Source organism: Wolffia australiana, chromosome 16 (genome assembly GCF_029677425.1).
Source record: "Wolffia australiana isolate 7733 chromosome 16, ASM2967742v1".
NCBI lineage: Eukaryota > Viridiplantae > Streptophyta > Magnoliopsida > Alismatales > Araceae > Wolffia > Wolffia australiana.
In genome coordinates this window covers 1,500,905-1,565,820 of record NC_135850.1, presented here as the reverse complement: position 1 = coordinate 1,565,820, position 64,916 = coordinate 1,500,905, and the positions used below count along the sequence as shown (strand labels likewise).

At 39.4% G+C, this 64,916-nt stretch overlaps 4 protein-coding genes across 5 annotated transcripts; 1 reads left to right on the top strand and 3 right to left on the bottom strand.

Annotated features, from left to right (window-relative positions):
• Positions 1 to 43,004: 43,004 nt before the first annotated feature.
• On the bottom strand, positions 43,005 to 50,948 carry LOC144713612 (copper-transporting ATPase PAA2, chloroplastic). The gene is made up of 17 exons (XM_078588253.1): positions 50,248 to 50,948; positions 49,383 to 49,460; positions 48,886 to 48,983; positions 48,757 to 48,810; positions 48,175 to 48,261; positions 47,645 to 47,806; positions 46,316 to 46,426; positions 46,173 to 46,241; positions 46,007 to 46,116; positions 45,767 to 45,872; positions 45,559 to 45,625; positions 45,303 to 45,382; positions 44,800 to 45,242; positions 44,511 to 44,685; positions 44,312 to 44,443; positions 43,317 to 43,467; positions 43,005 to 43,239 (listed from the first exon to the last, which is right to left on the bottom strand). The coding sequence occupies exons 1-17, from the start codon at positions 50,942 to 50,944 to the stop codon at positions 43,157 to 43,159; spliced, it is 2,703 nt and encodes a 900-aa protein (XP_078444379.1). The 5' UTR covers positions 50,945 to 50,948; the 3' UTR covers positions 43,005 to 43,156.
• Positions 50,949 to 51,013: 65 nt separating this feature from the next.
• YLMG2 (YGGT family protein) lies at positions 51,014 to 52,025 on the top strand. Its single transcript, XM_078588257.1, has 2 exons — positions 51,014 to 51,490; positions 51,601 to 52,025. The coding sequence occupies exons 1-2, from the start codon at positions 51,093 to 51,095 to the stop codon at positions 51,842 to 51,844; spliced, it is 642 nt and encodes a 213-aa protein (XP_078444383.1). The 5' UTR covers positions 51,014 to 51,092; the 3' UTR covers positions 51,845 to 52,025.
• A 210-nt stretch (positions 52,026 to 52,235) lies between these two features.
• On the bottom strand, positions 52,236 to 54,603 carry LOC144713613 (GCN5-related N-acetyltransferase 6, chloroplastic-like). 2 transcript variants are annotated; one of them, XM_078588254.1, is made up of 9 exons: positions 54,364 to 54,588; positions 54,032 to 54,248; positions 53,855 to 53,907; positions 53,743 to 53,779; positions 53,398 to 53,463; positions 53,007 to 53,111; positions 52,748 to 52,898; positions 52,531 to 52,607; positions 52,236 to 52,456 (listed from the first exon to the last, which is right to left on the bottom strand). In XM_078588254.1, the coding sequence occupies exons 1-9, from the start codon at positions 54,459 to 54,461 to the stop codon at positions 52,388 to 52,390; spliced, it is 873 nt and encodes a 290-aa protein (XP_078444380.1). In that variant the 5' UTR covers positions 54,462 to 54,588; the 3' UTR covers positions 52,236 to 52,387. The 2 variants fall into 2 exon arrangements, with proteins under 2 accessions (XP_078444380.1, XP_078444381.1); XM_078588255.1 differs by lacking the exon at positions 53,398 to 53,463 and having other exon boundaries at positions 54,364 to 54,603.
• Positions 54,604 to 55,958: 1,355 nt separating this feature from the next.
• Positions 55,959 to 58,244, bottom strand: LOC144713614 (ferredoxin-like protein). Its single transcript, XM_078588256.1, has 2 exons — positions 58,085 to 58,244; positions 55,959 to 56,664 (listed from the first exon to the last, which is right to left on the bottom strand). The coding sequence occupies exons 1-2, from the start codon at positions 58,164 to 58,166 to the stop codon at positions 56,087 to 56,089; spliced, it is 660 nt and encodes a 219-aa protein (XP_078444382.1). The 5' UTR covers positions 58,167 to 58,244; the 3' UTR covers positions 55,959 to 56,086.
• Between the last annotated feature and the right edge of the window lie 6,672 nt (positions 58,245 to 64,916).

Sequence of the window (64,916 nt, the reverse complement as noted above, 5' to 3'; positions counted from 1 at the left end):
TTCTTCTCATCTTTTCTTAAATTTTCTTCTTCACTGCCCTTTCAAAATTTTCCGCTGCTGTTTTTTTTTCTATCCTTCTATCTTCTTCTCGTCCTCTCTTCTTTTCCCCCTCTCTCCTGCCCTTATGTTTCTATTTTCCTTTCCTCATCTCTTCCTGGTTCTTCTTCTTTTCTCTCCTATTTCTTTTTCTTCTCCTCCTTTTCTCTTCTTCCTCCTCCACTTCTCATGCTTTTTTTCCACTTATGTCCCGTTCTTCCTCTTTCTTCCTTTCACCTCCTCTTATTTTTTTAATACTCTTTCCTTCCCATCTTTCTATTACTTCTTCTCATCTTTTCTTAAATTTTCTTCTTCACTGCTACTTCAAAATTATCCTCTGCTGTTTTTTTTCTATCTTTCTATCTTCTTCTCCTCCTCTCTTCTTATTCCCCACTCTCCTGCCCTGATGTTTCTATTTTCCTCTCCTCATCTCTTCCAGGTTCTTATTCTTTTTTCTCCTTTTTCTTTTTTTTCTCCTCGTCTACTCTTCTTCCTTGTTCTCCAGTTCTCTTGCTTTTTTCCACTTCTGTCTCATTGTTCCTCTTCTTTCCTTTCACCTCCACTTAACTTTTTTTAACTTTTCACTTCCCATCTTCCTATTACTTCTTCTCATCTTTTCTTAAATTTTCTTCTTCAATGCTATTTCAAAATTTTCCTCTGCTGTTTTTTTTCTACCTTTCTATCTTCTTCACCTCCTCTCTTCTTTTTCCCTGCTCTCCTCTTCCTGCTTCTTCTTCTTTTCTCTCCTATTTTTTTTCTTCTCCCCTTCTACTCTCTTTCCCTATTCTCCACTTCAATTTTTTTTATGCTTCACTTCCCTTCTACCTCTTTCTTCTTCTCATATCTTATTAAATTTTCTTATTCACTTCTCATTTAAAAATTTTCCTCCGTGACTTTTTTTCCTCTTTTCCCTTTCTTCTCCTCCTCTCTTTTTATCCCTGCTCTCCTATCCACATGCTTCTACCTTCTTCTCCTCTCCTCTCCCTGGTCCTTATTCTATTCTCCCCTATTTCTTTTTCTTCTCATCTTCGACTCTTGTGCCCTCTTCTTCACTCCTGATTTTTTTGATTCCTTTCTTCCCTTCTTCCTATTCATTCTTCTCATCTTTTCTTAAATTTTCTTATCCACTGCTCATTTAAAATTTTCATATGTTGCTCTTTCTCTTTTTTTCTATGTTTTTCTCCTCTCCTCTTCCTGTTCGCTATTCTCTTCTCTCAATTTTCTTATTCTTCTCCTCTTCTACTCTTCTTCCCTCTTCTCCACTCTTCCCTTCTTCCTATTCCTTCTACTCTTATTTTCTGAAATTTTCTTCTCCACTGCTCTTTCAAAATTTTTCTCTGCTGCTTTTTTCCCCCTCTTTTTCTATCATCTTCTCCTCTCCTCTTACTGTCTTTTGTTCTCTTCTCTCCTATTTATTTTTCTTCCCCTCTTTGACTCTTCTGCCCTCTTCTCCACCCCTAATTTTTTATGATCTTCTCTTCTCTTCTTCCTTTTTCTTCTTCGCATCTCTTTTTAATTCTAGTTCTTACATTCTTCTTTTTTCTTATGTCTTATCTTCTTTATTTTTCATATTATATGTGTGCGGAGTTGCAAATCGCCATACCTTCTTTAGAGTTGTAAGCATAGTGAATCAACATGCGTTAATGTAATCTAGAAGAAGCAATAATTGATAACCAAATTATGTTTCTGAGAACCATGAACCCACCTAGAGGTAGTGCCCCACCCCAAGATTGCTCTGGGGCAGGAGCCAATTGTCCTGAAGACACCAACAAGGGAACATCTCATGCCGTACAGAGTCACCCTCATTCGAACTGTTCATTCATCATTGCCTACTTCAAACACATTATTGATGGGTACTATGCATGCTAACTGTTCCGTGAGAAGAACCCACACAGTTAGAGAAAAGCGATCAAGTGGCAAGCTGACAAGAGCACCAACGTATTTTGGAGACATTTCCAAGCTTGTCATCGACCTCATCATGCAGAGCTAAAAGGCTTGGTGATGGTGCACGCCATCAAGGATCATCGATGGTGTCGTCCGTGCCACCCACCACTATCATCGAGAACCGGGTGAAGATGCTCGAGTATCGTATCTTCATTTTTATTGTTTGTTTTGTCGTGCTTTGTGTTTTCTACATTCATCCTCCCGTTTTCACCGCACCGCGACGCATCTCGTGCCGTGTTTTTGTCTGCATGGGAAGGGGATCCTTAGTCATTTGGACCCCCTCCCTTGTCCCTTGGTGTTTTATTTTATTTATTTATTTTAGTTTCCCCTTATTTTGTAATGAGAGGGGCCCATAAAATAAGGGCCCCCTAATGGACTCTGTTTCCCCCCCTTGTTGACTCACTTAGGGGGCCCAATTTGATATCTTCCCCTTCATAAGGGAAGAGAGGGGCGCCCTAGGTTCTCAGACTAGGAAGAATCGTGAATTTTATTGTTTGTTCTTTCGGGTCTCACCACTCTCGTTTAGAGAAAGAAGAGAGAGGGAGAAGGAGAAGAGGAGATCGAGAAGGAGGTGGAGGGGAGGGCCTGCTCCTCGCATGACCTTTTCCTCCCCCTCCAAGTCGCAAGGTTTGCTGAACCTCCCGCTCGGGAGACTCGGGTACCCACCACTGTCGCTTGTGACCACGAGTGCAAGTCGGTCGCGCTTCCACTAACCGTAGACCGTTCTTTCGTCTCATGCATGGTATCGGGCATGGGACATGAAGGTGAGTCCCTTAGTCTGATCCCAAGGTATTCCCTTGGACGTAGATCATCCCGCGAGGGTCATTCGCTAGCCACAATGCTCCTCGGACGCACGACCGCCGATCTGTGCGGTGGATTGAATACTGACCTACAGGTCAATATACCACCGATTGACGGGCGTGCGACTAAGCCTCGCATTCGCCGGCTGATTGTGTCTGTCCGACCCCCGTGGAATGACAAAAAATTCACAGACCCCTCTCAGCGCTGAGGATACTTCTCACGCGGGGCCTGGGATCCTTCCAACAAGATCTGAATGTGGCTCGTGCAGAGTCGTGGACCAAACGGGGAGTCGCGGATCCCCTCCCTCCCTCAGCTTGAGGAAGTCTCTCACACGAGGCCCTTCCCTCTGGACTTTCGTGTTGAGGAAGCCCCCCGAGCGACTACGGCCTCTGCTAGCTTCCGCTAGGCGAGGCGACGTTTACACGCCAAGTGCAGGCGTTGGCCACTTGGGTCACTTGATCCAGTGCCCTTTGTCCCCGCCCACCAACTGCTCGACTCCAGTCTCCTCTAGTTCGACTTGGCGTTGGCATCACCTGACAGGTGGTAATCTACCTTCCGAGCGTACTACTGCATGGGTGAATCCCCCGTGGTGCCGTTCGGCTCATCGCTGCTGCTGGTCTTGCCTGCGGTGTTACCATAAGAGCCGCGCCGGCCCAGCCCAGCTGTTGGCTTGGGTCGCTACCACCGCTGTCTTCATCTCCTCAGCTCCGTTCCCCCCTCAACTGCTCCGGCACCCATCGCCATTTGAGCGACGAGGTACACCGTCCCAAAACTATACGACATACGTTAGCTCTCCAGCGCTTCTCTGCCACACCCGCACTAACCGCCACCGATTGTCGACGAATTCTGCGCCACGAGCCATGCGCCGATGAGATACGTCCTCCTCCCCTGTCGCTCATTTATTTACCTGTTGTAGTATAATTTTGTTCTGACTCCACCGCGCTCGGGCTAGGTAGGTGAGAGAGGTATTGAGAGAACTACAAAATTTGAGTGTCTTACTGGCACAGACGAGTATGTCAGTCACGTGTGAGCGCTACATATAAATTCTGTTCGGGCGTAGATGCTCCATCGGTCTGACGAGGTTTGAGAGGCCCCATCGCCATCACCCGGTGACCCCATCCAAGCTTGGAGCTCGGCGCCTCCCTCGAGTCGGAGCCTACACATATGACACATAGGATACTCATTCGTTGCGTCATAGTTACATTCACCCGTTAGGGTATACCCATCAGACGACGACACCGTTGACGTTCGATACCATCATTTCTTATTGGTACCGAGCCATCATACTCGGTGCTGACCATGCGATGCCCTAGACGACGTCCGACATCACTTGGTGGTGGTCGACAAGTATCAGCCGCATATAATGAAGGCAATGCATGACCAACAACAGGGAGAGCCAAGCCGACGAGGACCTATAAGAGGGCATATGCCTGATGAGATGAAGAATGTCATTGCATGATTCATATGCTTGGGGGATTCACCATGGAGTATGGTTTAGAATGTCACATTCAAGGAGCTATGGTGCTACGCTACATAGTTGGACTTGGGCCCCCCAAGTGCAAAGGTCATGAAGTAATGGACGATTCAAATGCACGGCCATATGAAGGAAGAGGTGAAGAAACTATGGGAGAACGTGGACTCGTCCCTCACTATAGACGTGTGGACCGTGGAGAATGGTACTGCTCTTCTAGGCATCACTATTCATGGGGTGGACGAGAAATGGGTGTACCGAGAGCGAGTACTTGCCATTCGAGAGATTGTCGGCAAGCATGATGGGGACACCATGGCGTCCATCGTTCTCCAGGTCTTGGAAGAATTCTGCGTGCGACCAAAGGTCATCATTCAACATCAAACTTATCTTTGTAATTAAACATGTGATTTTATATGTGACCTGTGTTTATGAAGGTTTACGCTGTGACTATTGATAATGCCTCTGCGAATAAGAGGATGTTGTAAGTGATTGCGAAGAAGATAAAGAGCATAAACCCGACACTAACGCCACGAGGCATGTCCCATGTATTGCCCACATTCTAAACACTATCGTCCAAGCGACAATTAAAATTATCAGCATTCATTCCGCCCAAGTAGTAGAGCCCGATGAAGGCGATGTGAGCAGGACATCAGAACAATATGACAATGACAAGGACAATGTGCATGGAGATGTATACTCAGTGTTTGAAGACAATGATATAACACGTCATTTGTTATATTTGGGTGGTGCAGTTGTGATGGTGCAGATGCTAGTCCGCAATATTCAAAGCTCTGCTCAGCGGAGAGAGGAGTATGCAAAGGCATGTGAAGAATACCTCAAAGTTGAAGATTCTAACATGGTCGTGTTGGACTGTCCTACCTGCTGGAACAACACTTATGCTATGTTATCCACTCCCGTGAAGAAATGTGGTGTAATTGATGAAGTGTCAAAGAATTTTGGCAGAAAGGGGAAGTCGACGAAGATGTCGAAGGACGAGTGGGAGTTGGTGAAAGAATTATGTTGCATCCTTTAGTGGTTTGTTGTATCCACCAATCATGTTTGCCGGATAGTGACGTTGACCATATGTGATGTATTATTTCTCATAGACAGTCTCATGCGCCACATGGAGGAGGTGGTCCAGAAAATTGAAGAGGGCACTTTCTTCACCTACGTACGGTAGTTGCATAATGAGATTATTATAACATGGCGCAAGCCTATAAGTCGATGCAACACAAGCTAGCGTAGTATGCAGAAATCTTGTGGGTGAATGATGCAATCATTGACTCGACATTGACGGACCCATTCCACAAAGGGTCCATGCCCCGTGCGGCGTCAGAGTAGCAACAATTGCATATGTATGATCTTTGTTACCATGTGACTCGTCGAGACATGCAGCGGTTAGGCACTTTGAAACTGAGCACCCAAAAGGTAAAGAGTTAGACTCTTGGCTATAGAGCACAATGCAAAAAATCCAACCTGCACCTGTGTCAATGAGGTCGCCATTGGACAAGTTCATTCAGCCAACGCCTAATAAAGGTCGTGCCTAATGAGGGAGTATTCACCCCACTATCTTGGTGGGCTAGCACAAGGGAAAAGCGCTTCGCCTTACTTGCTTCCATTATAAGGGAGCTATTGTCCGTATGTGCAACAAGCATTCCTGCTGAGCGCATGTTCTCAACGGGCAATGTTATTGTCACATATAAGAGAGCACGTTTGTCACCGATAGACATTGAAACACTCATCGCTGTGAAGTGTTGGCTGGGTACAGACAACAAGTGATGGCACAATGATGTGGAGCTGGATTCGGATGGTGAGGATGCCTAGGATGGGGCAGTTGCATCTGCTCGAGGTACACATCCCTTACATTGACTATTGTATGACGCATATTTTACATAAGCATTGTGTTTCATTTTTTTTCTTTTGCTATGCAGGTGATAACCCAGTAAGTACACACCGTTGATGAAGACATTGGGAAATTCTAAGATGAAGGGCGTATTTTGATGGCCAAATATTACAAAAGCAGCCAATTTCGTTGCACAATTTTTGTGTTAAAATTTTTCAACATTTCTCTAAAACTTTATAGATTTTTTCAAGATTTGATGGCGAGGACGCCAACATATCATCGATGAACGTGTCACCACGGTCAACTAGAGTCAACACGCCTGCTATGGACCACGGTCAACTGAAGTCAACCAAAGTCAACCTGCCACGGTCAACCGTAGTCAACACTAAAGCCGACACGCCACAACCTCCAACTAGCATGTCTCCACCCGCGCACGTCTCTACGCGCGTCATGACATGACGCCAAACGCAGATCCACAACTGCCCTTTGGCGTGACACAACGCACGTCTTTACTTTCTCGTCAATTTCTCTTTCCTCCAAGGCCTATATAAAGGCCATTGTTTTCAAGAAACTCTTAGGCAGTCATAATTTCAAGAATTGAGTTTTGTTTAACTTCAAGAATTGAGGACTGCCCAGCCTCCCCTATCCCTCTTGACCCTAGCCGTCGCCGCCGCCGCCGCCGCCATTGCCGCCGCCGCCGCCATGTCGCCACCGCCGCGCTGCCGCCACCGCCGCTGCCGCCATCGCCGCCATCGCCGCCGCCACCGCCGCCGCCACCGCCACCGCCGCCGCCGCCACCGCCGCTGCCTCGCAACGTCGACCTACCATCCTCTCTCCTTCCTCTCTCTCCATCCGTTTTCTCTCTTACTCTCTCTCGTTCTCTCTCTCCCTCTCTCCCTCTCTCTCGCCCAAGGCTGCCCAGGCAGCCCCGCCAGGGCCGCCCAGGCCGCCCCAGCCAAGGTCACCCAAGGCTGCCCAGGCAACCCCGCTAGGGCCGCCCAAGCCGTCCCAGCCAAGGCCGCCCAGGCAGCCCCGCCAGGGTCGCCCAGGGACGCCACTAGGCTGCCCCTAGGCAGCCCCGCCAAGGCCGCCCAAGGAAGTCCCCAGGTCGCCCCCAGGCAGCCCCGCCAAGGCTGCCCAAGGATGGCCCCAGGCTGCCCCAACAGGGCAACCCTTGGCCGCCCCTGGTAGCCCCGCCAGGGCGGCCCAAGAACGCCCAGGGCCGCCCTCAGGCAGCCCCGCCAAGGCCACCCAGCAGGGCAGCCCCAGGCCGCCCCAGACAGCCCCGCCAAGGCCGCCCAGGGACGCCCCCAGGCCGCCCCAACAGGGCAGCCCTTGGTCGCCCCTGGTAGCCCCGCCAAGGCCGCCCAAGAATGCCCAAGGCCGCCCTTAGGCAGCCCCGCCAAGGTCGGCCAACAGGGCAGCCCCAGGTCCACCTAGGGCCGCCCCTGCAAGGGCCGCCCTAGGCCGCCCAGGCCGCCCCTGCCAGGGCCCAAGCCACGTCCTAGACCGTCGCCCAGAGCGCCCCAGGCCGCCGGTCGTCGTTGACGCCGTCTGACGCTTCGAGCCGCGCGCACTACGCGCGCTCCGCCGCACTCCGCGCACTCCGCGCACTCCGCACGCGCGCCGGTGCTCTGCGTTCTCCGCGCACTCAGCGTCCGCGCGCGCTGCTCCGCGCGCTCCGTGCGCTCCGTGCACCCTATGCGCACTTCGCGCACACGGGTATTCGCCTACGCCTGACTCTGCGACAACGACATCTACTCACTACCAGGGCCGTTCAACGCCCGGAACGCCCAGAATCTTCCTCGTCTAGTGGGCCACTCAACGCCCGGATTCGCTCAGCCTCGTCACGATCTGAATTCCCCGCAACCTCTTCACGCACTACGGTGCCGAGGTACGCCTGAACTCTTTGGTGTCGAAGTGTTCTCCATTCAGTGTTTTCTCGAGAAGTTTCCACCGCTGTCAGAATTAGACTTGGTTTAGATTTTCTACTTCTTCACCCTCTTTCTCGAGTGTTTCCTTTCTACGCAAATTCAGGTATTGATTTTGGTGCTTAGGCATCGTCGTGGTGGGGGAGGACAGTACTCCCGCCCTCGATAAGGGTCGGAACTGCACCACCAGATTTCATCGGTTTTAAAGTCCGAGTCCGACCGTGTGAATTTCTGTGGACTGTTTTATCCCTCCCTACAAACACATCTATCACCCTTTACCCGTCGTCAAACCATCCGTCTCCTCAGTTGCTCTTTTCTTAGTCGTCCATTCCGTAGCCGTCCTACGTCAAGATTAAAAATGTCCAATTACCGATTCTAGATCCTGAAAAAATACTAATATAAATATTTAAAACTTGCACTTAATTCACTAATGTGATATTGGCTATATTGTGTGTATGTATTTATTTAAATCATGTTTAAGATCAATATAGTGTGGGCATTAATTGCAGAATTTTCAACATTTCTCTAAAAATTTCTAGATGTTTTCAAGATTAAAAATTTCCAATTACCGATTGTAGATCCTGCAAAAAGACTAATATAAATACTTAAAACTTGCACTTAATTCACTAATGTGATATTGGCTCTATTGTGTGTATGTATGTATTGAAATCATGTTTAAGATCAATATAGTGTGGGCATTAATTGCAGAATTTTCAACATTTCTCTAAAAATTTCTAGATGTTTTCAAGATTAAAAATTTCCAATTACCGATTGTAGATCCTGCAAAAAGACTAATATAAATACTTAAAACTTGCACTTAATTCACTAATGTGATATTGGCTCTATTGTGTGTATGTATGTATTGAAATCATGTTTAAGATCAATATAGTGTGGGCATTAATTGCAGAATTTTCAACATTTCTCTAAAAATTTCTAGATGTTTTCAAGATTAAAAATTTCCAATTACCGATTGTAGATCCTGCAAAAAGACTAATATAAATACTTAAAACTTGCACTTAATTCACTAATGTGATATTGGCTCTATTGTGTGTATGTATGTATTGAAATCATGTTTAAGATCAATATAGTGTGGGCATTAATTGCAGAATTTTCAACATTTCTCTAAACATTTCTAGATGTTTTCAAGATTAAAAATTTCCAAATACCGATTCTAGATCCTACAAAATACTAACATAAATATTTAAAGCTTGCGATTAATTAACTAATGTGATGTGCAAAGTGATAATGGCTATATTGTGTGTATGTATGTATTTGAATAATGTTTAAGATCAATATAGTGTGGGCATTTATTGAAGAATTTCAACATTTCCATGAAAGTCTCTACATTGTTTCAAGATTAAAAATTTTCAATTACTGATTGTAGATCTTGCACAAACACTAATATAAATACTTAAAACTTGCACTTAATTCACTAATGTGATGTGGAAAGCGATATTGGCTATGTTGTGTGCATGTATGTATTTAAATCATGTATAAGATCGATATAGTGTGGGCATTAATTGTAGAATTTTCAACATTTCACTAAAAGTTTCTTGATTTTATCAGGGATTTATTGGTGGATATGGAGACATCTTCATTACATACATGATATAACTTTAATAAAAGCAAGCTTTTAGTTTAATTTCTAATTTTGAGGAAAGTATTTTAAATATTCCTTAGAAATAGGCCCCTTAAAAAATTTATGTTAGACGTCGCATGAGTATAAATCAGAATAAATTATTTATAGGGGCTTAAAGAATAAATTTTTATTTTTGTATAGTTTTCCAAGTCAAATTTGGAGAATATAGAGTCGGAGGGGCATTTCTCTAATAATGTCACAAGCAGCATCTGTTTGCGCGCTCAACGTAATACAGGGGTTTATATGAAAAAGGGCTGGATAACATTTAAACTTTAAAAAAACCTTATAATTCTTCCATATGGGATTACAGTGGTTTGAGAACAAAAATTTGGATATTGAATATCGATATGCGGATATCGGTTCTGATATCCAGATATCGATAACCGATATCCAGAATCCAAGATCCGTATTGTCCTTAGCCAACCGATATCCACCTCCGATATCCGTCCACATCTAAAAGACAGATATCGACTGATATTTGATATCCGATATCAGACATCGTCCCGATTTTTTTACGGATATCGGATATTGGTTGTCTGATATCAGATATAGGATGGATATTGGTTAGACAAACATTAGGCTGAACCTTAGCGGGCTGACCCACTAAGGCCAGCCCTACATGGGCCCATCCAGTCCGTCGCCGTTGCTGCCCCTGCTTCGCCACTGCTCCGCTGCTGCCTGCGAGCCGGAAAAGGTATTTCCTTATTTTCTGCATTTAAAAAGTCCAAAAGAATCAGAAAATTGATAAAATTAATATTATCATTTTTCAGCGTTTTTAACACCTACACAAATTTGGAAAAAATATTTAACTCTCATTTTTAACATTTCTAGTGGTTTTTGGTGTTAATTAAAATCCTGGAAATTCAGAAAAAATATTTATTTTCTATTTCTAGTGTAAATTAAAATTATTAAAATTAGTGTAAAATATTTTTAGCATTTTTATTTGTATTTATGATTCAATTTAGATAATAGGAATCATATACATTGACTAAAAATCCATTAAAATCTCAGAAATTATATTTCCCCCTTTTATACTCATTTCCTTCATTCCACGCTTGAGAAAAATTCTGAAATTAAAATTTTGCCTCTGTGGATGGACCCCATACTTGCCCTTAATCATACAGTGTTTGAGTGAAAAGTTTTCAGAAATATTGTTGGTTAAGTCTGAATCAAAACAATGACATAAAACCCCTAAATTTGGACTTATCAAATATCTACAAAAAGTACATTATTTTATCTACTACCTATGCCCAAACCAAGATGGTTGTTTCTCAAATTCCCAAAAAGGGTTTAAATAAAATTATCATGGCAATTAATATCTCCAGAACTTCACACAAATATATATTGGTATTAAAGATGAAGGGGTGACCCAAGGAGAACCAAAAATACATTTTTTTAGGGTATAAAAATGTTTTAAGCATGGAGGTATGATAACATGAAAATTCAAATAGATAAATCATTCATTTTTTACAAGAATGATTGCATCAAAGTGTTCATATTTTTATATTACCATGGTTTAAATTTATAAAAAGGACTTTAACTTGATTTTATGATTTTTCAGATTTTTTGGTATTTTAACAAAAATTTACCATATTAATTTCATTAATAATTCATTTTTATAAGTTAGAAAATATTTATTTTTAATTATTAAATACAATCATTGTATTTATTAATTTAAGAAGCCAACACATTTATTTTTAAATTTATAAATTGAATTTAACAAATACTTATGGGTTTAATTCTCGCCCATCACCTGTCGCGGCATGTATTCACAAATTTTAATCTCTGATTGGCTCTTGTAATCATTTGGCGGAGTAATTATGGCATTGCGATTTGTGATGGCATGATTATTCAATCATTGTATAGATTTTTAGGAGTTTACGTGGGACAAGCCATCTGATTTTATTATAAAAAATGATCATTCTGGTGACCTGGATGAATTAAATAAATGAGAAGGCTACATGACATAATTTACTCTTGAAAAAAGAGTGGACTCCTTGTGCTAAAATCTACACCATAATGGTGCTTGATTTATTCGAATTGTCTTTTGCTTTTACTATGTTACACAGCTGGTGTGCTGAAATCAAGTGCGTAAGGCCACTAAATAATATTCAATCATTTTTACGATTTATCACCCAGGACATCTGGCAACGAATTACTTCTTTCCAAAGAATATAAGAAAACAAAATTAATGAACCATAATGCAGAGTTTGATCCACTGAAGATCTTGTGTAGGATATATGAAACCAATATAACAGTTCACATTGCTTCCAATTCAAATTGTGATATCTAGAGATTTAACTGTTATTTCAAGTCCACAATTTGAGGGCAGGTTTGTCTTTTGATGATATATCAGTTCATATAACTGGATTATAAAAATATTATTGGGAAGAGGGGGGAAAATACCAATGAAGGTAACCCCAACATAGTCGGCTAGGAAGGACCTAGTAGATGATAAGGTCAAAAATTTTCTTGCTTCTTGGATTCAATCTATAAGTTCTTGAGTGTTGTCAAGACATAATGGACATAAACATGCCGTAGGAGGATTTTTTTGGGTTAAGAGCTCTTGTTTGCATTTCAAGATGAAGTTTCAAATCCTAAGAATTAATTTCTAAGTTTCTGATCTCAATTACCAACTTACATTCGTAGATATATATCAAACCACCTTGAAAATTCAATTTTCACCAATGTTTCCCTAATTTTTCTCTATAGGTTATTCTGTGTACTTTCTTTCTCTAAATTTTAATACAATTTTACTCAAATTAAAATCACAATATATACTATATCTCCCTTAAATCTCACAAAACAATCATTCATCTTCCCGATGAATTTAAATTTCTGCTTTCTTTTGTTTTGAATTTTGTCCAGAGACAGTTCAAAATTCAGTCTTATTTCATTTTGTTCAAACATCCAATTTCAATTTCAGTTAAACTTGTAAAATTACCTTTCTAAAGTTTTCTGAAAAAAAAACTCTGAACATTTATATTTGTACTATATTATAAAAATAAAAAAATAAACTACACATACACTATTATTTATTTCTTCAATTTTTTTAATCAACACTTAGATTCCTACAATTTTTTATAGTTGCCTCTTTGTTGATTGTTCCCTTTCTCATTCAACACTTAACGTATTTTGAAAGAAATAAAATCATGTTGATTTTATTTTAACGTGAATTTAATTGCATAAGCGTAAATGCCAACAACACAATACAATCATGTTTAGTAACACATCGATTTTAGGGTTATTAAAACATATTTTAATGTGAATTTGATGGCATAAGCATAAACGCCAACAGCACAATAAAATCATGTTTAGTTACACATCAATTTTAGGGTTATTAAAATTTTCAACAAATACTTGTACTTTAAGCATATCTTCTGGTGTCCAATAAACCTTATAGATTTGACCCACTAGGCCTAATAACTTTCTATTGTCTAACCCTATTAATTAATTATGTTTAAAATTTATATTAATTAATCACTGACTATTTATCCCAGTCAATATGTTGAATCGCCACGACACGAGGGGTCAAGCTACACTGTGGTCCATAAGGTACAAAGGAGTTCATACGCTCTTTCATGGAACCTTTAGATCATCAGCTACCATGTATGTATAATCCCTCCAAAAATGAGCTAGGGTCTGGTCAGATATTGAGCTCTGATTGCTCATTCCAAGTAGGATTAACACATTTGGAAATTAGTAGAAAATTGTCTTTTAAGTATTCAACTACCCTGGCCATAAACTTCTTTGAACCATCTTCTTTCAAATATCCACTCCAATACTAAGGGTGATCCCATCTTGACCACATAGTCAGTCACCTTGTGGACCTGTTTCATCAAAGATAAAATTTTTGGATTTCTGTGATTAATGATAAGTCTAAGATGTTTGTTAATGTAGTTTGATCAGATTTTTAATTAAAGACATGAAATAATATTTATGTTTCTCACTTCTTTGATGTACCTAAAACGAATAGTAAGGAGTTAATTATCAGGAGAGGAAGAAGTAAAAATGTGAAAATTAAACAAGGAGTGTGGTAGGGGGAAATTTAACAAAAGTGGATAACTCCTAGAGGGAGGAAGAGAAAGTGATCTTAGATTATATTTTTTTTCTGGCCTTAACTACCTCTTGAGAGTTTAGGTCTCGTAAGGGAAGGATGATTATGGTGATGATGACCTACGATTTGATGCTCATTAAAATGTCAAAATCTAAGAGGGGAAGAAAAATGATAATAGAGCTATATCCACTTATTCTTTCTCACCACTTTGAGGGTATGATTCAGAAGATAAGATAGACTGGAATCACAAATAAGAAATTATAATCAATTACTAGATTGTTAAGTAATGATCCTAACATGAGAGATAGGTTTAACCTTTTTTTTGGAGTTTTGTATGCACCATTCAATGGGATGATGCCTTACCTAAATGATCTATCCTAGAGCATAGTTATTTTTCCCATGCTCAGCATTGTGGAAAAAAAAGAAGATAATAAAGAAGATAATAAACTCGGTAAATGATCCAAGAACTACAAATTGTTTGTCATTTAGAGACATGTAGTATCATTTCTAGCCAACTAGTGTAGGGCAAGTTCAAAGCATTTTATCCCTTTCCGGACATCATAAAAGTATCCATATGGATGGAAAGATGATGAAAAGACAAACCTACCCTAAAAATTTCAGGTTAATTGGATGAATGCATCTTGAGATATTGTGGTTTGAATATGAGCCAATCCTATCCTCTGGTTTGCTCTTCTTGATCTCCTCCACACTGCCAGCGTTTTAGGATTTATGTGCATGTCATTTTCCCAAAAGTATGCTAAGATTGTCACGAAGAATTCCACATTCACTTGTTCATGTTCTGTGAAATCCATGAATCCATGTGTCCCTTGTGCAATTTGATCGATATTCAATGATCATTAGCTAATAGAGACCCATCAATTGTAGATCTGATTGTGCAGGAGACATGTGGACATGTAATTGAGAAAACCTTTGGTCCAAAATACCAAAATCATTCCAAATGCAATTTCAATCACAACAAAAGGTATTTCCATCAATTTAAAACATGAAAACATGCAAGTGTAATTATTTCCATGAAGATATTTAAATGTACTCCATAATACTATTGGTAATTTTCATGTCAGTCAAAACTCCATTCCCCATCCAAATACACAACTATTATGAATCAACCTCATTGTCAATTAAGAGTACAATCATTCAGAGATCCATACATATTGAATTTTAAATTCCCAAAAGAGCACCCTTTATCTGTTATTAGTATCTCCTTAAACATGATTGTATGAATAAGACTCCTCATTCATATTTCCATAAATTCTTGAAAATTCTGTTGTGGATGAAGATCAAATTTAAAATTCATTTTATGTTCTTAAGGTTCATAGACTCAAGATTGTCCTTGCCTTTCTAGAGAATCATACAAATGTTAAAGTCTCATCGTTGTTTGATCATTTTTAAGTCTTATCATTTACTATACTATTTCCTTAATTTTATTTAGATTCATAAAAAAATAATAAACTAATATTTTTATCATGATTTATAGGACAAAAAACCATTTGGTTGACAGCTAGCTGTACAAAAATATTAGACAAAAAATTAGGAAGTGTCAAAAAAAAATAGTAGGAGCCATCCCTACTTTTCCTCTGGCTAACAGTTCTACACTTCCATAAAGCTTAATGTTACAAAGGCAGATGTCCAATCCTATAAAAATAAATAAGTCAAATGCACTGTGCCACCCTACAAAAGATGTGTCACTTGATAAGTCCAAAATATGGGCATTTTAAGTTAAAAAACTCAGACTTACCAAAAAATACTTATAAATATAGTAAAATAAAGGGGTCAATCCAAATGGATTTTAGAATTTAATTTTCATATTTGTATACAAATGAAAGTAGAAGAAGAAAATTTTAAAATGGGGAGATATGTTTTAGGTATCTAGTATATGTTTTACTTGACATATTAGGAGAAGTTATTGATACTGAGTTAATAAAACAATGTGATAATTATATAATATTTATATTAATATAATTAATATTTTCAATAAAATAAAAGTGCAATAAGTATATTGGCCTGTGTTTGTCGGTGCTCAGGGGACTGTCAGTCCGTGAGACAAATCATATACTTTGCATATTGGAATACCACTTATGGGTGTAAGATGCACCTGGAACTTTCATCTGGAATTGTGAACATTAGTTTCAGGTCAAACATGAGTGTAGATTACATGCATAATTCATGCACCAAATTGATGCTTGGGCATAGTGCAGAGTTGTAGGAAAGGAGGATACAATGTTGGGGCTTTCAAGGGAAAAAATAAGGACATCTAATGGGGGATCTAAAAAGATAAATTAGAGAGGAAGTATTCAAAATAGAAGGTTCTATTTTGAATACTTCTAGGTTTTTATTGGTGTTGATGCTCGTGTTATCAGAATGCATCATGCAAATATCAAGAATAATTATGCCATGTCTTTACTTATTTCCTAGAGGACACTTAATTGGATAAAACTAAACTTAAAGCCTGAATATAAGGACTATGGAGTTTTAGCCATTTCCCTTATATATCACTATCCTCACCCTGATTCTACAACACATCAAAGGAGTATTATTTATGTTTATTTATTGGTGTAAACTTAAAAAATTAAGAAAAATGGAAGTCCTCAAAATGAAGTGCAGAAAATAAAAATCCTAAAATAAGGATAAAGTCATGTAGGACAAGTGTGAGCGAGCAATGGGAGAAATGGTGATGCTTAGAGGATGCAGTGACATGGGCAGAGGAGATGCCTAGTGCGTAGAAGCAGAGATAACATTACAACAAGATAACTTGACGTGGTAGCAGTGACTACAAGCAATGACAATACCTTTTTTGTGAATGAGTTTCTTCTCAATAAACCTCTTCTTATCCTTCTTGTGAATGTCACATAAGGTCTTAATATATCCTCGTGATATTTCCCTTTCTTTTGAAAAAGGAAAATATGAAAAAAAGAAAAAAAAGAAAGAAAAAAAAGAAAAATATTTTAAGGAGCCTATTCCCCATCAAACTCCCCCACTTTGAGAAATTGAGTGCGGCAAGTTAAGTGAGTTACCTCAAGTTACTAACATTGAAGGAAGCATGTAATCATATCAGTGACCATGTCCCCTTGGCCAGCACTTACTCAAATTGTGTCTACATTTCCATCTCTCTCGGTCTAGTCTTGATGTTGCAGCTCTGAGCTTTGCCCCCTATATATATCATAAGAGGAACATATGACATTGTCATACCTCGTAGTCAGTGCAAGGGCTTCTTTTCTTGTGACTAGGGAAATTTGTACGCATATGCATATGCCTCGTCATCATATGTGGATGTGTCATTGTCATATGCATAGGCATCATCATCATCATACATATTACCATTGGCATGAATGTAACTCCCTCTTATGGTCAATAATGGTTTTAGTTTGCTCACTCTCAAATAGGGCTCCCATAGTCAACTGGATTGGGAGGGGTGATGAACTCAAATTTAGGGTGTTAATTTGTCAATGATATTTGAGTCAATAAATAATAATCATAAACTAATTTGACTAGTTAGTGATGAGCAATAGTCATCTCCAAAGGAAATGGATATTAGGGTTTAAATAATATTTTAATGATGATTCAAGAAGGATGAGGACATACATATAAAATAGGAGATTGTGATGTGATGAATATGAGGTGGTGAGAGGGTGATAATAATTATTTAATAAGGATACTATAAAGAATAATATGCAGAATAAGTAGATGGACATGGATAGATCAAACGGAAATAAGAGTGTGAGATAGATAAAGGTGTGAAGTGATGATGTATGTTGAAGATGAATAAGAAGATATGATGATGAAATGGCTGAATGCATGATGGTGAAATTAAATAGTGGAAAATGAAATCATAATGATCTAACTAATGCATGTGATGGAAGAACTGAAAGGTGGTTGAGAGATGATAGATGGAGAAGAGGATGATGGACTATATGATTTCAGGTTTTTATACGAGATAAAGGTGACAATATTGAGATCGAGATCAAAGATGGCTATGGTAGGGTGAGATGACAGAAGATGGTGATAAGAATGAGATGATGAAAAGAAGGATGTAGATCTCACTAAAAGGATGTTCAATGAGAGAAACCAATGTAAGCCAAGAGGCTAACCTTAGATCCCTATGTTTTGTCAGGATCAAGGCATTTTCCTTCAACAGATCAGCCTCTCCACTTCTCTGTTAGTATTTCCCAAGTACTCAAAACACCAAGAACACTCTTCATGGGCCTCCAAAACTTCACTTACTTTTAATATGCATCTCTAGGAGGAAGTTTATTTTAACATAGTTTTTACAAAAATTAGAGGCTCTACTTATGAATCCAACCATATGGATGGAAAGAGGTGGGAAAATAAAGCTCCATTAAACTTTTCCACTTGAAAATCTTTCTGAATCATCCTATATTGTGATCTGAATTTCGGATATTCTTAGCCCTCTGATTTTATATCTCATTTGATTTTCTCTCTCCTTTGATTTTAAAAGTCCATAAAAAGTCAAAGGGATATTAAATCATTCTCACAATAGATATAAATTCATAAAATGTTAGAAATATATGTTTTGAATTTTAAAAATGATATCTGTTCAAATATAATGCCAAAAAATTCAAAAAAAAACTATATTCTGACTCAAAAAATTATTTTCCTTCAGAATTTGACATCAGAAAAATCATTCTAAATAAATTTAATCATTCTAAATTAATAGATTCAGAATATAATTCTAAAACACATATAATTAATTTAATGCAAATAAACACGTAATTATAGTGATATTGACCTACTAAAATGCGTAGTATCCATGGGCCAAATCATCAAGATATTTGTCAAGAGAGTTAATGGAGGAGTTCTTGTGAAGGTTATCTAATTGGAATATTGTTTTATTGATAAACATGTTGAATATTTAGAGTCAAAATTAATGCTTTATCTTAGTACAGAAGTCAAATATATAGAAAGTGCTTCATATTGGGTTTATTTCTTTAACATTGTTTGTGATTGCTTTATTTATTTCTAGGAATATTATGAAGTTTCCTAGACTGTTTTATGGGAGCCAGTTTAGTGACCCATGTTGTTGATACCGAGGCTGTGGTAACTTGATTCATGAAAGCTAAGGGGGCCAGGTGAAGTGACTTGAGTGGTCTGAAGAAGAGGAAGTTGAAGAGACATGAATCCTATAAGGCGGAGCGCGCCAAGGAGTGGAAAGTTCTTCAACAACTTTCTTTTATTTGATATCCTTGACTAACTCTATTTTAGAGTATTTTCTTGGGGGCTTTGAATTCGGGATATGTCTTTATTAAACTCTGGGAAAAATATATTCACTAGATAAGATTAATGGACTAGCACTAACCCTTATAAGATAAATGTGTCGACCCAATAGATAGGAAAATGATCCATTAGTAATTAAAATAGAAAATTTAAAATAAAATTTCAAATACCTAATTCACCCCCATAGGTATAAATCTAGATATATAATATTACATACTGAAATAAGAAAAACTATCTATGGTTTGGAAAATGTTATGTGAGCTGAAAGTCCATCCATTTATCTTGTGGGTCAAGAAGAATCAAGTTCATATTTTCAATCAAAAGGTGAAGTTGGAGGGCACGAGCGAGGATATATCTCCATCTACTAATCCATCAACTTCCCTCTTAAGGGTGGAGCACAAAAACCAAACCCAGGAGCTCTTAACCCATGAATAAAACATGAAAAAATGACAATGTAAGACATCTGGAAAATACAGAAATGCATTTCAGTGATCATATCATGAGTATAAATAATTTAATTTTCTCTCTCTTGTTATCATGTAAGTGTTTAAAATAGAGCCTGCGGAGAAAGAAATGACATTATCCATGATTGAAGTCAAGGTACCTGGCTAATGTAAGCGTTTTAATTTATTTATCCTCAAGCACATCCTTGCAATATATTTTTTTGATTTGGGTAACAAGATGAAAATTAACATCAATAAAAGCAATAACTAATTTATTTCTGTCGCTTACATCCATTCTGTCCAGTTTATAACAGTTTCCCTTTTTGTTATTCCATTTCAACTATTTCACTCCATAATAGCATATTTTCACTTTCTAGATCCCCAATTAGATATATTTTGTGAACCAAAAAAACCAAAGTTCCTTTACCTTCCCCAAATCCGTGCGTTGTTTCTGATCATTACTGCAAATGGAGCGAACAACCTTGTGCACCAGTACCTTGTCAGGTTGTAAATTATATATGGAGTCTGCAGTAATGATCAGCAACGGCACACATCTTTGGGAAAGATAATGGTAATTTGGTTTTTTATAATACTAGCATGAAATCACATACAAAACACCAGACATGCTTCATGTATGCGACCTGCATGACCTAGTTTCATATCTGCTTGCAAGTCGTATGAGTTGTTTGAGCAACATCGAAGGTATTTTCTTGATCTCCATAATTTATCCTAATATATATCTCCTAAATTATACTGTGAAAATAGAAATACATGATACTCCATTTCTTAAAATTATTCAACCATTTTCAAAGTTAGATAAATTAAGAAATTAAATTCCTGCTTCCCTTTGGATGAACCCATTTCTATCGTTATATTTATTTATGATTGAGGTAAAAATCATATAGATGTTATTCAAAGTTATGAATTAAAGATGAGATAAGTACACATATGTTTACTACATGGGATTTTTTGGAAATATATGTGGCCAGCAAGCCCATCGTGCATTCCACATCTCATTCAATATTTGTTCATATAAAATATTAACTATTAAATATTTATGATGCCTTCAAATAAAGTTCATGAATACTAGCAGTAAGTAAATTACGGTGAGATCATGTTACATTGATTGTGAGTCTTGGAACACATGTTGAAAATATTCCGATTTAAAATCTACTTAAAAAGAATTTAAAATTACATGATGTATTCCCTCTCATATAACGAGTACTGCCAATCACATAGCCATTAGTGTGGAAACACTAAGTGGTAGTGGATGCTCTTCAGGTAAATATTTCATTGAATTAATTTATATGAAACCCTGACTGATATTATGCCTAACTGTCAATCACATTGATTAATGTAGCAGTTGTGTACGTGGTCCTTAGATATGAGACACTGATAACATAATTTTCATGTTTATCAATGGTTGTATTTTGAAAACAACCTACAAGTCTTTAAGCATCAAATTAAAATCAGTCCTATTTTGGATGCATAAAAGTCTACCATTGTTTTTTTTGAGATCAAGATGGGATCATGCACCCTTATTATAACCTGAAATTGACCCAGGAAAGAAGTAGTCAAAACCCTCGCTAGGATAGTAAAAATATAAGAAGTTTTCTTTGATGTTTTTTGTCACACATTAGTAAAAACTACAATGACCTATAAGATTTTGATGGCTAACCACACCCTAAGTCATTTGATAGTCCCATGAGAGAGTTATACATGAGAGAGTTCCACATAGATGAAGGACTATACAGACATTATAACTGGTGATGGTTAAGGTTCCATAAAGAGTTGACATACTTCTGTGTATCTTCTCAAGCATGATGTGTTGCTTGGAACCCGATGGGCTGGAAACTATTGATTAATTAATCTTATAATTAATAAGAATGGAGAATAAAGGTTACTATCCAGTTTGAGTTGTTAAGTTGACCGATAGATGGCGACACAAAAGAGAGTTTACTTTGTGTGTCATTACAACAATCCTTACTATGTTTTCATAGATATGGATGACATAAATAGTAAAGATTTATAATATTTTGAATAATACCTAACATAAATTTTCAGAATTTTAGAATTTACATCAATTATAAAAATGCTAGTTGAAAATAAAAGGAGCCACTTTTACTGAAAATGTAGTAAGGATAGTTGATGATTATAATTATGCTAGTTGAAAAGTTTTTCCTCATTTTATAGTTCAAAATTACTGAAAAAACACTCTGAAGTTTTAATGCCACAATATCTGGTGATTAGACCTCATTGTAAGCTTATTGATAATCTCAATTTTAGGGTTTTAACTCGTAGTTGGTGATTGAGATTGTTCAATAAACATATACTAGTACTTACCTATGAATATTTATCTAGTGATGAGTACGAATATTCTCCAAAGGGAACGATGATTAATGGTTCAATTTTCTTACTATAATGTTTATCGATATAAGAATAGATAGAGATGAAAATTTACTAAGTGAGCTAGTGATATCGATTAAAAGGTTATAAATAGCTATAATTCAAACTTACAATTAGCAAAGAGAAGAGGACATGAACTTAAAATTATGCGAAGCGATACATGAGTGAGGTTGAGAATGAGTAGGATACGATAGTGATTGAGTGCATAAATGGTATAATGGTAGAGAGAGAGACAACATTATGGGGACGTAAGGAGGTGGTGCGATAGTAAAAAGGTGATAGGAAAGAGCAACGTAAAGCGAAGACGCATACCTTAGATCCTTGTGTTCCAGTATGATCACAATGATTTACGAGTGCCGGTAAGCTCCCCTCTTCTCTAATACTTCTTCCCACATACCCAAGACACCAAGAACAAACTTGATGGATCTCAAATCTCACTATCTTTCAATTAGCCCACATGAGTAGGAAGCAAGTTCAAGATGAATTTCACAGTGATCCAGCCCTCTATTTATAGATCAGAGGGTTTGGACGAAGAGAAGGGGGAGAAGACAAAAAAAAAGGATGCAAATTTTAGCTCAATTGGGCCTGTGGATTATCAGAAATCGCTGTTTGAATTTGGAGCCATCCTAGCACTCAATTTTTTTTCTCTCCTCATCATCGGTTCTCATGCTTCCTCTTTTTGGTTATCGGTTGGACGGTCAAATCCTCAAGATTCCTCATCTTCTCGTCTTTCACACTCATGCTTTTCGAAGTCGCGATGTTTACCTGTAGGGGAAAAAGCGAAAGAGAAAAATAATTTATTATATTATATAAATAGGTTTTAGTTTATCATTTTCATAGCTAACATGGCAGCACGTCATCGCGCGCCACGTCAGTGAGTTCTCTTTTTTTCATCCAATATAACATTGACATGTGAGTGCCACGTGTAAACGCATGTGCCCCATCATGTTGCCACATCGCCTGGCTGCAATTTTTTACCATTCCAAAGGGGGAGAGAGAGCAGAAAAGTTTTTTTGCCTTTTTCCACCTCAGTCCACACAAACATTTATTGCAAAAAAAGGATCACCTTTTTTATTGGTCAACGTCAACCTTGCGCCTGAAAAAAGTGAAAAGTGATTCCTTAGTTTTAAATGCCATTATGGCATCACAAATAGTGATGCCATAATCGATGTAGTCAAATAATTGGCTGATGGCAATCATTAATTGAGTTAATGATTGTCTCTCGCAATTCATTATCGACGAATCGAACAGCGACACATGGAGTCATGAACTAAAAGGATTTAAAATGAGTTTTAAAATTTTTATTTAATAAAATAAAGGGCCAAATTAAAAATAAAAATATATAAATTTTGACTTAGAAAAGTCCGATATTTACAATTTTAATGTCAAAAAATTCCATAAAAATCAGTCTGTCTCAAAAATTATATTCTTTCATAATCTGTTGTCAGAAATATCGCCAAAAATACATGAAAACAGCAGAAGATTGAAAATACCATTTTAAAGTAGATTTAATCATTTTCAGCTTGATAACATGCATATATAATTAATTTAATGCAAATAATCATGTAAATATGGTCAGATTAAGGTACTAAAAATGCATGTTATCAGTTATCCCTTCTTTCTCTTTGTGAACAATGAAAATCCAACATAATAAGACATACCTGTCCCCTTGAAGTAATTTTTTGGCTATTTTGAGCTTATTTCTTATCTAAAAAAATATTCTTACATCATCCACAATCCACCCGACAATTTTATTCTCAATGCTATTTTTCAGAAGATATAGTAAAGGTGATGATTTATCTTTTACAAATTTAAGATTCAATTACTAACCTTTTATGAGGTTTATACCTCATAAAAGGTTAGTAATTGAATCTTAAATTTGTAAAAGATAAATCGTATACCTCATAAAAGGTTAGTAATTGAATCTTAAATTTGTAAAAGATAAATCATCACCTTTGATATGTGTAAATATAACAAATATGTAGGTTTGATAAGTCCACAATTATTTGTATTACGAAAATTGAACGTAAAGGAATAAAGTTTGAGGAAATTCGGTCACCCTGTCTAGCTGGTATTTGGTTCGCTTTATCAGTTCTCTGAAAATATCAGCTCATAGTGGTCAGAAACTTATTTTAAATATACACAAAAGTACATAGCCACCAAGATCACCTCCGCCCAAGATCTGATATGAAATATATCATCATTCAAAGTTGGAGGTGAGGAAATTCACCTCATGCAAGTAAAAGGAAGTTGTGTTTATAGAATTCAGATTTTTGCCCTACAATCTCCATAAGATATCTTCCAAAAATCAAGCGATATATATTTATAGTGATATTTTTTTCAATCATATCCATGAGTATAATGATATCTGTATCTGAAGATTAGCATAAAAAGAAAATCAAATATCATCTTCCGCATATGCTTTGCCTTTATAATCTGATCTTTGTTTCAAACTGGTGGAGGACCATCCCATTGAGCATGCCCAGACTCGTCATCAGCCACTTTGCGAAGCCTGAGCTGACGTGAAGAACCTGAGTTTTCACTACCAGGTTTAAGAAATCGCATTCGCATCATTTTATACTGTGTTTGGGTCATCTTAAGGGTTTTACAGAGGTCCTCCTTTTGCGTCGTTTTTTATATCTCATCATATCCTTTTACTGTAGGGCATCCCCGCCCCCTACGCGTGTGTACGGGCCTCCCCCATGTGAGCTTTGTGTGTTTATAATTTTGGTTTACACCCTTGAGGGGGGAAGCCCATGCTTCGCTTCCTCCTCTTGAATGACCCTTTGGGGGAAGCCCACTAAGCTTCTCCCCTAAAGGAGCCCATTAGGGCACTCTTAACCCCCCTTTTTTCTTTTACTATAAAAGAGAGGGGGAGGCTCTCGACTTGTTTAGCGATGCTATTTTTAGAAAGTGATTTGCTCTTTGAGAAATGAAAGTTCCCTCATTGTCATCATAGGGTTCCCCTAGCTTTCTTCCTCTCCCCTTCACTTGGGGAGGTATCGTTCTTATCTCCCTTCCACGGCTACCTGTTGCTGCCAATTTGCGGGAGTGTCTCCGTTGGCGGCTTCTGACAGCGTCGACCAAACGCCCGTGCTGCTCTAGTTGGACCATGCCAGATCCTGCGAGTCTTCACTTGACTAGATCTGGACTCGAGGTTGGCCCACCTTCGGCCAACGGCCGTTGCACGCGCACTCCTATGCCTCAGGAGATCAGAGCTTCTGTTGATTGCCTCCACCCTCCCAACCAGGACCCCAGCGTAATCCATGATCGTTCCTGCATCTGATTTGGACCTTGGGGGCCCACCGGCTGTCCTGCCTAGCAGCCAGGTTTTCGGGCACAACGATACTTCCCCGCTCTCTCATGCTTCCCCCCTCATAATTGCACTACACGCTTCAATGCGACGTAGCCCGACATTTTTTGCGGCACTTAATGCACCAGTGAGACCCGCCGTCTGGAGAGGAAATCCATGCAGCCTGTTCTCTGACTCTATAACCTTTTCACTCCCTCTGCGAGACCGGTCCATTGATCAATCATTCCCCCCTTTCGGGTGAACGTCAGCAATTTTTTACCAACAATGGACACTGCAGTTGCGCCCGCGACAACTCTGCTCTCCAGTCAAACACTGACCATTCTCGTCCAATGGTCACTAGTGCCATTCACTGCACACGTTCAAGAACTCGCCTCCCATGACCACGTATGGGGACCACCCTGCAGATGCTCCCCATTGTGCCGACAGCCATCTGGTTGGAACTGAGAAGTTGCACTGCCCGTGCACAAGCTAATTGGCTCTTGCACAGCTGTTGGCTAGCCCGTTGACCACATGGATCTAGGCCCCTCAACTCCCCGCCACGGTCCGTCCTGGCTTAGTGACCGACCCTGAGCTATCAGGTCTTGCCCTTCCGCCTCCCCTTTGTTTTGCAGTATTATTATTTCTTTTAGTGTCAGTCGTTGATTAATTCAGTGCCCACAGAGAATTTATACGTGTTACAGGACTAACAATCATCACGTGTTAGGAAAGTTCTTTGACAGTGTCAGATCAGCATCGCTTGAGGTGACGGACGTGGACGTGCACGAGCGGTGATTGTCCCCCACTCCGTCAACTTTCAAGGCAACCACCCAGGTCATTGGGAGCTCGTCCGAGACACAACACCTTGTGTCATTTATCGGTCCCAATGCCCCGGATCTGTCGGTTTCACGTACTTCTCGTTGGATTTAAAACTATCACATCTTTTAATTCAGTGCATTCCATATTCTTCTTCGTCCCCTGTGGTGTGACACAAGCTGCTCGATCCCAACACGTCGTGTTACATCACAAACTGAACTATGATATCAAAAACTCCTTATCTTTTTATGAAGTTTGGTATTATCCTTTAACTGTGTTGGAGATATTGTATTATTCATTGTGACTACTTAGACTGACTTGCAGGTTGGTCATTGAACAAAAGGTAAATCATTATTTAGATTATGGAAGTATAATCATTCATATTATTGGTCAAGATTCTTTGTGAGATATTAAATTTTCATTTTCTTCTTGAAAATATTTCATGAATTTATAGTCTGGAATTGGAGTACTGTTTCTGTAACTTATTATTTCCCTTGATACTCGTCTGTAGGTGAAGAGGAGGAAGCAAAAAGCATTGAGATACTGAGAGATGATAAGTTGTCAAAATTTGAGGACAATCACATTTTAATTACCTTCTTGTGATAACAAGAGGTTTCATTTCTACTCCAATGAGAAAGCCGGTAGAGGCTAAGTTGGATGGTGGAAGCATGATATCTGTGATAGAAGCTAGAGAAGAAAAGTTCAAGGGGATATCAACTCTGATGATTGGATTAATCAATTCCAAAACTACATGGGTGATGATCATATCTCATGTCTGACCTGTTGACTCCATTCAATTCAAGAACTATGACAAGGTATAATGAAAAACTGGTAAACTATTCTAGTATGCCTCGGGTGTGAAAAAGCCTAAGTATACACAGCTGAGGACTTAGGCGCCTAGATTATTATTGAAGTCATTCAAGAGTTAGCATCAGAGAAGAAATGTACCACAACATGATGTTAACACATTTCTCCCTTAAACTGGATAAAAGCCTTTTAGATCTTCATCCTCTAACTCCTTCCCTAGATATGAAACTATTTGTTCATTCACTTTAACATTGAACAATAAAATGAAATAAAATTTATACTATCTAGTGAAGTAATCTTTACTCCCCTGAGTTTAATATTTTAACATGACTGAAATGAAAAAATAGCGATACTGTTTTAATAAATAATATAAATGAAATAAGTTTATATCAAAATAATCAACAAACCTTGTATTTGATAACAACAGAGTCTTATATTTTATTGAACATAGTATTTTATGAAATTTACTTCTAAAGTAGAAGATTGATGAAAATGAAATCTTGGGTAATATTTTTTTGTTGATATTTGAGTTAATCAGTATTTTTTTATAGAACATTGTCACACAAAATAATAAGACAAGCTACAAATGAGCAAGACTTGGTTCCATGGGGAACATCTATTATGAATTAAACGCCTTTGAGATGATAATTTGGGATAAGATGATATATTTTCTAACTTAGTAATATGATTAAAAAATGATGATAAGTAATGATAAAATGGTGAGTGTTAATAAATTTGTATAAAATTGAAATTAACTTGGCCTAGTGGACAATGATTAAGTATGCATATGGGTATTATGGGAGGAGATGGATATACATGGATGTCTAGAGGTGGAAGGATGGATAATAGTAGATATTTGTTGTGAATAAATGTGTAAGCATAATGAGTCTTACCATAGCTCCTTGTATTCTGCCAGGATTGACAAAATTTCCAACAATGCAAAAACCCCTCTTGTTCTTTTTCTTACACTTGACCTACTAATATATCAAATTCCAAGATATTTTTACATAACGGGATCTTTTATAGATAAAGGATATCAATGGTTGAATGGGGGAGAAAAAAAGTTAACCATAATTTCAAGGTTGAAACTCCTATATTGTTAGATGTTATGATTTGAAGTTGAATCATTCTTAGTTATTAGATTTTATCTCTTCTCATTGATTCAGATGCTTGGCAAAGTGTAAAACATTTTAGAAAGCTAAACAGTTTAATACAACACATTGGATTATTTTCAATATTGAGCATCACCAATACTTTATACTGGATCAGTGATTAACTCCACTTTTAGGGTTAATTTAGATCGTTGATGGTTTGGAGTTTAACTTAAAATTATATATAACCAGTATTAATGAAAATAATTTAGCTAGTGATGAGTCCATATTATCTCCCCAGGGAAGATATTTAGTGCTGCTTTAATGATGGTTCAATTATGGTGAGGGGGGATACATGTAACTATAAGATAGTGAAATGAAAGAAATGGTAAGTTGAGAAGGTGATAATAACTATTTAACGAAAAAAGAAAAAAACAAAGTAATGAATAGGGGATGTTAACAAGGTCAGTGATAATGCGGATGCAAGATAGATTAGAAAGAGAAAGTTGTAATGTGTTGGTGATGACGAGGACGCCAACATCTCATCGACAAATGCGTCACCACGGTCCACCGGAGTCAACACACATGCTTTGGACCACGGTCAACTGGAGTCGACCGAAGTCAACCCGCCATGGTCAATCGGCGTCAACCCTAAAGCCGACACGCCACAACCGCCAACTTGCACGTCTCCACCCGCGCACGCCTCTACGGGCGTCATGACACGACGCCAAAGGCAGATTCACAACTGCCCTTTGGCGTGACACGACGCACGTTTTTATTTTCTCGTCTTTACTTTCTCGTCAATTTCTCTTTCCTCCAAGGCCTATATAAAGGCCATTGTTTTCAAGAAACTTTTAGGCAGTCATTAATTCAAGAATTGAGTTTTGTTAACTCTTCTTAGAGGACTGCCCAGCCTCCCCTATCCTTCTTAACCCTAGCCGTCGTCACCACCGCCACCGCCACTGCCGCCGCCGCCGCCTCGCGACGTCGGCCTCACATCTCTATTCTCTCTCTCTTTCTCTCTCTTGTCCGCCAACCTTGGCCGCCCAAGCAGCCCTGCCATGGCCGCTCAGGCAGCCCCGACCAGGCCGCCCAGGCAGCCCCAACCAGGCCGCCCAGGCAGCCCCGACCCGGCCGCCCAGGCAGCCCCGACCCGGCCGCCCAGGCAACCCCGAGCAGGTCGCCCAGGCAGCCCGACCAGGCCGCCCAAACCGCCCAGCTAGAGCCTCCTAGGCAGCCCTGACCAGGCCGCCCAGCGAGAGCCGCCCAGGCAGCCCTGACCAGGCCGCCCAGCGAGAGCCGCCCAGGCAGCCCGACAAGGCCGCCCGGCAAGGCCGCCCAGGAAGCCCCGACCAGGCCGCCCAAGCCGCCCAGGCCGCCCAGCCAGAGCCGCCTAGGTAGCCCCGCTAAGGCCACCCAGGCAGCCCCGACCAGGCCGCCCTAGGCAACCCTCGCTAGGGCTGCCCAAGAGCTCCCAAGACTGCCTAAACCGGGCCGCCCGAGGCCGCGCTCAGGAGGCCCCTGTCCGGGCGCCGTCCGCACTTCGAGCCGCGCGCGCTTCGCGCGCGCAGGTGTTCGCCCACGCTTGACTCTACGCCCATGACAACTGCACTCAACCAGGGCCGTTCAACGCTCGGAACGTCCAGCCTCGTCCTCGTCCAGTGGGCCGCTCAACGCCCAAATTCGCCCAGCTTCGTCACGATCAGAATTGCCTGCGACCTCATCATGCACTACGGTGCCGAGGTACTCCTGAACTCTTTGGTGTTGATGTGTTCTCCGTTCAATGTCTCCTCGAGAAGTTTCCACCGCCGTCAGATTTAGATTTGGTTTGGATCTTCTACTCATCCTCCCTCATTCTTGAGAGTTTCCTCGCAACGCGAATTCGGGTATTGATTTCGGTGCTTAGGCATCGTCGCGGTGGGGGAAGACAGTACTCCCGCCCTCGAAAGGGTCGGAGCTGCACCACCAGATTTTCATCGGTTTTAAATCCAAATCCGGCTGTGAATTTCTGTTGATTGTTTTATACCTCACACATCCATCCTACCCATAGTCCATTTATCCTGTCGTCCTGCTCTTCCTCGCCTTCCCCGTAGTCGTCCTACGTCAGTTGGGAAGAGGAAGTAAATAAATATGAGGAGATAAAATGATGTATAAATTAGGGTTAAATGTTTAGAGGAGGTGAGATGGAAATCTGAGGTGTAGATGATGGAAAGGGAGGTAGTGATGATGGTAAAATGGAATGATGTGGATCGAATCTAAATGTATGTGATGGAGATGAATCAAAGCAATGGAAAATAAATTAGCATAACTCCTTAAGTTCTGCTAGGACCATGGTAATTTGCTGATGCATACAAGGCTTTCCTCTTATTTGTTGACCTTCTCTAAGCACTCAAAACACCAAGGAACAATTAATGGATCTTCCAAAACTCAAATCTATTTTAATTGGCCTACCAAGGTGGGAATCAAGTTCAAGTATGTATTACAAATGTTGAGAGTTCATCTTAAAGATCCTACTGTATAGATGCATATCTGAAAGAATGACAAAAGTACCCTTAAAATTCAGCTCAATCATCCTTATGGATCATGAGATATCAAGCCTTGAAATTAGATGAGTTCTGGCCATTGATTTAGCTTCAACATTTCTCTCTCATCATTCTCACCGCCATTGTCACTTTGCATCAGCATACAACGGGGATGAGGAGAGAAAATTGTATTTCTTAGCTTCTCTATAATGTGCCAATAATTGTTCAGGATGTTGTCACGTTGTTCTTGATCTTTGGTCCTCAAAGTACCACACGTAACTGCATAGAAAAAGACAAGAAATGAGAATCTATTTAATTGATATCGAGCATGTGATGTGACACCATAGTAGCATGTGCCACATCCACACTTGACATCTCATCTACAAATAAAACATCAACACAAGTGAGCTATTGATAAGCATGAATTTGTTATTTCATACATGCATCAAATTACTATTTTTTAGATGAAAAAATAACATCACAACATGCATTTATGCCTATCTTACCATGAAATACCGCATTTCTGTGAATTATGTGCTTTAATGCATATGTGCTTCATTTTATGTGAATTGGTGTGTTTGTTTTGATAAACTAACTCCATTTGACTTCTCTGAAGTCAAATAGCTCAACCTCACACTTTCAATGACAAATTGGATACAAGGGATAGGTTATTTGCCGCGGTGTGGATGCAACGACGATGCCAATGAAAGACGGGACACGCCTCTGACTTCAGAGCATAAACAGTCAGGTTTATCAAGCTATTGGATGGAATCATTGACCCAATGGAGAAATTTTGGGGAGGAATTTCACTAAGAATAGGGGAGACAAGCCTAGTATGAATAGAAGCGTGGACTGTCCGATCACGATGGTCACGATCGGACGGTCCAAACAGGAGCTAATATTTTCCAAGAGGCAACACACATGCCTTTTCGGTGGACCAGCAGGTCTATTGTTCAGCAGGTTGACCCCAGGCCTAACAAGCCCCATAAATACAGGTTTCCTCTTCCCCTTTTCACCGTTTTTGGTTTTTCTCTTCTTAGCAGCAGGCGACCAGAAGGAAGAAGAGATTCAAGGCCCTCTCTCTCCATTGATTCATGCAAAGAGAGCGTTGTGGAAGCGAGAGCAACATAGGATTGCAATCGGAACAAGCAGAACACCACCCGGCCTAGGATTCACAAAAATTGGGGTTTGTGTGAAGTTTGGATTGGGATTTTTCTGCTGACTTTCCTTCCATGTATAATGTAGGAACTTTGACGCTTTTCAATTGTAAAGTACGTTTGTTTTTATTTTAGTATCTTATCTTCCTGGTTCACGTCTAATTTTGCTCCGTTTTCTTCACTTGTTCAGTCGATCACAAATCTTTCTACTTCAAATTTTAAAAAATCTAAAAGTAACTATCAGATAATTACTCTCACATACCAATCTTGACACCATTCATCATCTTTCTTCTTTTCTATCTCTCGTTTCACTTCCCAACCGTGGGTCTCATAGCTTTATCTCATCTCTCTCAACTCATTCTATTAATCAAACCTTACCAAAACTCCTAAGAACGTCACTTGATATGGCTAATAATATATTAAAATTCTCTCCTACTCTGGCCATCTTCATCGTGTGGTCAGTACTTCCTCATTGCTAATAATAATTCTTCTACTGTTCATCTCACTTCTTCTCACTATATCTTTCCCTCTTCTCCTCTTTTCTGAAAACACATTGCTAATAAATATAATTACATCTCTCATGTAGCATGAAATCATCTAAGCTCATTACCTAGGCTACCTGAGGATCGACCCTTCCTTATTCACTATATTAAGTGAGGTTTACAAATTCATTGCTTGATACTCGAACCACAACAACGGCGTAATTAAAAGACATAAAATTTGAGATCATAGCTATGTACACATGTGTGTGCCACATATATACATCAATTTCTTGTGTAGACATGAGCTTTGTTTTGACAAAAAACAGTGTTGGGTATGACCAACCCATGGGTTGTGCTCGTAGATAGATCCAACCATGCCTTAGATACCTATAGGGGATTTAGTTATGTAATGGTTGAAGGCTTGTAAGAGTTTAAAGGCCTGGAGCGAGCATAAATATCTCAATTAAAGACAGACCCCACTCGCCCACACCCATGACAAAATGCAAAAAAGATGCAATATGGGTACCTTTATAGGTTGCTGAAGAATCCTCGGGTGCCAGCAGTTGGTTCTTGTCCGCCTGAAGTGGGTGTCGACATGTGGTTGACATCATCACTTTTACAATGAAATATGATAAAATGCATTAAATAATAATGATTAAAATTGAATTTATCAGTGTCCATTATGCATTTATCGCATACTAAATCCCTCAGAATAAAAAAATAAAACATGTTAGTAAAAATTGGTTGTTATGGTATCACAATTTAGGATGCAACAACGATGCCTTTTGTAATGATAATTTGTCGTAATCATTGTAAAAAAGATGTTTGGTCACCATTTTTGAATCAAATGACAACATGTGGCAGGTTGTAGATATTAAATTGGAAAAACTTTTATAAGTTTATAAAAAAACCAAATATAATTAAGAATATATAAAAATATATTTTTTGACTTAGAAAAATAATATCTTTCAAGAATTCAATATCAAAAATAGTATCTTTCAATAATATCTTCATCATATGACTAAAAATATTATTTTCTCGGTTCTATGGCCCTGATTTGGGTGAAACACAAGAGATTCTTCGAGCTGAAGACTTGGAAAATAATCAAAATGACATCTGCCAAAAAGTTGATCAAATTTCCTAGGCACATATCATTCATATCATTTCTTGGATCCTTGAGTGAGATGTCTTGAGTTGCTCAAGTGTGCAACCTCTAGATATATCCACACAATCCTCGTCAAATCAAATATCTTCTTTCCCTTTGACAAGCCCCATTCATGCTCCATCATCGTACATTGTCCTGATGGCTCTGGGAATGGAGAGAAGTCAAAGGATGTAGGGAGAATAAAAGGAAGGCCCTGAACAATTCTGGACTGGATGATTTTTATAGTTGTCACATTCCCTTATTTATACTAAGTGCCAATATTCCATAAAATTCCCAAACTTTTGTCCCCTTCTAGGCCCATGTATCAGTTTAGTTAATTACTCCAATGGCCTAGTAGCATTTTTTCCTTCGAAATTAATTCACTATATCATCATGTAGATCAATTAATAACAAATCAATTTAACCAAGTCGATAAGTCAAATTTCCAATCTGAGGGTTACCAAGCTATACCTTGTGCTTTAGAAGATACAAATGATTATATTGTCACAATCATAAAACTTTTCAATCATTTCTAACCCTGTACACATTGTCCCTCATTTTTATGATGCTCTTAGGGTGACTTAGGATATGATCAATTATCAAACCCTAATTTATCATCCAAGTTAGTTTAGTTTCCTTTAGAAATCATCAGAGAAATCTTCTCAAATATTCTACTACCTTGGCCAAAGACTTCATCAAATCATCTTACTTAAGGTGTATCCTATTAAAAAAAAGCTTGAGGATCCCATCTTGACCACTCAATAGTCTTTAAGAATTTCTTGGTGAACACAAACTAAGACTGTTTGGAATTTCATGAATAGGAACTCATAGGCCATAGTCTAAGTACAACCTACTGGGTTTGGTGCCTTGGTTTGTCCATGAACAAAATACATTTCCATGGATGCAATAGTGTCAATCAATTCACAATAGATCTTTAAAATGAAATATTGAATGTACCTTTTTGGGGAACTTATTTCACCCTTGACATGCTCACTTTGAGATCGTTCTGAAGCCGTTCACGTGTCCGGCCTCTAGAAGTATCCACGCGATCACTCAATGCTTGGATCTCCACCTCTTCCTCTTCAACTCTTCTTGGAGGCTCTCTCCTTGGTTGATGTAGAGAATGAAGAAAGGGAGGAGCTCTCAAATCAGGTTTGCATGGATGCTTAAAACGAGACCTCTTTCCCTCTTTATATTTCACTTAAGGTTTATCTCAAAAACCCTAAAAAGTAAAATATACCTTGTGTGTGTGACCCTCTAGGACCATGTATCATTCTAGTTGATAACTTTTGTAACCCAATGACATCTATTGACCAACCTTATTAATCAATTATATCAACATATAGATTAATTAAATAAGGATCGATTTAACCCAATCGATAGGTTAAGTTTCCAGCCCGTGGTGTGCCAAGCTACACCTTGTGCTCTAGAAGATACCGAGTAGTCTTGAACTCTCTCATGAAACCTTTACTGTCATTGGTTACTGTATATGTATAATCCATCATCCGCGTAAGACTCTCGAACGACTTAGGGTATGATTTATCATCAAACCCTAATCCATCATTCGATTAGTACTAATGCGTTATGGAGATCATTGGAGAATGCCACCTCCAATATCCTCACTACCCTGGCCAGAAATTTTTCTGCATCTTCTTCCTTGAGTCGATCTCTTCTTATACCGATTGGATGATCCCGTCTTGACCACTCAATCATCTCCGTAATTTTCTTACAATATTTGATCTATAAATTATTTGAGTCCCATGATTAGAGACCCATAAGTCATAGTCAAAACATAGTCGTCCACTCACGACATATCCTTGGTGTCTCAGGTCAGTGGATCACTTATACAACCACGACTTGAATCAACCTAATTGACGTTTAGGTATAATACCATTCAGGGGTTCGTATGGATCAATTCAGTGAACTCTTTCTCCAAAGAACACCCACTATCTTTCCTTAGTGTCGCCACACTTTTAGCCACAGGATCAGCTATACTTATTGTATAAGTGGGGTCAGCTAGTGCTACTCTATCTGGATAATTCGATGTCTGTCTCTACTATCCATTAAATAGGAATATTTAGAGTACATGTTTAAATTCTATCATAATTCACTAAGTCAGTGCACATATTCATGGACTTCATTATAAACATCACACGGAATAATAATGAACACAAATATTTTATTCAATGAACTTAAATAAATATGGTAGTGTGATCGGCTTGACGGCCACATAATATCCACCACAACACATCTTTGAGAATCCCAGGCCTAAGGACCACTTATACAAATGAGACATGAATCAACCTCACAGAAAGTTTGGTATAATACCTGAAGATTAAGCTTTAAGGGCATTTTTAACACAATGCTTTAATGTGTATTTTGATGAATGTTCAAAGTGATGCATGCCTCAATAAGGGTTGTGATCAAAGTACAATAGGCCCTCGGTCACCTAGTAGACTAATTGTGTGTGAAGATAAAATAGGAGCCTTAGTTATATTCAAAGGCTACTTAGTTTGACCATAAGCTGAACAAGTCAAATCATCTATTTAGGACTTGTACTTTTTATGACATGAAGATAAACATAGTTTTTAGCACTATTCAAGTATTTATGTGAACTTTTCTTCAATTGATTTTAGTGAATAACTTATCCAAAATCCTATTTATTACCTTAAAGTTTTTAAAGCTGAATTTACTGATGATTTAATGAAAATAAATTACATGAAGATATTATTATCCAATGGTGATATCTTTATTTACATAATGCAGTAAACATACCTAAAAGTTTAAGATTATTTTAAAACTCAAATCATTGGCATAAAGGCTAGTTTTTACTCTTAACTCTTGAAAGGTGATTTGAACTGATGGGAAAATTGTAAATTTAAAAAGTTTAAATTAAAATGATGATTATTTTATATTGCTTAATCATAATCAATGCATATGACTGTTGGACTTTTATTAGGTTATCGTTATGCACTTTTGGGTTTCTAAGTCTATTTATACAGTTTTGAGCCCTATAAACCCCTGACTCATTGCCCTTTGAAAACCGAAGTCCAACCCCCCCCCTTTAGGTTATTCCTTGGCCACCTAAACTAACCATACCATTCTGGGATTCTTATGGATATATTTTGTGAATTTTTTCCGCTAAAGAGCACCCACAATCTATCGTTCAGGTCCCCACACTAAGGGCTACAAAAACAGCCCATTATATTAATGAATAATGAAAAAGATGTGGAATGCATGCTTGGCTTGGTGTCCACCTATATTTGCATCATTCTTTTCTTTTAGAATTTGACATCCAAAAATTCCTTAAAATCCATAATATTGAAAACATCATTCTAAAAACATATCAAAAAAATTTAGGCTTGATAATACACAAAATCATTTTAATGCAATGAAACATATACTATGGTCTTATTACTAATGTTCCTGTTGGTAATGGTTCCAAATCTCAATACTATTCAAATAAGACGAGTGACCCAATTGGAAGACATTAGTAAGAAAGCCTAGAATTGAAAATTAACTATTTTGGTATTTATAAAAAAATTAATTAAACATATTTCATTGTCAATTGTTCATACCAGATGGTATGATGATAGCATGCCCATCCCCTAGCATCCAACATGACCCACACCTTATCCACCGACCTTAGATGGCTAGACAACCATAATTCCAAGAATGGGAATATCTCTAACATTGATGCTACCTCCTCTCAAATAAGCTAGGCCATCACCAACGCCTCTAAAACATGACCACTACTTGGCAGCCCTTGGATCATGGTTTTCATGGAGAGAAATCAGAATTAAACCACAAACACTACAAGAAAATTTACCAGAGGGAGGAGAAGACATAATTAGATCCTCTTAACAAGAAATTATCAGGAAGCATCAAGAAACACTAACGATTCAATTAGTGGAGATATTTGATAAGGATGTGACTTTTCTTCAGGAATTCACTAATCTCATGGAAAACAATGAAACAAGTGACTAATTCACATTATCCTACATAAGTATATTATCAGCCCTTAGCCCATATTACATTTCAAATCATTTTTTAGCACCTTGAAATTCCATTTGCGTTCCTATGCACAACCACCAAATTTATTTTTTTGCAGCCAAGCTTCCATTCAGGTTTCTTTAAATACTATCTTCAGTGAATGAAACGAAACAATGATATTAGTTGTTATTTTATTTGGGATAAAGTAATGGAAGGAGTCATTAGCTTCTTCTAAGTGGTTTGATGCATCAACTTAGTCATATATTGTGAAGGATCTTCCAAAAAGAATCATTTCACATCATCCTATCAAATTGCATGTATTCATTATCTAAAATTAGCACACATCTTTAAACCTCTGAAATGCAGATGCGAGGATTGAACATCAACTCAAGAGATGGAGCACACTAATGGCAAAATCTAGTTGATTTTTCTCATATCTCTTAGTTGTTATCACCCTCCCTCAATAAGGGATGTGTTAGAATGGAATGTCATTGATTAACTATATTAGTCCCACTATGTGCTTACGTAGACATTGATGAGAAGTGCATGAGGCCACTTGTAAGCCCATATTTTCTTTATCTCAAACTTTATAGAGATTTGTGGCCACAAAGCCAATCTCACATTTCATATCTTGTTCATTGATTATTAATATAATATGTTTTTATAATGCAAATGTGAAGTCCATGAAGACATGATCCAGCTTACTGAATTATGATGAAATTTTAATATTGAGATAACTAGTTTTTAAGCATGTGTTTTGAACATACTTATTCAAAGGATCATCGCGAAGAAGATTGAAATGTCTAGATAGAATAACACTAAATAGCCCCCAAAACATCAAAACATTGTCTTAACACAAGTTTAACAAGAGGCTCACTAAGATGATTGAGTGGTCAAGATGAGAAAGTTTGCCCTTTGTATGTGAGCATAAAAATCAATCGAGACAATGTGGTGAAGCCCAAGCCAACACAATGGATTATCAAAGATGAGCTCTTAGATGATTTTGACATATCAGTACTCAACCGGATGACTGATTCGGGTGTAACAATTGACTATACCCTAAGTCATTCTAGGAGCATTAAGCGGACAAAAAATTATATGTACATTCTAATTGATGACAAAAGGTTCCATGAGTGATTCAATACATTCCTTTGTATCTTCAATATCACAAGGTGTACCCTGCCACCTTTGGCTAGAAATTGAACATATCCATCTGGTTAAATATATATGTGATTGATGACTTATATGATAATATAAGTAATTAATTCGGAAGGCAATGAAGGTTATTAGACTTTAAGATTCATTAATTGTACTGATAAATTGGCCTTGAGGATCATGAAAAAATGGTATTTTAGATGTTGTAAGATATAGTTAAAGTTTAGAGATTTTATGAAAAACTTCTATTAGGGAAGGCTGGGAATGAAATTCACCTAGGATAAAATTTCATGTTCCCCCTTTTTTCTCCCTTCTCTCCTCAGATCCTCTTTATTGTGATTTTCTTCGGCATGATCGATCATTCAAACTAATAAATGCAGTGGGGTCAATCTAAATAAAACTGAATTGAACTAAAAACTCAATGATGATATTTTCAGCATATGTGGAACTTGTTCCACCCTTTACTTCATCCCTGGGAGAGTCTCTCCGGCTGTTCACTTGTCTGACCTCTAAATGTATCATCTTCTTCTCTAACTCTTCTTGAAAATATGGTGGATCATCTCACCAAATGGAAGGAGTATTTTAAGAAAAAGAGAAGACAATGAAGGGGAAACTAAGTCTGGAAGGCAAAGGAACCTAAAATGGATCCCCTTTATTTAAAATTAATTACTTTATTGGCTAGTCAAAAAATTTATTGGTCCTTAAACATTTGGCATCCAACCTTCTTAATTTACTATATCGACATATTTGTCAATTTTATAAATTTTGATTTAACCCAATATATTGGTTAAGTTTCCGGCCGTGGGGTGCCAAGCTACACTTCATCCTCTAGAAGATACAAAGGATTCATTGAACTCTCATATAATCTTTGTGTCATTAGTTAAATATATGTATAATCCTTCATTTGTGTTAGAATATGGTTGAATGTCAAACCTTAAACAATCATTCAATTTGTACTCATGTTGAGTCAATATCCTCTTATACCAAGGATCATTACAGAATGCCTTCATAAATCAATGTCATCCCATACCACGGGCGGACAATCTAATCTTGAATTTATGTAAATAAGTAAAAAAAAATCAGGTTTTGAATGTTATCCAAAAATTCATCAATCATGAGATTGTGATGTAAACTTAACATTACCTTCTCTTTTAAAATGTTGGATAAGTGGCGTCTTGAATAATGTTGGATAACCACTCCCACTCATAAACTCATGCCTTCATCAAAACTTTTGGTTATGTAATAATTATTTTCCCTTTTCAAATATTAGCATGTTTTTCCTCCTGCACCACATTGCTTAAATTTTAGCATGTTCTTACGTCAAGAATTCTTTGCAGATGAAGAGATTCCCAGGGGCTTAAATTTTTTTTTTCCTCCCACACCACATTTATCTTAGGTTCTGAATGGATGACACAATGACATAGGAGTGGATAAAACACTTTGAATGGTTAATTCATTACTGGTTTAGAATCAATGGTTAATTATCTAATATATATACATATATATGTGTGCTCTAATAGTCTGTAAGAAAAATTTTAGTATTTATTTATCGATAACTTGTATAATGAAAAATTGTCAGATCAAATGCCAAAGACAGTTTAGAAAACTTTAACCACTGAATCACCGTCATGTACTTCTTGTTATATCTGAGCTAAGACATGTTTGCCTCCTCTGATGAGAGATTCATACATTTTATTCGAAACATAGTTTTCCATACATTATATGTCATTGGTGTCTTAGGTCAACTGACTACTTATACAACAATGACATAAATCATCCTGGTTGTCGTTAGGTATAATACTATTAATGAATTCATAGGAATCAGTGTAGTGAAATTATTCCCTAGAGAGCACCCATGGTCCTGATCAGGGATACTTATCGTATTAGTAGGATCAAATTATGTTATTATTTTTGGATAGTTTTATATCATTCTTGAGTACCCTGAAAATAGGAATATTTAAAATACATATTTAAATACTATAAATCAGTGTATTATGATCTCATTATAATTCCCTTACTCATTATATGAATTCATTGGCATCATTATAAACATCATAAAAGAATAATAATACGCGTATTTGTGTCAATTAGGGTATGATTTGTCATTGGTGCTTTGGAGTTCATTGAATAACAATATAAAAATATACTCAGTTAAGTAAATCTAGCAAGTGATGGACATAGATCCTCTCAACAGGGAATGTTAATTAAGGATCTAATATTAAATAAATAATGATTAATGAGATGAGATACATATAAAAATACAAGGTCGAGATATGAGAAAATCTAAGGAGAGAAGGTGATAATTATAGTTAAAATTAAGATGATTATCATACATAGTAGGTATTGAGTAAGATGAGAAAGTAAGCAGATGAGAACAATGTGATGAAAATAAAAATTCATGTAAGGGGGATGACGATTGAAGAGACGGTGATGCAAAATATGTAAGACATGATTGAAATGTGTAAAAAATAATGTGATGGTAATTTTTGATGATGAAATGATCTAAGCTAACATTGATGCTGAAAAGAACCACTGTAAGGTGAGGATGCTTACTGTAGATCCTTATGTTCCACCAAGATCACGGAAATTTTCGAATGCAGGTAAGCTCCCCTTCTTCTCTGTTACCTTTTCCCGAACACCTAGGACACCAAGGATGAACTTTATGGATCTCAGAAACTCATTATCTTTCAATCATCCCAGAAATGTGGGAAGCAGGTTTAAGGATGATTTTACAATGATCCACACCTCAATTAAAAGATCAGAGGACATAGATAGAAAGATGGATACAACAAAGCTACCCTCAAGATTTCAGTTCAATTGGCCTTTTGGTTTGTCAAATATGAAGCTCAAAAGTTGGTGAATCCTGGGCATCCATTTTTTTCTCTCTCCTCATCAGCAGCGTTGTTGCTTCCTTGTTTTTTGTTGGTTGTTTTAATCCTAAACATTTATCTTTTGATGATTTGTGAGATTTCCTTGTGTCCCGTGATAGCTAACTCTCTGAGTGCCTTGTGTCCACGTGTGAAGGAAGAAGACAAACGATGTGTTTTATTAATTAATCATCGTGTGACATGGCAGTGCGTCACGGAGCACCACATCTATACACTTTCTTTATTTTATTAAATGACACGCTGATGCGTGTCCTTCAGGTGTTAAAAGCCAAAAGCCTCCCAATGATTATGTGATGTCAAATACGTTTCTGTGCACCGTGTCAATATCATTTTAGCTTATCACCAATAGTGGCATATAAGTGCGCTCCACATGTACCACCACAATATTTGACTCTTCAGGCTCTAAGGAATCCGATTTTGGTTATTTCTTCATTCAGTCTTCGAATCACATTTAATGCAATTTATATCTGCTATTTGTTTCCATTGGTCCATGTCACCTCTACAGATGAAAATTGGAAAACGCATCAGTCAATGATTGACCATTATGGTATCACAATTTGTAATGCCATAATGGCACTTCTCGCATTGATTAGCTGCAATAATCATTGCCTAAATCACTGATTGGTTGCCATTCCAAGGATCAAGTGGTGACTTGTTGTATAACAGTTGTAAATCTTTAAAAATCCATCATGAATCCATATAAAATAAAATATAAAGCCAAAAAATTAAATAAATACACTTTGTGGCTTAGAAAAATTATCTGTGTAAATTGGATGTCCAAAAATTTAGGAAAAAATATATTTCGACTAAAAACATTATTACAGAATATGATGCAGAAAATTTCCATAAAAATACCAAAACATTCATAAAAATTAGAATATCACCGTAGAATGGTAATACTTTCAAGAATGATGACATGCATATATTACTATTTTAATGCATAAAATATGTAAACCTCTTAGAATTAACATAATAGTTAGTGTGCTCTCAACAGTTTGAGTGGCTTGACTGCCACATAATATCCGTCACTCTTCCCTCCCAAATATATCGGAATGGCCGTATAGAAACATGAAGTGATAACAAATATCCTCAAGATGAAGGAATAGATTCGACATGTTGGAGATTATGTGGATACATCTTGAGGCTGGAAACAAGCACATTATATCTTAAAGAGCAGTCATGATTCCATTTTCTATCTTCTAGTGCTTGAATAATTTGTCTCATCTAAATCAAGGCCCTGGACCCAAAAACGACTACCTCTCACTTCCACTATCTTTTTCACTTTTCCTCTAACAAATCCTCCAATGATCCACTTCACCATTTCCACTGACCCAATCACTCCCACATCTCTGTCCACCACTCTCATAATCGTCCATGGTTTGTTATTGATTTTCTCTGACTTTATGTGTGTCCCTTTTAGAAAGTGCGCGAGCCTTTTTGAATTCAGGTCCCGCCTAACAGGGGCTAAACCCATTCATGAAAATTCCATATTTACTGCGTGACATTAATTAACACTTGCATGAATCTGCTCTTTGTTCCGTATATTAAAAATGGGATTCTTCACAAAATTTAATGCGAATATTATTTTATATTTTAGTAACACTACAACAGAGGAAAAAAGACCGTATTTTACAGTTTTCACTGTATATTAAAAATGGCAACAGATAGCACAAAAAAAGACCAACTTATGGGCTCAAATGCCTCTTTTCATTCTGCCATTGTTTGCATTTTGGCCCAATAAGATGGCACTAAAGTACCATGGGAACTTGACCCATGTTCTATAGTAAATTAAATAGGACATCACCATAGCCCACTTTTAAACTCTACATCTGCCCAATCTGATAAATTGTATCGCTGCTTGGAAAATTGATATTTTTTTTTACACTAGATCAGGTTCCCAGTGTCAACATTGCTAATACAGCTATGGAAATAAATGAAATATTTCCTAGCCTTCCTATACATGGCATATACTTGGAGATATTTCTCTTTCTTTACCTGGACTTGGAGGAACTGTGCAGTCTCAAGAGCAGTGAGTTGGTCACCACGAAGATGGAGCTAAGTGCCATTAACCCACCTGCGAAAAACCATCAAAGCGTATGTTTAAATTATGTTTCCATGATTGCATGGGTCAAAAGAAGAGCGGATTCTGACCGGAGAGAGACGGAGTAATAGCAAAATCAAGGCTGGGGAGGAGAGCCCCGGCGGCGACAGGCACGGCGAGGAGGTTGTATGCCACCGCCCATGCTAGGTTCTGCCGAACCTTGCCCATTGTAGCCAGGGATAGATCAATGGCATCCGCCATCTGCATCCCAATTACCAAATCACAGTGACTCAGAACACAGGGAGAGATAAATAGAGGATAGAGATAGAGATGGAGATAGAGATAGAGATAGAGATAAATATAGAGATAGAGATAGAGATAGATATAGAGATAGAGATGGAGATGGAGATAGAGATAGAGATAGAGATAGAGATAGAGATAGAGATAGAGATAGAGATAGAGATAGAGATAGAGATAGAGATAGAGATAGAGATAGAGATGGAGATAGAGATAGAGATAGAGATGGAGATAGAGATGGAGATAGAGATGGAGATAGAGATAGAGATAGAGATAGAGATAGAGACAGAGATAGAGATAGAGACAGAGAGAGTGAGACAGTCAGGGACAGAGTTCGAGACGGAGAGAGAGAGAGACAGACAGGTAAAAGAGAGAGACAGAGACAGAGACAGAGACAGACAAGAGGCAAAAACAGAGACAGAGAGAGACAGAGAGAGAGTTAAAGATAGAGATAAACTAGATACAGATACACTTAGAGATAGAACTAGACGTTGAGATAGAGATAGATAAAGATAGAAGCATAGATATAGAGATAAAGATAGAGATAAATGTAGAGGTAAGGGTAGAGGTAGAGGTGGAGGTAGAGGAGTAGAGGTAGAGAAAGAGTTAGTGGTGGAGGTAGAGGAGGAAGAGGTAGATGTAGTGGTATCGTTATCGGTAGAGGTAGAGATAAAGGTGGAAGTAGAGGCATAGATAGAGATATAGATCGAGATTGTGATTGTGATTGAAATTGGTATTGAGTTTGAGATTGATATTGAGATTGGCTAAGATTGAGATAAATAAGGAGATCGAGGGTGAGTGGGGAAACCTGGGAGAGCTTGTTGCCAAGAAGGACTACAGAAGCAGCGTCAGAGGCAGCACTCTCTTTGGACTCAAGCCGAAGTGCGATACCCACATCAGAGATGGCCATTGATGGTGCGTCATTGATACCATCTCCCACCTTGTGAAGAAAATGTAAACTATCAGCCCTAAGAGCATGAAACATCTAGACAGAGAGATATATATACCATTGCAACACGGTGTCCCTCCCTCTGGAGGCGAGTGATAAAACTGGCCTTCCCCTCTGGTGAAAGCGAGGCAGAGATGCTCTCAGGTCTAATTCCAACAGCTCTGCCCACCTCCACCACTGCTTCCTCCCGATCACCAGACAGTAGTACAGTTTTGATCCCCCTCTCATGGAGTCTGTGAACACCCAAATTAAAAAAAAGTGAATTCTCTTTTTCTTAAATGACCATAACTCGCGAACTAGAAAGAAAATTCAACGACAACATTTCATCTTTTTCGTGGAATAAATACCTGGCGATGGTTGACTTTGCATCCGGGCGCAAATTGTCAGAAACAGCAATGGCCCCAATCACGCCTTCTCCTTCGCGACCCACATAAGCCATTGAAACCGACTGACCAGGCGCATAGGATAGCTTTGCGATGCGGCCTTGAAGCTCCTCTATTTCTCTCTCTTCAGACTTGTACTGAAAGCATTCTTTGACCCAGTCCAGCTTACCGACTGCAACCAAGGATCCATCAACTTCCGCCATGGATCCAAATCCGGGCTCGGTCAACTGCCCTCTGGTGCTCAAAGTCGTCAGACCCAGAGCCTCTGCCTTACTGACAATAGCCCTGGCGATTGGGTGAGCGGCTGTCTTCTCCACAGCAGCGGCCAGGCGAAGAATTTCAACACCCTCATATAACAAGGACTCCGCCGTCAGGACCGCTGGCTTGCCCTCGGTCAAGGTTCCTGTCTGAAATTTTCAGTCAATTTAGTAAAAACTCTTCAGGATTCAAACAAAGAATTATTTTACTTTATCCAGGGCGACGACATCTACGCCTGCCAAGCGCTCCAGTACATCTCCGCCGCGTATCAGAAGCCCTTGCTTGGCCCCTGCCCAGAAAAAAAAGTTTAGCACAGCGATTAATTTAGTTAAAAATCTCTATGATCTTCCCTGATCATAACAATAAAAAATGATCGGATCATAAAATCATATAAAATAATAAGTAAATAAACCCAGTTTTACTTTACTTCAAGCTAGGTGACTTGTAATGAGAGGCGAGAACTACCCAGAGATGTGCCGACTAGAATGGCCGTTGGAGTGGCGAGTCCAAGCGCGCAAGGGCAAGACACCACCTGACCATAAAAGGTTTTAAACAGAATTTAACCACGATAACATTTTTATTGTCGTTAAGAACCGGGAAGAATTCAAATTTAAGATTATTGTACATTATTTTGCAGATTCTGCATAAAACAAACTAAATAGGTAACACTCACCAAAACATCGACAGCAAGCTTCAAGCTTAACAGCAAAGAGTTCCCGTCAGGTCCTGCCATATCGTTAAGCAGGACATCTGGAAAAGTTTGAGATCCAATGTAATACCTAAGCAATTGAAGAGAGAGAGAGAGAGTAAAGAAATCAAAAATATGATACAAATTCCAGAGGTAGAAGTTGGAAATCAAACATCAACGTGAACTGCACAAATGTAAACTTTTGTAACAGAAACCATAAGTTACCAGAATGCAAATGTGGCAGCTGACAAAGCCATCACACTGTACACAAAAGGTCCTGCTATTCGATCTGCGAGCCTCTGAATGGGTGCTTCACGTCCTTGGGCATCCTCAACCTATAGAAGATTGAATTTAGAACCCTATTTCTAGGTATTTGACAAAATATACCCACCATATGTATAATCTTGGAAATTGTTGACATGGACCCTGTTGTTGATGCTTCGATTCTCAAGGGACCATCCTGTGGAAAAATAACGTTTAGAACATGATGATATTACACATTTCCTTTCATTTCATAAGGTTAAAATGTGTTACCCAATTTATAGTTCCAGCGGAGACTGTCAAACCCTTTTCCTTGTACACAGGGAGTGACTCTCCCGTGAGCATAGACTCGTCAACGACACTTCTTCCGGCAGTAACCTTACCCTGGAAGATGGATTAACGTTCGGTGAAGAAATTCTTTACATTTTTTCAGGACAATTTTTGGACATTATCTAATTATAAAATAAAGTTGGAACTGAATCACCACTGAAATTCCAAGACGAAATCAGTGATACTTTTTGATGCCGTTCAATTGGCATTAGTCAAACTGAACTCCTAAAAAATGCACTTGAAAAATTATCAAACTTTTGTGTTGGAAGTAACATTCACGTTTTCCTCTCTGTCCTTATTTTATCATTTTTTCATTTTTCTTTCTCTTCTGTTCCTTATTACCCCAGACAACTATTACTCCAGATATGGCCAAAAGCTTTAACCTGCTGATCGGGTCGTGGCTTTAAGATGGAATCTGAATTTTGAAATTGTGATTAGAAGCACTGGTGAAAATAAACAAAGTTAGCGTTTATCCTGTATCATATTTTGTGTCTTCCTCAAGATCTAACGGCTTGCCATAGATCAGCAAATGAGCAATCTCATCAAGCATTTGTTACAGTCCCCATGAAACCATAAGCAAGGAGGACGCTACAGAAAGAAAATATAGACGGGGGAATGTCACGTGCAGTAGCACGTGACAATTAAAGAGGTCGTAACTAACTTCCCGTGTGGACAGGAAGTAAAAATAAAGGGGAAGATGAATAAAGGGGGGGAATTTTCCTGACTTTGAGAGGGGTATGCAAGGGAGCTCTGCACGTGGAGTCTCAAGAAGGGGGATTCGTCGGTGGATTATTCGTCCGGGCGGAGCTATTAACGGCGAATCAAGTAAGAATTTCCTCTTGAAAACTATATTTGGACCTTTGGGGATATATCAGCATTCAACTTTGTTGAACCTCTCTTACATCTCTGAATCCAACATTCTCTATGTTTGACAAGCACCAAGACTTCAGATCAAAGACCATATCCGTTTAGACATCGGGTTCTGAGATATAGTTGTAAATAAAAGCAGCAAGATTGAGTAATCCAGACGCATGAAAGAAATGTATAATAGAGAGCACAAATCAACAAAATAATGAACGTGACAGATTTTCATATACCTTCGATCAAAAAAAAAGGCTTCAGGGGGTTACTTTTGAGAAGACCTACAAGTGATTCTGCAGTATTATTTTCCTAAATAATTCACCAGTCAAGTTGTATTACCTCTATGGTGTGAGAATCAGAGTTATTTCAGAAGAAAGGGAGTAAATAAATATTCATAGATGAATGACTTACGTCCACAGGTATAGTTTCACCAGGCAGAACCAAGACAGAATCTCCAACACGAACACCATCAGTGGGGACTTCTACGCAGATTGTATCACTGCCAATGACACTATCTGATGGGTCGCCGTCCGCAGAAGTCAAAATCATACGAGATTGGGTGGACAGCAGAGACTGCAGAAGAGATGAGTAATCATTCCTTCAACTTTATCCCTTCCCAAAACTAAAATATAATAGGGAATGTCATAAAAAGGGCAGAAGAGAGTATCGGAAGAAGATACAAATGGATGAAAATTCTGACATGATTAAGACTATTGGTCCAGTTCTTGCCCTTCACTGTCCTTTGCCGATAAAATCTCTCTGATATGTTTTTTCTTTTTGAATTGGAGTAATTCAATTATGATTCGTGGTGCAAAATTTTCCATGGACATATTAGCGTTGATACGTCCAACATACATGTAAAATTGTCACACTCCAGCTAAATAATAAACAAATCCAAACGAATCTTTCTCTGGCTGATGAGTGTGAGACTAAAAAATTACCAAAAGCTCATTCATATCACTGGCAGCGCTTAGCCTCGCCTTTTCTTCCAGTGAGCGCCCAAGAAGAACAAAACCAAGAAGCATCACCTGCGAGCTAAAAAAGTGATATGAATAAGGACAGAACGCACCACCAATATCAAAGCTAGTTGACTATCAATCATGCAGTGAAAGTCCCGTAAATTGGGGAAAATATCTACTGCGGACGAAATTGCTCAGTAATTCGACTCGAAATTGGAATGAAACCCTAGGATTTTTTCATCGTCACGATGCATCTTTCTTCCATCTCTTTCTTACTTTAACAGAAATAATTTGGCAGGGAATATCCTAGAGAGAAGCAAGTGTCAGAGTAAAAGCAATATTTTAAATATGTGAATTGGCCTTAGCTAAATAAAAACTAGAACTACTACTCCTTTACAGAAAGAAAAACTTCACCAACTGCTCCAGGACCTATTAGCATTAATATCTATCTGGGATAAGAACATCTTTTTCTCGGAAGTGGGTGGAGTTTATTTCATCCAATGTGCATCTATGACTGAGAGACCTGAAGCTTTAGAGAACAATATCGAAACTTGAACAACTCACCGGTTCATCGAAAAATGATGCTTCCCAATCAAGCCCTGGATTCAGCAGGGAGACCTGAAAACGAAGAGCAAAAACCAATAAATATAAGGTTTTCACTGGAAGATTAGTCCGGATAGCAAGGCAACATACAGCACTTAAGATGAACGCTGCAATGGATCCAAAACCCACAAGGGAATTCATGTTTGGGGATCCGTTTTTAAAAGCTCTAAGACCATCCACGAGTAAATCTGCATCGAGACAGACGATTAGATAACCAAAGTTATGCGTATCTGGCCAGAAACTACAGCATATGGGACTCGGAGTTGAGAGACTAAGGTAGAAATTTACACTTTTCAGCTCAATGAACAGTTACATAAAAATGACAGATAAGAAACGACGATAGACACCCTTTTGGAAGAAAAAAAAAGGCGCTATAACGTGATAAATGGAGAAGCGAGCGCAACCTTTCAGCTACCTTCCAATTTACCCAGGTTCCCTATATTTCATATACGCAGGGTTTTCCACACAAGTAAACGCCTCAACGTTCAAAAGTCTTTCAAAGTTGAAGAGGCCACAAGTGGTTTAAAGTATTCAAAAATAATAAAGACAACTTTATGAACAAATGTACAAAAACAGAAGCAAGTTACCTCTGCCAGGTCCCAGTAATGCGGTGACAGCGAGACCACATTTCACGTAGGAGTTGTGCAGTAATTCCCAAAACCCTCCTTGAAATCACAAAACAGGAGAAATCAATCGAACACGAATTGCAAATAATAACCTGCGCACAACAAATTCTCGGGTACAACGATCAAATCTCAGCTTCAACAAAGAACAAAAAAAAAACCTGAAAATAATTAAAATCTATAAGCAGGAAGCAAATCGATGGCGACCCAAGACCAAATCGAATCGAACACGAATTGCAAATAATAACAAAACAGGAGAAATCAATCGAACACGAATCGCAAATAATAACCTGCGCACAACAAATTCTCGGGTACAACGATCAAATCTCAGCTTCAACAAAGAACAAAAAAAAAACCTGAAAATAATTAAAATCTATAAGCAGGAAGCAAATCGACGGCGACCCAAGACCAAATCGAATCGAACACGAATTGCAAATAATAACAAAACAGGAGAAATCAATCGAACACGAATCGCAAATAATAACCTGCGCACAACAAATTCTCGGGTACAACGATCAAATCTCAGCTTCAACAAAGAACAAAAAAAAACCTGAAAATAATTAAAATCTATAGACAGGAAGCAAATCGATGGCGACCCAAGACCAAATCGAATCGAACACGAATTGCAAATAATAACAAAACAGGAGAAATCAATCGAACACGAATTGCAAATAATAGCCTGCGCACAACAAATTCTCGGGTACAACGATCAAATCTCAGCTTCAACAAAGAACAAAAAAAAAACCTGAAAATAATTAAAATCTATAAGCAGGAAGCAAATCGACGGCGACCCAAGACCAAATCAAATCTTCCAAAGCCATACACCCACCATGAGCAACATGGATGTCGAGAGAGTGCAGGATATGAGACGCGTGAGATCCGCAACAAAGCGCGACCAGCGTCCACGCAAAAGCCACCCGATTCCTGTTCCTTTGGAGCAGCTCCTCCTTCCTCTCCACCGCATCCTTCCAATTCCTGACGCTATCCCCAACGCCAACGCCGACCCCCCTCCTCTTCGTCGGGAACCCGCATTCTGTCAGCCTTCTGACCAACTCCTCCACCACAACCGCTTCTCCGCCGTTCCTCAGACGAACCGCCGCGGTTCCGGTGAGCAAATTCACCGCCGCGGAGTCCACCCGCGCGTCGGCGCAGAGCACCGTCTTCACTCTGGCCGCGCATCCTCCGCACATCATCCCATCAACTTCGAGCAAGAAGGACGCCCCAGAAATCTCCGCCGGCTGCACCTGCGAGCTCAGAGTCGGAGCGCTGATTTCCACCGCCTTGGCACGCGTAATCCTCTGCCCCCATGTCAGCCGATGACGATGGTTTCGACCTCGTTGAACACCACACTTCCTTTGAGACTTACCCGCCGCGATCGCCTGCCCACTGCTGACACTCGGAGGTCGAGCTAATCGGAGAAGATGAGTCGCCATGAACTTCTCTCGACTCCCCTTCGAATCACTGACTGGATACTCTCCGGCTGCCTGCGACAAAACATCGATTTTTTTTTTTTCTGTGGTTAGCATTGGTGGAAATCTTGGGGCCAGAAGCGGCGGGTATAGTATACCTGGATGAGAACCAAAACCAACGGATGAGATTGATCGTGGGGCGGGCGGATGAACGTTATCCGCTTCAGGGCGCGTCGTCCCGGGCCTCTGCCGCAGAGGAAGAGTCATGGCGGAGGAGAACTGCCTGCTCTCGTCGGCGCTCCGCCGCGTCCCTTCGCTCGCCTCCGCCGCGCGCGGCCGAGCGCCGCCGCGCGCCGACCCCGCCGCCGCGCTTGCCGGAGAAATCCGCTCCGCCACGGAGAGAATCGCGGCGTCGATCCTCCGCTTCCCGGCCGATTTCCAGCGTTTTCTCCGAGCGACGAGCGCGAAGCTTCCTCACCCCCCGCGGGTCTCCTCCCTCTCGGCTGAAGGGTTCGCCGCCGTGCTGCCGGGCGACTCGGTCGCGGGTCTGGTCGTGGCCAACGGCATCAACAACTTCTTGAACATCTACAACACGCTGCTCGTCGTCCGCCTCGTGCTGACATGGTTCCCCAACGCCCCGCCGGCGGTGGTATCCCCGTTGAGGTAGCCTGCCCACCGCTCCTTACTAAAAAAATCTCTGGAAAGCGACATAGAAATGTAAGAAAAATAAGATCTTTATTTGCTCGGTGAGAAAATTTTCTTGTTAATTGTAGCTCAATCTGCGATCCGTACCTGAACATCTTCCGCGGGATCATCCCTCCGCTCGGAGGAACGTTGGATTTGTCGCCGGTTCTGGCGTTTCTGGTGTTGAACGCGTTCCAGAGCACCGCCGCGGCGCTCCCCGCTGAGATGCCTTCCGCCGGAGCTGTCTCTGGTTCGCCGCTGAGCCTCACCGCGGTGCAGGAGAAGTGGTTGAGGCGGGTCTGCCGGAGCGGAAGCGCTGGCAAGGATCAGTGAGGAAAACTTGAATAATCTCTTGCTGCAATTTTCCAGCTGCCAAGATAAAAACATCTCTTTGATCTTCTTGGATACGTCCTGATAAATGTTTTGCTGATATGTTTTAACATTTAGCTATGAACAGGAGAACGGAAAAATTGCTTATGCACACATTATTAGCACTTCCCAGTGCTTCGATTTCTTTGTGCTTGCCAAAAAGAACTGTTGCAGGTTTCCCCAGAACATTGAGCGAAAAATATCTTCACTTCAGTTTTGCCAAAGCCAGACAGCAAATCGATCACCTGCAACGCTTTGATTTTCTCTAGTGTGCATTGAGAAAGTTCTTTAACACGAATTATTATTGTTTTTCATCATAAAATACTTTCTTCAATTTTATCAGTGCTATAAAATAAAACAAAAACACCTGCAACTCTTTGATCATCTTGGAGGGGTCCAGAAGGAGAAATCTTGTTACACCGTTTGATCTTTACATATGAACAGGAGAATTCCCTCCACCTGCATATGAGGCTGTAAGCTGAACGTGACCATTCCCTAACATAAACACTAGCATTTTAAAATCATCAAAAGCCTCTGTCCTCTGACGGGTTCGGTGCACGGGGAAAGATCGACCACCTGGCCAAAATTAGAAACATGATATCAGATGAACAAGCTTCGTTCGCGATTGGGTCATACGCTTATATGTTTACCTCGAATCCAAGCTTCTCGTACAGCTTCCGAGCTGCAGTATTCTCGCGATCCACGTGCACAAAAACTTGGTCAATTCCTGCCGTTTGATGAATTGGATCGCATTTTTCAGTTGTTCAAGCAAAGATTGACAATAATTCTGATGGGTAACAATAAGCTGAATGAATGATTATATGGAAAATGAATGATTTCTAAAAGAGGGATAGTATGATATTTTACCTTCTGATTTTGCTGCCTCTACGGCTAGGTAGAGCATATTGCTAGCAATCCCTTGGCGCCGTGCGCATTTTGCCACGCTCAGATTTCCTATGTATCCGTAGCCTGCACCGTCTTCTCTGTAGACGTTGGAGAAAGACGATGCCGCCCGATCCTTTTTTTTTTGCAGAAAGAACACGAACAGAAAGAGTGCTGATCATTACCCACGGAGGGAAATAAGATTTAAATAATAAAATTTGAGCACTGAAGGGCGGAAAAATACACTGGGATACGCCTCCCCGCGTAAGAGAAGTCGTACGCTGAGGTCAAGCGAAGCAACAACACTGTTAAGAACAGTCCGCTTGACGTCCTTATCTTCTCTCTTCACCTGGCTTTGTTCAAATCGTAGAAAAATACCTTAGTCTTCTACTATCAAAATGATGGTCTGCATTATCTATTAATGTGACGTTTATCTGTACATGATCTTCCTAAATATCATACATCTTAAGTCGCAATATGTTTCAGAATCCCCATTCTTGTACAGGCTCAGGAAAGATGTAATTCTTTTCCCGATGATAAGAAGATCAGCCGACTTTCCCAAATTGATTGAATTAACAGTTAAGGAACTGGTGAAGGATTTGCAAACGATCTTATCAGAGATTACGGAGCCATACCACCACAATGCAAATGCACTTTTCTGCATTCTGTGGGTTGCACCTTCTCTTTAATGCGGCAAACTCCTGAGGACAACGTGAAAAATGAGAGAATTTTCAGATTTAATTGAGCCATAAGGTACGAGACCGGCTTCGTAATTCAATAACAAAATCTCAACAATACCGAAAAATATATATTTACAAATAATCTTACTATAAATATGTTGTGATCGAGAAATGAGACCCTTCATTAATTTAATGAATACTCAGTATACCTGGTCTTTCCATCTAGCAGAATTATCTCCTTAATTGAGAATTAACAGTGAAGGGGATAATAAAGCCATACTAACAGAGGTTAATAATCACCTGTTCTGCGAACATCTTCTTATAGTTCTTCACATATCTGCAGGAAAATTGCATCGAAATCAGCGTTCCAAAGCCGTGGAATCGAATTCTTTGTTCTGATTATTATAATAACCGCAAGTATGGCTGATCTTCGTAATGGCTTTCAGCTCTTAGCCATGATGCCGTCTGATAGGAGACGAACAACGGACATGGTAAATAAGAATTTAAAAACATTTACAGATAAAACACAAGCTTATACGCAATTTTTTGGCGATTAAAAAATAGTAAAGCGTCTTTCAATAAGATTTACCCAGAGTTCCTCCTCCAACAAGGCCTCCCGCGCGACGAAACGTCCAAAGACTCTCTTCAGCCTGCATCGGTTCTCCAGGTCTGGCGGCTGCAGCCTATCCAAGCGGAGTTCATCGTGGCCGGGTTTTCCTTCAATGGAAACCACAGAGGACGCAAAAGGCCTCGGCGCTGTGTAATCTTCTCTACCTCGATCAATCCTGGAGAAAATCCTTGTGCCTCTGATGAAGATAGAAGATAATGAGCACGACACAGACGAAATCCAACTCAAAAACGAATGCCGTCAATGGCCGCAAATTTTTTAAAAAAAACAAACAATCATGATCGAAAACTCACCCGCAAACGACGATCCCGCGACAGGAATGCCGGACGATTGATCGGCATCGGGGAAAATTACGGATCGGAGAAGACGGACGGGGAGCGGCACTGAACATTTCCGATTTCTGTTCTTCCTCTTCTTCCAAATCAATCAAAATCAAGGCGTTTGTATGCAACTGCTCGGTTCTATCTACTCAACTGATCAGTTTTTATACCTATCCTTGCTGTCAAAAGGGGCAAGATTTAAACCTCTCTTGTACAATTGTACCCTCCTTATCCATAACCAAAAAGGCGTTATTCAAACACAAAGCAAGGGTAAAAATGGCAGAAAAACCAGATTTGATTTGCCTGTTGCGAGAGTACCAGAATCTGCCACGTGGGATGACGGTGGGCCTTCATGTAGGGTCCGTACTATCTGAGTAGATCCACCCAGATTCCTCCGATTGGTGGATCCTCCCAAGAGTCTGTGAAATGGACGGCCAGGATCGGAAGACGCTACTTTGCTTCGATTATTCGGCCTGCTGATCTGGAACGTAGTCGCACGTGGGACTCGCACGCGCGAGAAAGCAAAGCCCGACGTAATCCGTTCCAAACGGATTCCATCACTGGCCAGAACGCCCGTCCGCATCTATGTCGTGGCGCTTCCTCAGCCGTCGGATTAGCCGCCGTTGATCCCCACTCCACAAGATATAGTTCCGGATCGTCCTGGACGTGGAGAATGGACAGGACGGGACGATTTTTCGTCCCGTCCGACCTCCGGAGCCAGTGCAGAGACAAAGGACGGGACGAATTTTTCGTCCGACGGTACAAAACCCGTCCCGTCCAGTCCTCCCAGGACGATTTTTCGTCCCGTCTGGGGAAAAAACCGTCCCGTCCCTCGTCCCGGACGAAAAAAACCAGTTTTAATTAAAGGTATGTCATCCGTTGTCTCTCCCGTCCGGTGGCTAACTGGCTATCTGCCCCTCCCCCTCCTCAACGTCGGCATACGGTGCCACCTCTCCCGGTTCGTACTTTTTTTCCCTCTCCGGTGCCACCTTGCTTCTCCTATGGACGCCATACTTCCTTCCCCTCCGCTGCCACTTCTCCTGTCCTCGTCATCTGCATACGCTTCCCCGACGTCCGTTGCGCCCGTCCTCATCATCGGATATCGCGTGGCTAGCGAGGCTGCATGGCTACATCTCATCCGTCGGATGTGAATCCAGCGGCTTTTCATCCAGATTCATCCGTCCATCGTCCGAGACCTCCAGACAGATGGTTTTTTCGTCCCATGGGACAAAAACCATCCCGTCTGGTCGTCCCCGGGACAAATTTTCATCCCGAATTTCGTACATATCCTTGGACGCGGACGATTTTTTTGTCCCGGGACGAAAAAACCGTCCCGTCCGTGTCCATGCACTATACTGCCAGGCACGCTCTCGGAAACCCAGATCCGGAGATCATTCCGCCGCCCGCCCCGTCTGACGGCGACGACTGGGACAGCAGCCATGGCAATTCTCTGACCAACCTGTTCCTACTAGAGGACCCAGTCCGGTGCCCCTTCTAGCCCGGAAAATTTTCCGCCGCTGGGCGCAACTTTAGGAGAGATTTATGAGCAGAAGCGATGCGAGACTATAGGAGCAAAAGAAAAGAAGGTTGTTTTCAAGCACTTTTACTTCGTAACCACCGGGTCTGAGAGCCGCTTGCATCAACCCATTTTGACCTGGATTTAAAAAAAAAAGTCAAACTTCCAAGCCGAGTCAGATCATACGGTGAGAGATGAGAAAAGGGTGGCAAGGAGGATGGTCAAGAGAAGGACTGGGGCGGGGGCAGTGGCGCTGCTGCAGTCGTCATGGGCGCCGCTGAAGCAGCCTGGGCGGACAGTCTTGGGCATGCCCCCGTCGAGCACGAAGGTGGAATTGGGTGCGCCGGCGCTGAACAGGACGCACCAGAAGTAGGGGGAGCCACCATCAGTGCCACTGACGGCGGCGCCAACCTGGGTGTGGTTCTTGTTGTAGAGAATGTCCAGGCCGCCACTGTTCCGGATCAAGATGGAGGAGAAGGCCTCGGATGGCAGCACGTAGTGTGTCTGGCAGCCGAGGAGGCGGCCGGTCAATGGCGCGAGAGTCGGTGCCTGGACACCGCACGCTGGGGAGAAGACATCAACGAAGGCTGAGCTGGCGGGTTTCTTCCCGTTGGGGCCGACATCGCCACAGCTGCCTTCATAGGCTTTGATGTACTGAAGGGCGAGGCAGCCCAGGCCTGGGTTCGCCACCAGCACGCTTGATTTGTGCGCACTGCGGTTGCCATTGATCACCTCCACCAGTTCATCTGCTGGGTTGCCTGTTCCATACAGACATGACGTATCAAAACTATAATAATCTAGGATGTCACTATCTGGACAATGTTGAATCGGATAACGATATCGGATATAGGTTGCTACTATAGTGCAGGAATATCTGGGACGGGGATGCTGGACAGTTAGGAACGGTGTTCTGCTCCTCCCACTACCCATTCTCGTTGGGATCGTCCCAAACCATCCCCTCCGGAAACCATCCCATCCAAAAAACCGTCCGATATGCATACAGTTTCTGTATAACATCCATCAAATATCGAATATCGTCATCAAATATCCCATACCGTCTTTGGCCTCATCATCCTCCTTCAGGCACATGACGATGACGAGTTTGTCTTTTTCTCTCGCATCTCAGGAACGTTAAAAAATGGACCATAACTATAGACGATGACAAAAGAGGATTATGAATTCGTCATCGAAATCGATGACGCCAAACTCAATTAGATGGTGAAGATAAATAAATCGTCCGATTAAACTCCCAAGAACGGTATTTAGAATATGGTTGCTTAGATTATTTCCTAGTGAAATTAATTAAATACTGGAGAGCAAAATGCAGGAGGAATAAACTTTCTGATGTAGAGGTGAAATTCAGATGTGCATCTCATATTAAAAAAGAAATTCTGGGTTTTTTCCTCTGGATTGGAGGTCAACGGAAAGAGGTGATCGACTTAGGCTTGCATAGTGCTTGGTCCTTGTATGGGCCGCAAGAGTGCGCTAAAACTTTGCATAGAAAGCATCTGAAGTTCATCTTTCTCAGAAATCCGAATATGCTCAGACAAATCTATTAATCTACTCGACTTAACGAGGCGGATGTTAATACAATAATTTCAACCCACAGAGGTCCTTCACCGCACTAATTTCGTGGTAAATTTCAGTCTGATTCAGGATTCAGGTCCAGCCGTCTCGTACTGAACTACAAAGGGCGACACTTAAAAACCCCTTACAAATGAAGTCAATGACGATGAACGAAATAAGAGGACGGCAGATTTCATGATCATAAATGGACACGAATTCTGGATAATCCGAATTAAGTAGAAGTAAGAAATACCGTGCATTTTGTGGTAAATATGTGTCGTATCCAGACTAATCCCGAAAAAACGAGTATCAGACACATTCTCTCGTGACATCAGAAGATGAAAATGATGAAAGAATTAGAGGAAGAGCATCCACCCCGTCGATTAGAGGAAAGAATTAGATTTATCCTCGCAACATCATCGGGATCAAACACTACAAACTGAATCTTCCATCACAACACGCCTACCAAGAAACATCAAAGAAACCACGGCATCTAAAACCCAGATGACAAGATAAAAAAAGATGGCATTCTTTGGGAAAACAACAGATCCGTGTGATGTTTTCCGATTTTCTCCTTTCAAAGGCCGATTAAGCGAGGGGATCGGGAATTACCGGGGTTACTAGCCACTGACACCGTCGAATGGATGAACAAGAAGACCGTGAAAATCGCGAATGCCGCCATTGCCCGCTCCATTGAAGCCAAGCGAAGAGATCCACCAGCTCGAGAAGGCCCAGAGATAGATCGAGCGCGAGGGCGACAGTCTGACAGAGTGGCGGGAGATTTATAAAGTGCCCGTTATCATTAATATGCCATCAGAAATCGCATTATTTTCCATTCTGCCACTCTATCACCACTCGACCGTCATCCGTTCCGTCTTTTACCGTCATCAGCCAACCCTCAGAATATTAAACGAAATTCTTCGTGCTGCCTCCTACGTCCCGCTCGTCACAAGTGCTGAAGTGCCAACAATTTACTCTGATAACCGGCCGTCATCCGTTCCGTCCAGCCCGCCGACAGTGACAAAAGAAATGTGATAATGTCCCGTCCCTTCTTAATAAGTATCCAGATCTTGTAACAAGAACTAAGTGCATTCGCAGTTTCTGGAGTTGAGTTATTTGAATTAAACGAATGATGCTAGTCTAAACCTTAAATATTGATTTTTGATGATGATTTTCGGAGGAACTATTGTTGTCCTCTCTTTCTTTCTTCAACTGTGTCATTTGTTGCAGATGGATATGTTCATGTATTTGGCCGTTTAAATTAGAAGTTTCTTGAGGCTTTTGGCTTCAGGAGTAATTAGTTTGATGTTCAAAATGAAGATTTGATTAAAAAGTTTATTACGACATCATTTTCATTCTAATTTTTTGTTTGTGATTTATCAAGGAAGACGATGTAAAGTAGCTGAATTACTTAATTGTAATAACAGTCCATTAAGGAATTTTCAGGTAGGAATAACTGGTTGGGCTATTATGATTGGTTGATTAGTCATTCTCATGCAAACCAAATGAATCTGCATTACATAACAATCACTCCACCCCAATTGATGTGTATTTGTGTCTAAGTTGAGTAAAAACACCTAAAGTAGAAAAACAACTAAATCAACAATGACAAATAAAACATCAAAATAATATCACAAAACTCATTTTTTAACTAAAGTTCATATTGCAGGTCACTAATGTTGAAATTAACTATTTTGTCATTTTGGAATTCCATATGTACTTGGAGGCATCAATTCATTTATTAACAAACCTTGAAAGGAAGGAAGGGCCCATAGGGGTTGTATATGGTAAAAAGAAAGGAAGGGCCCATTTCTTATCATAAATTTTTATCTATGTTGTATTCTTAGTGATGGAAAAATATGTGGTTGGCAAGCATATCACAAATTTCACATCTCATTCATTTTCATTAATACAATCAATTCATTATAATTCACATGATGAAGTCCATGAATAATGTTGAAAATATGTGTAGCCTGCAAGCCAATCTCACATTCCATGTCTCATTCCATATTTATTAATACAATATATAGTCATTATTATGTATGTATGAATGTTATTTATAGTTGAAGTCCATGAATACATGCAATGACTGGGTGAATTATAATGAGATCATAACACGAAGACCACTAGTCCTTAAACATGTGTTCTAAACATTCATATTCAAAGGATACTCGAGAAAGTCATTGAAGTATCCAGATGAAATAGCACTGTCTTGTCCCACTCATATTATGAGTATGAGTTATCCAATAGTCATTAATGTGGAGACATTAAGGACAAATAGTGGGTGCTCTTCAGGAAAAAGTTCATTAAATTGATCTGTATGAATCCATGAATGGTATTATACCTATGGTCAATTAGGTTGATTCATGGCGCGATCTTGTAAGTGGTCCTTAGATTTGAGCCAATTAAGATACCTTGTGGATGGACGGTTGAGTTTTGACTCCGACCTACGAGGCCCTTATCAGGGTATTCCAAACCATCCTAGCTCAGATGCAAAAACAAGTCCACAAAGGTGATTGCATAGACAAGATGGGATCAACCACCCTCAGTATTATAGGACATTGACTCAAAGATGATGATGGTGTTAAGTCCCTAACCAATATAGAGGAAGTATCAACGAAGTTGTTATCTTATGATTTTTCTATGCATTAGTACTAACTATAATGATCATTTAGGGTTTGACGATTTATTGTACCCATAGTCATGAAAGAGTCTCAAACGAATGAGGGATTAAATACACACAATAACTGATGAAAATAAAGGTTCCATGAGTACATGTACTCTATCTTCTAGGGGAGGACGTATAGCTTGGCAAGCCCACGGGTTGATAATTTAAACAATCAATTAGATTAAATATACCAGTGACTAATTAATCTATATATGATAGAAGTAAGTAATCAAGTCAGCCCAATAGCATTTATTGGCATTGAAGTTATTAACTAGAATGATACATTGGCCTAGAGGGTCACACATGCAATATTTTTGGACGTTGGTGGATATGCTCAAAGTTGGGATATTTTATTAAATGTTACTGAGAACATGGACTTTTGGAATGAGCGAGAACATATGGATTCTGAAATTTGGTCCACACATCTCAACCAAGTTTGAAACTTGGTTGACACTCTAAGGGTATGTTACCCATTATGAGTAAGTGAATCTTATGATAAAGATTAGTGGTGATGGACAAATTGAAATAGTTCAAAGGAAAAGTTCATGGAGGAAGGCTTCACACTAGTTGCCATGATAAAGTCCACAATAATCATTTTTGCCAGAGAATCGCACTATGATTATGGAATCTAGAAATGGATGAAGATGTATTTGATACAACCTAAAAATATACATCTGAGAGTGCAAGCTGCCAGAATCCAATTATGGATTGAAGCATGCATTCTGAAGTTAGAATATGAGTTTTAATAGAGATCAAATATCATGTCTTCATTGAGAATGAAGAACGAGCCATGCGAGTATACATGAAGTCTAGTGGGTGCACAAATACAATCATAATTATCATATTCTTTATGTAGAGTACATTCCACTCATTGAGAATGATGTAGGAGTGTTAAACTTGATAAAAGAATGATTGTCAAATATCTTCTCCATGAAGGGATTTTGGAGAAGTAACCTACGTATTGAGAATACCGATCTATAGAGATAGGTCAAGACGGTTATCACTACTCTCCAAATCTATAAACATAGATATATGTTGAGTTATAGAAGCCTAGATCTGGATGAAGAAATTAAAACAACACGCAATGGAAGACTTTTGAGAAATCAAACGGCATAAACAAAAATATTAAAATGAAGTACCTTTCCACGGATCGCATCTGTGATTTCTTGGACCTCGGAGTGAGCCAAGTCGAGTTGCTCATGTGTGCAGCCTCTAGACGTATCCACGCGGTCCTCAGCACGTCGGATCTCCTCCTTCTCGTTGACGAGCCCTGTTCTTTCTCCGTCGGCATCATTACGTCATCCCGATCAGATCAGGGTGGGAGAGGGGGTGTTGGGAGATGGAAGAAGAAGGGGAACGGTCCCTGAACAATTCTGGCCTGGGTGAATTTCTTTCAGGGCCTTCCCCTATTTCTACTAAGTGGGTATTTTTCATAAAAATCCCCAAAACTTAAGTATATCCTTCGACGTCCAAAAGACCATTTGTGTATGACCCTCTAGGCCCATGCATCAACCTAGTTAACGACTCTAGTGGCCCAATAACCTTTATTAGCCTTCTAAATTAATTAATTATATCATCATATAGATTAATTAATGTCGGATCGATTTAACCCAGTCGATAGGTCGACTCTCCAACACATGGGTTGCCAAGCTACACCTAGTGTTCTAGAAGATACAAAGGAGTGTGTATCGACTCATTCATAGAACCTATTCATCATTTCTTACCGTGTACGTATAATCCCTCATCCACTTGACGCTTCTTGGGTGACTTAGGCTATGGTCAACTGTCAAACCCTTCTTGGCCAAGGACTTCATCGCATAGTCTTCCTAGAGTATCACCTCTTATACCAAGGGTGGACGATCCTATCTTGACCACTCAATCGTCTTTTCATCTTGCATTATTATTTTCTTCTTCTTCTATTTGTGTTCTTCTTCTTTTACTCTTCATTTCTCCATATTTTTGTCTTTTCATCTTCCACTCTTATTTTCTTGTTCTATTTTTTGTCTTCCTCTTTTCCTCTGGATTTCTCCTTATTTTCTTCTTTTAATCTTATATTATCGTTCTTCTTCTTCTATTTTTCTTCTTCTCCTTTTACTATACATTTATCCGTATTTTATTCTTTTCATCGTACATTCTTATTGCCTTCTTATTCTTTTACTCTTCATTTCTCCTTATTTTCTTATTTTCATCTTTCATTCTTCTTTCTTTCTTCTTCCTCTATTTTTCTTCTTCTTCTTTTACTCTTCATTTCTTCTTATTTTCTTATTTTCATAATATGTTCTTTTTTTATCTTCTTTTTTTTTTCCTTCTTCCTCCTTATTTACATATGTTCTTGTTCTTCTTCTTCACTTTTTCTTCTTTTCTCCTTATTTTTACATATGTTCTTTTTCTTCTTCTTCCCTTTGTATATTCTTGTTTTTCTCTTTAGTTTATTCTTCTTTTAATCTTCCAAGATAGATTTTATAGATCATTATGCAATATATTATTCATTTTACAATAAGTCCATGGCCATTCCTTTATTTTGACTTAGACCTGTCAACATGGCTGGACCAGGTTCGGACCAAGACTGGGCCAGAACCAGACAAGATTGGACTGGAACCGGGCCACACTTTAGGTTATGTTTAGGGTCTAACAAAAACCCAGACCAGACCGAGATGGTCAAACCCCACCCTAACGTGCCTCTCTTTCTCTCTCCCCTCTCTCGTGCTCCCCTCTGCCCTCCCCTCTTTCTCGTCCTCTCTCTCTTTCTCGCCCTCTCCCTCTAACATTCTCCCCTACCCTCTCTCCTCCCCCCTCCCCCCCTCTCTGATGGAAATATATATCACCGACAAGCCAATCACACATTCCACAACTCGTTCAATGTTCATTGGTAGAAAATATTCATTATAGTGTGCTTGTGATGCTTATAATAAAGTCCATGAATACATGATCGGACTTAGTGAATTATGATGAGATCGTAATACGGAGATCACTAGTTTTTAAGCGTGTGTTCTAAACATTCCTATTTGAAGGATACGTGAGAAGGACATCGAAGTATCCAGATAGAATAGCACTATCTAGCCATACTCATATGATAAGTATGGCCAAGGTACAACCGTCCGTCCACAAGACGTCTTTGGTGTCTCAGGTCTAAGGACCACTTTCACAACCGTGACATGAATCGACCTGATTGACAGTTGGGTATAATACCATTCAGTGATTTATACGGATCAATTCAGTGAACGCTTTCTATAAAAAATGTGAATTTTTATAGAGGAGATGAAATTGATATCAAATTTTAATCTCAATGCTTTAAAAATGTCATGATTCATAATATCTGGTCAAAGCCAATAAATTTAGTAAGCAGCCGATATCATGGAGGGAAATCTTGGTAAAAGAGAATTACAAATATACACAAATCATGAAAGTTGAATATTTGACTACAGAGATATGTATCTCAAAAGTTAATGCACAAAAACTGCAACGTACATGAGAGTGTAGTGGTCAAACAACGATATGGGGATTAAATCTTAATAGAAAGAGGATTCAAAATACAATTACTACCACCAAAATTGAGATATTTGGTTGAAAAAAAAATGGAAATATGCAGCTGTAGTTCCTGCAAAATAGTTGTGTCAAGTTTGAGGGAAAACGATGATCATTTGATCTCATCCAATTACTCACATTCTTCCATGTGTAATTGCATAGAACTTCTGAATAGTAATCCTATATGGAAATTTTGTAATTCTTGGAAGAGTACAAAAGGATGACACTGAAAATAGTTTCAAAATAACTTCTGTTGGCAACCTATGGGCCACCGAGTGCCACGTAGGCGATGCACTGGGCCAAATTAGGTGTGCTGGCTGGTTGGAAGGCCGCCATACAAGTACAGCCAGGTTATCTACTTTCGTGGGTCCACAAGTATTTATTTTTTTTAAAAAATTTGCCCCCAAAATTCATTACTATTATGAAATAAATAAGATAACTTAGAAATTTGGTATCTTTTAATTTATAAGTTACTTTAAATGAAATTTTCTCCCTTGGCGTTTAGATTTTAATATTCTTTAAAACCATGCCACCTGAAATAAATAATTACATAAAACAGTTTGTTTACATGAATCACTAGTTTGAAGAGAAAAGTCAAAGAAGGAAAAATTTGAGAGTTTACTTTGATTCCTCTAATCTTCTTATGTTTATTTGCTTCCTTGTTCATCCTTTTTAAGTCTTGAAAGCACTAAAGTAAATAAATGTGGTTAATGTAAAATGCTTTGACCTTGAGAAAGGTCTAACATGAATAAATGATATAATTGCCCTTTAAATAACATAACAATTAATACTTAGTGTAGTGTCATGGTAAGCGTGAAAATATCATAAAATAACGATAACATGAATCATAATCATGACAATTAAGCATTAAATTTAGCAAATGATGATATAGATGAATGCAAAAGGTAAATGTTATCATGGACTTGATTTCACATATAAGGAGGGTTTTCAATCTTATTATTAAAAACTCATATGTCATATGCAAAACACTACAGTCCATCCGCACTATGTCTTTAGTATCTAGTATCTAAGGACCACTAATAAATCCTTGACATGAATCAACCTGATTGATATTAGGTATTATACCATTCCAGTATTTATATAGATCAATTAGTGAACTCTTCTCCCAAGGAGCATCCATTATTTGTCCTTAGTGTCTCACACGAATGGCTAAATGATCGGCTATATTACTCATCATACGAGCAGGATTAAACACAAGTATTATTTTCATATATTTTGATTTGCTTCATG

What these genes read in the sequence shown, in the direction of transcription:
- LOC144713612 (XM_078588253.1), bottom strand. Translation starts at nt 50,944, where the DNA reads ATGCTAACCACAGAAAAAAAAAAAATCGATGTTTTGTCGCAGGCAGCC. An exon ending in TTTCCAAGATTATACATATG is followed by an intron (nt 46,117 to 46,172) that starts GTGGGTATATTT and finishes AATCTTCTATAG; the next exon opens with GTTGAGGATGCCCAAGGACG. An exon ending in GCTGCCACATTTGCATTCTG is followed by an intron (nt 45,873 to 46,006) that starts GTAACTTATGGT and finishes TCAATTGCTTAG; the next exon opens with GTATTACATTGGATCTCAAA.
- YLMG2 (XM_078588257.1), top strand. Translation starts at nt 51,093, where the DNA reads ATGGCGGAGGAGAACTGCCTGCTCTCGTCGGCGCTCCGCCGCGTCCCT. An exon ending in GCGGTGGTATCCCCGTTGAG is followed by an intron (nt 51,491 to 51,600) that starts GTAGCCTGCCCA and finishes TGTTAATTGTAG; the next exon opens with CTCAATCTGCGATCCGTACC.
- LOC144713613 (XM_078588254.1), bottom strand. Translation starts at nt 54,461, where the DNA reads ATGTTCAGTGCCGCTCCCCGTCCGTCTTCTCCGATCCGTAATTTTCCC. An exon ending in GCGGGGAGGCGTATCCCAGT is followed by an intron (nt 52,899 to 53,006) that starts GTATTTTTCCGC and finishes CAAAAAAAAAAG; the next exon opens with GATCGGGCGGCATCGTCTTT. An exon ending in AGAGGCAGCAAAATCAGAAG is followed by an intron (nt 52,608 to 52,747) that starts GTAAAATATCAT and finishes ATCAAACGGCAG; the next exon opens with GAATTGACCAAGTTTTTGTG.
- LOC144713614 (XM_078588256.1), bottom strand. Translation starts at nt 58,166, where the DNA reads ATGGAGCGGGCAATGGCGGCATTCGCGATTTTCACGGTCTTCTTGTTC. An exon ending in GTCAGTGGCTAGTAACCCCG is followed by an intron (nt 56,665 to 58,084) that starts GTAATTCCCGAT and finishes TGTATGGAACAG; the next exon opens with GCAACCCAGCAGATGAACTG.